This window comes from Anolis sagrei, chromosome 6, assembly GCF_037176765.1.
Source record: "Anolis sagrei isolate rAnoSag1 chromosome 6, rAnoSag1.mat, whole genome shotgun sequence".
Lineage (NCBI taxonomy): Eukaryota > Metazoa > Chordata > Lepidosauria > Squamata > Dactyloidae > Anolis > Anolis sagrei.
In genome coordinates, this window is record NC_090026.1 from 55,886,476 (window position 1) to 55,958,564 (window position 72,089).

The following is a 72,089-nucleotide window of genomic DNA, read 5'->3' on the forward strand; positions in this document are numbered from 1 at the left end:
TGTTGAGTTCTTCTTCTCCATGGCTCCAAATGGTGAAAGTGTCATCCACATATCTGAACCATATCGTGGTCTTTTTTGATGGTATGCTGACTTGTCTGCCAAAGAATAGCTGGATGTGTAACATTTGCAGTGATTTCAGTTAAATGTGGTGCAATATGAAGCTTTGAGGTATCATGATTCCTTCATGTGGAGTGAGGGAAAATCTAAAACGGATACAATAAGACGTTCCTTATCATTCCAACTTTTTGCTACAGAAGCTATTGAGCCTGAAGTGATGTTTTCAAATCACTTCATTGTTTCATTACTTTGGTTTCAGAAGTTGTTAATGCATGAAAATCCATGGATGATGACTGTTACCAATTTATTATTTTTTAAAAAAGCAATGGTAGCAATGTAGAATACAGCAGTATTTTGTGTTCTACACATAGGGTGGACATTCTAAACAATGTGGACATTTCAGGGAAATAAGGGACCAGGAGAAGCCATTAAACAAAAGCACTAACCAAAATGCCACCAGAACACAAAACATTCGTTTTGAAGGTTAAAAATTAAGTCTCAGTATCTTTATATTGCTTTCATTATTGAACAAGCTTGACTTTTACAGAAGTTAAAAAACAACAGCCAGAAAAACCAAGAGATGGCTGCTCCAAAGATGTCTTACGCCAAACCATCGCATTCAGTATTTGCTTACTTGATAGCAGCATTTCATTCCCCCCCCACAGAAGTCATGTAAAAACTACATGTAAGAAAACAGAGCAAAAATCTTATGGCAGTTATCAATCAATATTCAAAAAAATGTGATTAAATTACTGTTAACACATAGGGACAGGTTATCTACATACTGTTTTTCAAGACTACTCAAATGAAAGTCATCAACTCTGCACATATTTTTGGCTGAGGGTTTTTTTTCCAGTTCACAGCTTACTGCATGCTTGGAACAAACAAGGTCAATTATAAATCCTTCTACACAATAAAGTAGGCTGATGAAGGAAAAGGTTTACTACCTGTAAACACACAAATATACACGCCTTTGCTTATTTAAGTGACATATTTTCATAATGCATTATCTTCTGTATCTTCCTCTTTCACCTCTGTCTCTGTCCCGGTCACATATTCGCTCTCGCTCCCTGTCCCTGCCTCGATCTCGATCTCTGTCTCTTCTTGTATCTCGGGGTCGATCCCGCTCACGTTCCCTTTCCCTCTCTCGGGGCCTGCTTCTTCGGCCACTGACAACTGCCTGCGTCCGACGTAGAAAGTCGTCTACTCTCATGTCGTAGTCATGCTATGGAAGACAAAAGAATTTTAAGGATCACCAGGTTTGAAATCCAAAAATCCTTCTGTGCTTATGCTTGGGAGTCATTAAGGGTCCTAATGATTTATTTATTTAATTTCCACCCCGCCTTTCTCCCCATAGGGACTCAAGGCAGCTTACAATAACATGACATGAGCCAATACATTTTAAAACATAGCAAATACAAAAGTTAAAAAACATTTTTGTCATAAAAACAAAACATTGTTAAAATACTACAAAAACACCATACATATAAAATTACATTTATTATTATTATTATTTATAAGTTTTATATACCGGTCTTCTCACCTCCAACGAGGGACTCAGGCCAGTTTACAACAAGGGAGTTCATACACAATAGTTTAAAAACATCACATCAATAATACACTAATATAAACACATTAAAGTACTATCATATAATAGGGCTGGGCGGTTTCGTTCGTTAATTTCGTAATTCGTTATTGATTCGTTATTTTTTTTATAACGAAGCGATATTGAACCTTTCAGGAGCAACTAAAAATCGAAACGAATTTTTCAATTCGTTTCGTAATTGTTTCGTAATTGTTTCGTTATTATTTCCGCATGTCTGGTGCAAGTTTTATAGTTGTTGTTTGTTTTATCAGTGAAAAAAATATATAATTATCACACCAACAGTCAACAACAGAGGGAGAGGGAAGCTTCAGAAGTTCCCCTGTCCCATTTGGAGGTTTTTTTAGCGTATTGCGCGGTCGCGTCCGCCATTAACGAATCGATTCGTAATTGTTTTGTAATTTCTGAAATTTCGTAAATTTCGAACTTTTTAAAAGAAAAATTCCGGAATTCTTTTAAAAATCGAAACGCAACCCCCCCCTAAAAACGAATCGAGTTTAGAAACAAATTTTTCCGTGGTTGCCCAGCCCTATCATATAATTATATAAAGCCAAGTCGTTAGCATAAAAATCACTATTCATCCCCATCTGTCCGTGTAGTCGAAAGCCATTGCCTCACTCATCAAATGCCAGATTCCAAAGCCAGGTTTTAACCAACTTTCTAAAGGTCAGGAGGGAAGGGGCAGTTCTAATCTCCAATGGGAGAGAGTTCCAGAGCCGAGGGGCCACCACCGAGAAGGCCCACCAGACACGATTGCGAAGATGGTGGGACCGAGAGCAGGGCCCCTCCAGAAGATCTTAACAACCTTGATGGTTCATAGGGGAGAATCCGTTCGGACAGGTAAACTTTAAAACTAAATATCCTCCCCAACTCTCATACATAACCTCCCCAGAAATGTGTCTCTCATTCTCTTCCAACCTGCCTGATGGCAGAGATATGTTTTCAGCTGCCTAAGAAAGGCAAGCGGGCATCCTGATCTTTTTGGGAGGGAGTTTCAAAGTTGGGAGAAGCCAGTTTTAGAGCAGAGTCCTCAAACCTTTTAAACAGAGGGCCAGGTCACAGGCCCTCAAATTGTTGGAGGGCCGGATTATATATATATATATTTTAAAAAGAATTCCTATACACACTGCATATATCTTATTTGTAGTGCAAAAAAAAAAAAAAACCTTAAAAGCAATACAATAATTAAAATGAAGAACAATTTTAACAAATATTAACTTATTTATATTTCAATGAGAAGTGTGAGCCTGCTTTTGGTTTATGAGATAGGAATATTGTTCAGAAGATTTCACCTTACTTTCTGTCCCCTGTGATAATTGGATTTTGAAAATGTTGGCTTGTTGTGGAAATAAAGATTGATGATAAAGCTTCAATTAAAACATCTTTCCCCCATGATAACTCTTTCAGGAGTAAATTTCCCTTCCTAGCGGTCGATTTCTGACTGGAGCCAGATTGTTAACTGGAGCAAATTACAGGGAGCGGTAATTGGCTGTCGATAAGTTTTCGGTCCCAATTCAAGGTGCAGGTTATCACCTATAAAACTCTAAACGGACCTGCCTATCTTCACGACCACATCTTTCCCTACGAACCAACATGACAAATGCAAGATACTCCGCTTAGGCAGAAAAAACAAAATGCAAAGATACAGAATGGGGGACAATGCCTGGCTCGAGAGCAGTACATGTGAAAAAGATATTGGAGTCCTCGTGGACAGCAAGTTAAACATGAGCCAAACATGTGATGTGGTGGCAAAAAAAGCCAATGGGATTTTGGCCTGCATCAATAGGAGCATAGTGTCTAGATCTAGGGAAGTAATGCTACCCCTCTATTCCGCCTTGTTTAGACCACACCTGGAATATTGGGTCCAATTCTGGGCACCACAACTGAAGAGAGATATTGACAAGCTGGAATGTGTCCAGAGGAGGGCAACTAAAATGATCAAGGGTCTGGAGAATAAGCCCTATGAGGAGTGGCTTAAGGAGCTGTGCATGTTTAGCCTGAAGAAGAGAAGGCTGAGAGGAGATATGATAGCTATGTATAAATATGTGAGAGGAAGTCACAGGGAGGAGGGAGCAAGCTTGTTTTCTGCTTCCCTGGAGACTAGGACACGGAACAATGGCTTCAAACTACAAGAAAGGGGTTTCCATTTGAACATTAGGAAAAACTTCCTGACTGTGAGAGCCGATCAGCAGTAGAACTCTCTGCCCCAGAGTGTGATGGAGGCTCCTTCTTTAGAAGCTTTTAAACAGAGGCTGGATGGCCATCTGTCAGGGGTGCTTTGAATGCAACATTCCTGCTTCTAGACAGGGGGTTGGACTGGATGGCCAACCACTTTACGCGAGGACTTGAAGACCTGGAAGTTCCATTGTGCTTTAGACTAGGCAATTCCCTGGGCAGCTGCCCCCAATTAGGACTCAAAAAACTTATCCTCAAGTATTTTATGACTGCTATATCCAAATCCTTAATGATAAATCATTCTTATCCTTATCGCTTCTACACGATACTTGCACTTTATTCACTAGCTCTATCCTCTAATGTTGTGGCATTAGTCTGCCCACCCACGTCGTGACACTGAACTTTGCTAAAGGTTGTTGGTTCTGATGTTTATTTCATATACTGCTTAATGTTGTTGTTTTTATTTTGCTATACTGTTTTTGTTATTGTTTTGTTGATATGCATTTTAATTTGTTATGTTTTAGTTGTTCTGTTGGGCTTGGCCCCATGTAAGTCACCCCGAGTCCCTTCGGGGAGATATGAGGCGGAGTATAAAAATAAAGTTATTATTTCTCTGTGTCTGTTGTCTCACTTTGTTCTTAACTATGCATCATTTGTAAGTCAGATGTTTGTAACTCAGGGGCTGCCTACATATAAAGTATTTCAATTGCACATGATTGTTCTCATCAATACTTATTATTGATTAAGGCCGTTCAAGGCAGACTTACCACTCGCTTATCCCGATATCGTGCATCGTGTGGTATGGGATGGTGGCCTGAATAAGGAGGGTGAGCTTGTGGAGGAGGAGCATGGTGCTGGTAATAAGGGTGATGAGGAGGCTGTTCCATACCTGGATAAGGAGGCTAAAAAAGAAATATCAACCTGTCATTCCAATAATTTTCCACCTTGAAGTCATCGTCAGTGGAGAAAAGCAATTTAGTATCCATTTAATGAAGTGTTTCAAAGGCAACATCACACTGAAATGTGCGAATGTTCTTTATTAAGGGCAAAGTGATCAAAACTGGATCAAATGCTTACATAGATCCCACATTATCAAATAAATTCAGAAAGAAGTTACAGTGCTTTACAATACTTTGCTCCTTAGGGTGCTCCCATATGGATAGGTCTGCTACCAAAAAACATTGTGCAGCTTTATTTTACTCTCTGCCCCCCAGCGGATGGATTTTTTGTGATAAGGAAAAAGGAGGTGATGGGAAATACAAGTTATAAAAACTCAGGCATGTTTCAGAATGCATTCAGAGACTTAAATATGTCAAATAGTCATGTTTGACATCCATAAAAAACCCTTTCTCTTTCTCTATAGTTGGATGCTATAGCAAGAGGCAATAGGAATCTGCAGAAACTTCCCTGCAGATAGTGTCAGTGGTCTTTATCAGCTTTATCAGTTTCTCAACCATGGGGTCGGGACCCCTGGAGGGGAGGTTGCAAGGGGGTGTCAGAGGGGTCACCCAAGACCATCTGAAAACACAGTATTTTCTGTAGGTCATGGGGGTTCTGTGTGGGACGTCTGGCCCAATCCTATCATTGGTGAGGTACAAAATGCTCTTTGAGTGTAGGTGAATTATAAATCTCAGCAACTACAACTCCCAAATGTCAAAGTCTATTTTCTCCAAACTTCCCATTTGGGCATATTGAGTATTTGTGCCAAGTTTGGTCCAGATCCATCATTTGAGTCCACAGTTCTCTCTGGATGTAGGTGAACTACAACTCCAAAACTTAAGGTCAATGCCCACCAAACCCTTCCAGTTTTCAGTTGGTCATGGGAGTTCTGTGTTCCAAGTTTGGTTCAATTCCATCATTGGTGGAGTTCAGAATGCTCTTTGATTATAGGTGTACTAGAAATCCCAGCAACTACAACTCCCAAGTAAAAAAAACCCAATCCCCTCCAACCCCACCAATATTCAAATATGGGAGTATAGGGTATTTGTGCCAAATTTAGTCCAGGGAATGAAAATCCATCCTGCATATCTGATGTTTATATTACGATTCATAACAGTAGCAAAATTAGTTGTGAAGTAGCAACGAAAATAATTTCATGGTTGGGGGTCATCATAACATGAGGAACTATATTAAGGAACTATATCTCGGCTGTAGAATGTTCCATTTTTGGAACATGGCCATTCAGCCTGGAAAACTCACAGAAACTCAGTGATTCCAGCCATGAATGCCTTCGACAACATACTGAATTCACTTAAATTGCTTTGGTTCAATGCTATGGAATCCTGGGGGCTGTAGCTTGACAAGGCCTTGAGCCTACTCCAAAGGTTGCTGATACCTCACCAAACGTCAAATCCCAGGATTGCATAGCATTGAGCCCTGGCCATTAAATTAGAGATGATGTACCTCAAAGAGGAGCTCCAACTGTAGCTCCTGAAGCACTTCCCCTTTTTACTTTAGCTCAGCATGAAGATACTAAGATTACTGTACGATGCAAATCTAATGTGCACCCCAATTTTTGGCAAAGTCGTTTAGCCAAAAAAGGTGACCAATAGATTCGAGTACATAGGTACTGCATTTACTCAAGTATAATGAGTAATCAAATGTAATGCACACCTCAATTCTGAAGGTGCACTTTACAAAAAAATGATTTTCCCTTGAATGTAACAACACAGGCATAGTATGTCAAAGAGGCAGGCAGGATGAATGAGGTCATTTGGGAAGCCAGGCCACTCCATTGCCAGCGTCACGATTTTCCCATCCAACCATGAGGCTAGTGGAACCGAGCTGGAGAGGGGGACGGGACCACAAGGTCTGCTTCGGGAGGAAGGCTCTGCAAATAAGTGGCAGGAACAATTGTGTCACCATCCAGGTATTCTTCCTCCTTCTGTGAGTGCCACAGAACCCTAAGACCCACGTTGCCAGGAACAGCTTCTTGCCCCCCCCCCCCCCCCCCACACTTCCCCATCTGGCCTTCAATGCTCTGGGTATTTTCATGCAGATGGTTTTTTGTATGCAATTTTAATTGTGCACCTCAATTTTGGCAATGTTATTTAGTAAAAAAAAAGTGAGCATTAGACTTGGGTAAATATAGTAGGTTGGATATAAACATTTTAATGGACTGATGTTTCATCTGTTATCTGTTTAGTTTAACTGTCAGCTTCTACGAGGGGTATTTTTTAAGTAAGGTCCGTTTTGTTGTAGACACTAGTAGTTCGCGCGCATACTGCAACGAGCGCGTGCGTCGTGTACCAGCATGCCTCGGGAACAACTGCTCAGTTTCCGCTCTGTAGCTAACCTGTACGGTTCTGTTCTGTGCTTTAAAAATGTTTAAGACTATCAACTCACCCACCGCATGTGAGGTTCGCTCAGTGATACAGTTTTTGTCAGCAAGGAACCTGCCTGCTGCAGAAATTCATCGACAGATTTGTGAAGTGTACGGTGATATTGTTATGAGTGAAAGCAAAGTGTGTAAGTGGGTACGACAATTGAAAGATGAAAGATGACAACGTCCATGATGAGGACCGCTCTGGTCGCCCTTCTTTGATTACAGACGATTTGGTGGCTTCAGTAGGCGGCAAGTTTTAATGAAGAGGGTATTTTAAAATTGGTTCAGAGGTATAAGTGTTTGAACAAACTTGGCAACTATGTCAAAAAATAGAGTGAAGTATGTACTTTCTGAAAATAAATTTACTTTTTTGAAATAAACTTTCGTTGTGTACTTATGTTCAAACTGACCTTACTTAAAAAATAACCCTCGTATTTTTTAATTTATTGATCACATCCATGCTTCTTTGGTTGTCTACTGCTTTGAGAAAGCAGTGATTTTATTTCTGTACTAAACATATTTTAACATCTTGTCTATAGAAGGATCGAAGTCAGTGGTTCTCAACCTTTCTAATGCCATGACCCCTAAATAGGGTTCCTCATGTTGTGGTGACACCCAACCATAAAATTCTTTTCGATGCTCCTTTATAACTGTAATTTTGCTACTGTTATGAATTGTAATGTAAATATCTGATATGCAGGATGCGTTTTCATTGTTACAAATTCAACATAATTAAAGCATCATGATTAATCAGAAAAAATATATTTCTGGGAATATGGAAAATAGATGATGGGATTTGCAGTACCTTCAACCAATTCAGCTCTGACTTCCACAGACCACCGAGACCTTCACAAATTACAGACCTGGACCAAACCTGGCACACAGAACTTCCATGTCAAACAGAAAATACTGGAGGGAGTTGGGAGGAATTGACGATGATTTAGGGGAGATGAAGCCTCCCTCGCCTGCCTTGAAACCCCACCGGCCGGCAAGTGAGGAGAGGGAGGCTTTGTGCAAGGCCAGGCCTCGAGTGGAGCCTCCTTTGCCTGGCTCTCGCCCTCGAGATTGCGAGCCAGGCGAGGGCGGCTCTGGTCAAGGCCTGGCCTTGGTTGAGCCTCCTTCGCCTGTCTTGCTATCCCACCAGCCGGAAAGCGGGGAGACCAGGTGAGGTGTGAGGCCAGGCCTGGAGTGGAGCCCCCCCTTGCCTGGTTTTTGTGCTTGCCGGCTGGCAGGCGAGGGAGACTTTGCCCAACCATTTTGAGCAGGCGAAGGGGGCACGGCCAAAGGAGGTGGCCTCACGACCCCTCCGAATTGGCCAAATGACCCCCAGGTTGAGAACCGCTGATCTAAGTCTTCAGTGCTGTTATACTGAGAGTATCCAAGGGATGGCTGTCCCATTTTTTTTCAAACTCTTGAGGTAACCCTTGAGCATGTTGGGAATTCTGTTTCTCCGGCTTTGTTTTGGATACAGCCCTGCTAAGATTAATCAGCTGGACTTAAGTCTTTGGAGGAATTCCTTCCCAAACAATTCATTCTCTTATTTCATACTGTCTGGTCTTTCCTACTAGTGTTCAGCAATCTGCCAAAGATAATTTCTAAATACTGCTGACAGAATCTTTCCGGACTGGATTCACAGGTGCTCATAAAAAACAGAGTGGGAAATATACCCAGAACATTGTTACTTTTAACTGAAGGATAGTTACAGTATGCCCTCCTGGATGTAAATGACTTCAACGTAATTTTAATTAATATCACTGCTTAATCGTTATGTAATGGATTTTATATTGCTGTTTTATATTGTTGTTTTGATACTGTTGGCATTGAATAGTTGCCTGTGTTAGCCGCCCTGAGTCCCCCCTCGGGGGTGAGAAGGGCAGGGTAGAAATGGTCTAAATAAATAAATAAAATGCTCCCCCTCAAAGAACGCTCCTGCTTCCCCATTCAGTGCTATACCAAAAAATGACCTAGAAAAAAGGAAGGGTTGCTACTCCTCCAACCCTATTATTTTGTGATTCTATGAATGCCTTGCATGATTAGCTATATCTACATTAGTCCTTTGAACCCCAGTCCTTTTTTATCTCTAAATTCTGAATAAGATAAAGTGATAATACACTACTCAAGAGTGGCTTAAAGCCACTGCAAAACTAGCAGGCATTTACACAAAAGTGAAAATAATCGCCACCTTCAACATTTCTATGATTATGGTGTGTGACTCCACTTAACGAAAAAAGACATAAAATAAAAATACAAACCATTCCTTGCCAGGGCGGCGGTGGCCCCATGTTGTGGAATTCTCTCACGTAATCATTGTAGGACTAAAAAAGAGACATGAGCAAGAATATTTAATAATAGGACATTTCGAAAGCATGTGCAGCTTTAATAAAGGGAAGAACACAGACTTACCCCATTTAAAAAGACATCTCTCCGGACTCCTGAAAACCGTCTGTTGAAAATAAGTGTTGTTAATTGTAAGCGTCGATGTTAAATAATTATTGCATGAAATGAGCAAAATTAGAACATGTCTTACCTGTCTAAATCTTGGTATCTGGGATCCTTTAAATACCCTGTTTAAAACCAAGCAGCATTAATCATATCTACCACTTCACAATAACAGAGACATTAGTATTTTGCATAAGAAGGCTACAGCCTTGGTAAAGATGCATAACAAATGGTCACTTGGTAGTGCAGAGTAGTGATTTTTAGTAATTTGTGAATCTTTTTAAAATACTGATATGACATTATCCCAATAAAGCAGATTCCAATAGCATGCTGTGAGAAGATAGACTGGATAACTATTCAAAATAACTGTATAATACTATAAAACATATATAATTGAATTTAAGGGGCTGTATAATAAAATTCTAAATATAATGAAAGTTTCCATATTCAAAAACTTTATATCAAGATTTAACATATGCAAGAGTGGAAACCCAGCAGAGCCTTTATGAATGCACCCACATTGCAGTATTATAACACGGCAAGGCAAATTATTTTACAGGGTGAGGCAGCAGAACTTCCTTTTTTAAAATGCGCACCATTCAGTCAGTTGAAGACGTAACGGAGCGCTAGTGGTCTCGTTCGAGAGGCGGGAGTATAAAGTTTTGTCCTGACACAGTTCAGTTGCCATCATGCGTTGTGAGGAGCGTGCTTTTGCCATTAAGGCCTACTTTTTGAGCGGATTTGGAGTGGCCGGACCGCTCTCCAGATTTGGCCCCTTGTGATTTTTTTCTATGGGGTTTTTTGAAATCCCGTGTTTATGTGAACCGTCCAAGGACCACAAGATTTGAAGACCAACATCCAGGAAGAAATTGCCAACATAACGCCTGCTATGCTGGCAAGAGTCATGACAAATGCCAGAAACTTATTTACTCAGTGTATGGAGAATGCAGAATTGGGGACGTCACCTACCTAATTTGATCTTCAAAACTACGTAAAACAAAACTTTAGGTATGCGCCTACATTATAAAAAAAATATAAAAATTTCTGATTCATACAATGGGTTTTATTAAGTTTTGAAAAAAGGAAGTTATGCTGCCTCACCCTGTAGAAGTAATTCTGGGCACCCTGATGACCATGTAGGTGCCCCATGAAATGTATCTTACACATATTGTTGTAGCTGCCCACTAGAAAATTCAGCGAAGTAGTGGTAAAAGCCCAACACTGTTGCAACAAAACAAAAAGATCCCAGGGCTATAATTCTCTCACAGAACATAACCCTTTTAGTGTGCCTGGTTTAAAGTTAAGCTAGAAAAAAGTGGGATGAAATCGTAATGCTGCTTTTAGATGTGAATAACCTTACTACTTATTTTTGGTGGCCTACAGCAAGTTCCTTGGGGTGCAGATGAGAAATCAACTCTCAGACCCACAAAGGTTTTCCACTCTTGTATTAAATTCCAACATTAACATTTCATTCTACAACTTGAGCCCTGGAGATCCCCCACTTATATCTTAACTTTCACACTCCTCTGTGATTCTACTAACACAAAGGTTTATTATATCTGTTTGTGTATGTGTATGTGTAGATATATATATATATATATACACACACATACATATAAAGTAAGATATTAACCTGGTCTTTGGTGAAATTCAGGGGGATAATCAATTCTTGGTTTCTTTCTGCTGTTATGAATATCATAGTCCTCTGGTCGACACCTACATAAATTAGACAATAATTAAACAATTGTTTGGAACAACCTTTACAAAGAAAACAGAAGGAATAGGGACTGGCCCATGGTGGCTTTCTCAAACAGGAGCATATGTTTGAGATTATCTGACCTTCAGAAAGATCTGCCCCAATCCCTTCTGGCTTCCACATAAGCAGGTAACATTCTTAACTGGCATTTTTATGATTCTTAAGATGGAGCATGATCCAAACATACCTTTTTCAGTCCAAGCATATGTACAAACTTCATTGATATCTATTTGCAATTCACACAACTACTATACTGACATTTATTCTGAACAACTGGTATGGAGCATCTTTCAAAACAGTTCTGAACTTAAGATAAAATATCTTACCTGGATTGTAAAATTTGTCTTACAAACTGTTCTGACACTTTCTATACACAGAATTAATAACTGCAGAGGAGAAAAAAATCAATACAAAATAGCCTATCTCTCTTTTTTACATACAATACAGGCAGTCCCCAAGTTACAAACATGATAGGTTCTGTAGGTTTGTTCTCAAGTTGAATTTGTGTGTAAGCCAGAAAAAAGTACATTTTAAAATGCAACTCCAGCATTTTTTTGAAGTTTTGGATAGCCTAGAGAAGGGTTTATGCTCATGTAACATTTGCTTTGCTACCTGTGTCCATTCAGAAGACTTCACCTCCCTTTCTGCCCCTGTGGCAATTGGATTTTGAAAAATTTGGTTTAATGTGGACACAAGGATTGGTGATGAAGCTTCAGTGGAGACACTGAATATCCCAACCTAGGGATAGATTTCCTCTAATCCCCTGTTGTCTCACCCTCATTTGCAACTAGGAGTCATATGTAACTCAGATGTCTGTAAATCAGGGACTGACTATATTGCATATCTTCTTGGGCTTCAGCCCGACCAAAATTTAGAATTTATGATGCCAGTCAAAATGCTCCTGTAGGTTTTTTTAAAATTGTGATTTAAAGTTTGCCTGTAACTCTTGGCTTTCTTTTTTGCTCAGTGTTAGCAATTTAGTTAACTTCTCCCTCTAAATAACAATTGCCAGAGATGCCCACTTTAACAAAAGGGAAATAATACAGAGCAAATGAAATTATCCCACCCTCCTCCCCGATGTTAAAATCTATCATGTACCATTTTTAAAATGCAGGTATCACAATTCTGAATAAATAAAACATCCGTATGTACAGCAAAAATAGATTTAGAAAATAAGAGCTGGTGTAAAGAATAAACATACCGCTTTCTTGTAGTTTTGAGTGTGCACTTACGACCGGTAAAATATATGATAGTAACAGTTCATATAGTAGTCCAACTACTGACTTTAAGCTGAAAGCCACATACATAAATGGAGGCCCTGGCAGGCTTGAGAAGGTGTGATGGTGTTATAATGTATAGTTTGCAGTCCATTGCAAAACCTTCACTTGAACATACTTTATTGCACTGGAAACCTCTTAGGATTAACTTCAAAAGCCATCTTGGTGCTCAGTCCTCTTAGGCCCAAAGAAAGGGGGGTGCTGCCAGGATTCCTCCTACCTACAGGTTACAGTGTCCTTTAAGAGCAAGAATGGGGGACTCGTTGGATATCTGTACCTACCACAGGACATTTCCACAACAGGAAACTTTAACCAAAAGGTTTCAGCCCAAACCAAACAGTCTGTAGCAGAAAAGCTTTAGATTTTATCAGAAAGCAAAGTGGCTACACAGGGGCCAGGGAAACGTGCTGGATAGAAGGGCTTATATCAGTCCTTTGCAAAGACTTCTCCAATTCTGTAAAAAGGCATTCCCCCCTCTTTTCTGGGAGGTGTTGGTGAGTTCATACAGCAGTGATCAATAACATGGCGATCCTCTAAAACCACTTTTAAGTCCACAGGTGCTGCCAGCATCTGGAAAGGTTGTGTACACAGACACAGCAACAGCCATTCTTTCTGGTTTGTTGCCGGGTCTCCGAGGACTATTTCCTCCCCCTTTGGAGAGAACCTACGGCTTCCAGAAGCTCAGCAAGATGTAAGAGAATATTTGATAATGGACTTAACCACAGCACGGTGATACAATTTGAAACAGTCCCAAACACGCTCTTCTTGAACAGCAAAATATTACAAATATTTTATCCTCAAAATGAGGCGGTCATCTTCTGCAAAATTATAAGTGATCCTGATAACAGTCCCAAATTTGACAGGGCTTATCCAGAGATACACCTGAAAGAAAAGGCTTTTACAAGACATTAACACATTTTGGAATACACATACTTGTTCTTTTCCACCTAGCCTGATCATGGCAAATCCGGTTACCTACATTACCAGATCTGTGTGATCTGTGCCAAGATCTAATCTAAACTAGACTCACAAGAGCTTATTTTCTGCATAAGCAAAAGGTCCCCATTTTCCTCTTGAAAGTGACAAACAGGGGGAGAGGGGACACCGTGAAATCCTCAATGAAGCCACAAACTCGTCCATGCAGCTTGATGTGAGGATTTTCTCTCTTCTTGATTGCAGGAAAAGCTTTTTTTTTGATGACTCATATTCCTCCATCACGTTATTCTGACACATGTGCCTATTATCAGTCCAAAGAACGTTTCTAACCTTCCCACGTCTCGGAGTGGCTCTCGGCGGGATGGTCGTCCTCTTGACCGAGGCTGAGAATGCATTCTTCTCTTGTGTCGCATTTTATGAATGAGTTGATACAAGTCAATACTTTCATCAGGTGGGAATAGGAGACAAAGTTGGGTTCCGCATTCAATCTCAATTTCCTGGAACAGTTAAACATCAATTTCATATGACCAAATCAGAATGCATTTAAATTCACCAGTCATAGCAAGTTAATGATTAATTATATGTGTTTGCACTAAGAAATTAAATTGTGGGTAATGAGGCAAAACAAAACAGTGCAGCAGAAAGCACAACTTCTTTTATTAAAAGATACAGAGTACCTACCTTAACTAATATATGAAACCTGGAAATATGCAGATGAAAAGCTCACTGGCACACATAAATAGTAGGTTAGGTAGATGTGCATGAACTTATTTCAGGGCATTTGAATACTAAGATTGAATAAGGAAGGAGTAACTTTATATTACTACTTGTTGTAAAGTTAGTTCTATAGCCTTCGAAACAATACTGTGGCTATTTTTATTTGAACCCAAATCACATGTCGTATTTACTTGTGCACAATGACTTAAGTCATGAGTTCATGTAAGCTATTGTATTTCATCGTATAATAAATGACACTGCATAATAGTCGCACCCTCATTTTTTGGGTGGCAGAATTAGTGATTTGTATTCCTCGCATGGTCACAGAACTGTTTGGGGCGGATTCCTCAATTCTTCCTTATTTCTCCGAAGGCAAGGCAGTTTTGAAACTATGAAATATAGATCTCCATATTTCTCTTCCCCCCCTTGCAAAAAGCTCAATTTTGGCCTTTGGAAAAAGCAGGAAGGGAGGGGGAAATTTTCGTTCTCCTTAATCCAGAGGCAAGACAGTTTAAACAAACAAGCGAACAAAAACTGAACTGTTTGTCTGAAGCTGCAAAATTCCTCCTCCTGTCTTGGGAGGCAAGGCAGTTTTTTTAAACCATTCAGAAACTGGAGAAACATAGGCAGATTTTTAAAATTGTGTAATAGTTGCACATCTGGTTTTTGTTAAAAAATGGAATTAAAAAGTGTGCCTATTATGCAATGAAATATGGTATTTTCTTTCTCTTACACTTTGAAGTGTATAAAGTAGTATGTAGTTCTACCACATAGTTCTGCTTGGGTGTTGCATGTTAATTACTTCTCCTCTTCTATTCTCTCTTGCTACTTCACTACATGTGTAGAAGAAATCCCTGTTTTTCACACAAAGTGACATCAGCAGACTATGATGTTGAGTATACTGGAATATTAATTGATCTAGTTTCTAAACAACATCTTGGAAGATGGTCAAGAGTTCTTTAAAGTATTGGCTACTCCATAAAACATAAATACTTTTAACAAATTTATTTTTTGATGTGTGAAATAACATTAGAACAAATTAATAAACTTAAGCAGATTTAAAGACAACCGACAAACCTGTCCGTCACGTCCAATCTTTACTGGCTTATGTTCATTCCAAGGATTGGTTAGGTGAGAAGACTTTGTGAATGGTAATTCACGCCTAAATATATAAGCGACATGTAAAGGGCGGCATATAAATGTTGTAAATAAATAAATAAATAAAACACAATTTAATGTCACACAATAATGTCTTTCTAGGTACAGGTAATCCTCAAGTTATGAACAAGATAGGTTTGTTCTTAAGCTGAATTTGTATGTAAGTTGGAACAGGTACATTTTTAAAGTGTAACAGTGACTTATGGGTGGCTCCATGACTCTTGACTTCCTAAAACAGGCTTGCATAATTGGTGGCCCTACCCGTGTTTGGGGCTTCAATTTTCAGAAGCCCTAGCCTGTTTCTTCAATAGCTAGGAATTCTTGAAGTCCAAAATACCTGGAGGGCGGCAGGTTGCACATGGCTGTCTTAAAGCCTCCATGTTTCCCAAATTTGGAAAGGGAGGGGAGCAATGCCTGAAAATGAGTCAAATGACTCAATCATAATTCCTGAAGACCAGAAATAGTTTTTTTAATTAATTAGCCTTCTAAAGGTGGGCAGGGTAAAAGCTGCCTCTCTCCTGCTCAAACTGTGCATTCTTGAAATATGAGATTAGATGTCTACATTTAATTATATAGCAGATGGCCATATTTGATTAAGATATATATTAAAGTGGGAGAGCATTTTTTACTGAGGTTGCAATACAAAGAACATAAGTTTTACCAATTCCTAATAGCCATTGTATCAAGGAAATTCTGCTATCACCTCCTATGCCAATTCACATTAGAAAGAAAGCTTTCACTATGTTCTGAAACTACGCAGTGTTGAACTCCATCAGAAATGTTATCTGCTTGTTTCGAGGATATACTTAGATTTTATTCTCCCCAAACCAGATCCTTCACAATACCCATTTTATAAGATTTTCCACTCATTGTACCTGCATATCCAATCTATCTTAAACACGCCTCCAAGCATTCTTGCATTCATTCCTGCAGGAAGCACCCAATGTATAGGAGATCCTCCATGGTGAGATTCAGAAGCTAATCTTGCAAATCCTAGAAGAATTGGAATACTCCATTGAAGGAAGATCAACAATAATGTTGCAATACCTTTCAATCTAAGTACTTCTCTTAGTTACCTTGGAATTTTCCACTCTCTCTCACAGAAAATATCAAGATAACACTCCTTGCTGATCTGAAGGCTGCATTGAGTTTTTTCTCATTGACTGGGAGAGTTGACCAGACACCCTATAGAGGTAAGGACACAAGCAATTATATATCAAGGAGATTTTGAGTTTAGCTCAATGGCAAAGACACTGATAACAAATATATCATCCCAGGTTTAATCCCAATAATTAAATGGATACAACAGAGGACTGAGAAAGAGACTGAAATATTTGAAATCTACTGATTGATAATGATAACAATAACAATAATTTGTTACCCGCCTCCCCCAGCGGCTTGAGGCAGGCAAAACATATGAACATAAAAAATTTACAATAAAATACATAGATAAAACCCCATAATTATAAAAAAAAACCCAGGGCACAAAATGAACATGCAATGTTAATAGAATGTAAATTCAAAACTTGATTCAGAGGTGACTGGGTAGGCCCGCTGGAAGCTCTTCCAACAGGAAATTCCAGAGTCTTTGGGCAGCTGATGACAAAAGATCCTCTGTGTGATGGCTGCCAGTCAGGTTTTGGCTGGTTCGAGTAGATGCCCCTCCAGAGGACCTGAGTGTCCTAAGGGGGCCATGGATTGTATGAGTGAAGGTGATCCTTTAGGTAACCTGAACCCAAACCATGTAGGGCTTTAAAGATCAAAACCATCACGTTTTGGGAACTAATTAGCAACCAGTGAACTGAATTTAGGATGGGTGCAATATGCTTACTCCTAGATGTTACTGTAACCAGTCTGGCTGCTCTGTTTTGAACTAATTAGAGTTTACAAACTTGGCAAAAAGGTAACCCAATAAAAGCACATTACAGAAGTTCAACCTTGAGGTTCCCAGTGCATGCACCACTATTTGTGTTTTGATGGCATGGAGAAATATATTTGGGTATCTGTAGATGTTGCGGGCTAGGATGGGGCACAGCTGGCCTATCAGACTCCTGACCGTCGCATCTACGTGGGCTGACATTTGAAGAGTCGGCTCCAGGAGCACTCCCAAGCTGTAAACACTGCTAAAAAGAGATTGGAGTACATGGATCAGATTGGGGTGCAGTGTAGGGGAGACGAGGATAGTTGATGCATATATCTATGGCTACCTGTAGATTTGTATTTTAAGAGGACTAAATGTATGTTGTATGTTATGTCTGCACTGTTTGTTTTTGATAAGGCCAATTGGCTAATCAATAAAAATTGTTGTTGTTTCTTTGCAAGAGATCTTATGTCAAAGAAACAGTTGAAGGTTTAATAATTAAAAACAGCAATTTATTCCAGGAAGGATATTAGAAGCAAAGATGAAGTACTTTGACCATAAAATGAGAAGACAGGAAAGCTTGGAGAAGATAATGATGCTGGGAAAAATGGAAGGAAAAAGGAAGAGGGGCCGAACAAGGGCAAGATGGATGGATGGCATCCTTGAAGTGACTGGATTGACCTTGAAGGAGCTGGGGGTGGTGACGGCTGACAGGGAGCTCTGGTGTGGCCTGCTCCATGAGGTCACGAAGAGTCAGAAGCGATTGAACAAATAAACAAAGCTTCTGCATACAAGACATTACTTGAAAATATCTTGCATGTGGAATCTGGCTTACCTTAGCTTTGGCAAGTGAGACATTCTCATGGTTGTTACTTTTTATAAGAAAAAATCTTGCATCTTGGAGAATGTATTTAAGTCTGCTGGTTTGGTCTGGAAGGGAAAAAAGAAAGGTAATTGTATTGGCATTACCATACCCAGAAGTAAACACATGTCTATTCACAGCTTTTTGTAACACAAGCTTTAACAATTACTGTTGCACGGCTATTTTTCATCCCAGTGGAATTTGCCCAAGCTCCATTTCTAATATTAGAAGATATATATGGTCAATATCTGAGAACTGTGCCTTTTAATCAGGAACAGGCAACTTGTTTCTCACCAGATCCTTTGGATTACAAGTCCTACAAAACCCATTACAGGACCTTTGGTCCAAAATCATTTGATTACACCATTCCAGCAAATTTAACCTTCACATTTATGTCACAGCATGCAATGCCAAGCTCTTAAAAGTAAAATAAGCAGTTTCAGATAAAAGCCAATGTGACACTAGTAATGTTCTGACAGGTTTCTCTCTTAGTTTACTACAGTAAAATATAAGATCCCAAGAAATCCATTTCTATATGAATTTTATTTTCAAATATCACTGCACCATTTCATTGCTTGCCAATTGTATTTTTTGCAATTACAAAATACATGCAAATTAGTAAATTTAGATGGGAAAACATCATTTGTTTACCATAATTTCCATGTACATCAGAACATTACCACATTTAATGTAAATTAATGAACACCAACACAATAGCTTGCAATGGCAGCATGCATTTAAAAATCGAATTGAAATTATACCTTTTTGGACAGCACGAACGGAAGATGATAATTTCTCATGCTTCTTTTCTGAACCTGTATTTAGCCAAAGTACATTTGTTCAGATTGAGCCTTAATAGAGATACGATACAACTTTTACAGTCTTTTCACATACTATTTTCATTCATGACAAATTATTCCTCCTGATGCGCACCCACACACACAAGAAGAATGCTGCTTAAAGTGCACAAGGGTTTGTTTTGGAATTTTAGGTAGTTTCATTTTGGTTGGTTTGTTTTGTTGGACTAGTTTTCTCCTCAGAAAACTAGTCAATGAATCATCATCTTCCAAGTTTTTAAAAAGTGAAAATTCCACTTATGCAACAAAATAGCATTGACATAACAAAAAAGCCTACTTGCTCAAATAAATCACACAGAACATGCCAAAATACCACCTTGTCCAGTTACATGTCCAATAGGGTTCTATGACCCACTAATTATTTTGTATAATGCAATTTCAGGATTTTAGTGCAGATCATGGTAGTAAGAGAAGCAGTAACAGAATACCTGCATATGACTCTGATGCAGAGCTTCCACTTCTATCAAAAACAATGGGAGAGATGCCTCTAGCTCTTTTCCTTGCCTTCTTTTTCTCATCTAAGACCACCAAAACAAGCAACAGATTCATACCAAAAACATCCATCAGAAATGCTTGCAAGGCCAGTACAGTAGTTTATTTCATTCTCACAATTTTAAAGATTACTTCTTCATTAGGCCTTCATTATTTGTTCAGAAATCAATTATTCTGCCAAAAAAGTATGAGATTTCTTTTTAGAACTCAAGGGAATTTTGGTTGTTTGACTTGAGCAGCAACACAGCATGTCGCCTGGGAACCTCAAGAAATTTCAAGATCAGCCCATCTCTTTCTGATTCTCTGGTGTTCAGTCAAACATTTTAAAGCCTTGGTAGCTCTCTTTACCCTATCACAATGATTTAGAAGTTAGCAAGCATTTCTAGGAACAAATGCAGCACATATCTCATTTAAAACCCAATATTTACCATATATGCTTGAGTATAAGCCGAGTTTTTCCACCTCCCCCCCCTTTTAGGCTGAACCCCCCTCTCCCCGGCTTATACTTGAATGAATTATTTATTATTTTACTGGATTATTATTATTATATTTATGTTTTTATTCTATTTATTATTATCATTACATTTACATTACTTTATTATTATTTTTATTACATTTATAATTTTACTCTATTATTATTACATTTATTATTTTACTCTATTATTATTGGAAAAATACAAAAACACATTTACATTGAAGGTTAGAATAATGGTTTGATCAGAGTAGGGCAGTCTTACCTTAAATTACAGTTTTATATAAATATTCAGAAAATTTAACCTACTGATGCCTCAATTAATGTAATTTAATTGGTTTCTATTTTTATTTTGAAATGTACCAGTAGCTGCTGCATTTCTCATTCTCGCCTATATTAGAGTCAACAGGTTTTCCCAATTTTTTGTTGTAAAATTAGGTGCCTTGGCTTATATTTGGGTCGGCTTACATTTGAGAATATACAGTACATGTTAGTTCAGCACGCTTGCCTTCACTGTTCTGTATCTCACTCTGGTAATATCTGAGTGATACAAGCCAAGGGAAGTTCCTGTCACTACCAGTGAACCTCATGAAAGTGCTGTACTTGAACTAGAAGCATACAAATGTCACTAAAATGGATAGAGTTCTTTCTGTAAGTGGCAGTCACACTACACTGCGAAAACTAATGCTGTTACAGAGTTTCTGAATGAACGAAGCTTTGGAAGACTAAGAAGACAACAGCATGAAAGAAGCACAGTAACAGAAAGGGGCACTGTTTAATATGGAAATACCAAGAGGTAAAATCATTGACAAAAGGAATTGGGCTTCAAGTTTGAAATCTAATTTAGAAGGAAAAGGCCCTAATTTCCTTGCCCTTCAGTCCTTCTATTCCAATGTTTTACAGTAAGCCATTCCCACTTGTGGTTTTCAATTTTACAAATTTGATTATTCATCGATTTAATTACTATGTTCTATCTAGGAATCTCCAGGTCTTCCAAGCATGAATCTTGAAGCACCTAGAGACTTTTTTTAGAGAGAACCCTTTTCTAGGTATTTGTCAGCCCTTCGTCATGATTCCATGATCAACTTTCAGCAGAAATTAACTAGAGTTGTGCTAAAGGATCTAGAGATTGCAAGAGAGGCATTCCCTTGAGTAAAATAATGTTTTTTATTTAGTTTCCTCACTTTTGCAGATTCCTTGTGCCCCTAATTCTCCAGCAAGAGTGAATGGGGCTGACTGTACTAGACTATGTTTACAAAATCGTTTCCAATTAGTTGGAAACTAATACCTTGTCTTTGATTACATCTCAGGTCTTGGTCAACAAGTCTTCCCCAGAACTGTTACAGAGGTTTTTGCCCCAGAGCATACCTTTAGCCAGATATCTTGCTCGATATTGTGATCAATAGTGGCATAGATGAGTATATAAGTGGGGTATGTACTGTAAAACTACTTGAAAACTTTTTCTCCATAATATGAGAAGAATCAAAATTGGGGGAAAACAACTACTGGAGAAAGAGCAATCTTCTTAGGTTGTTCTGTTTCTCACAGCCTTTGATCATAAAACTCAGCAAGATACTAGTTAACTCTTTGGCGTATGTTTTCCAGGCTTGTGGGGCTCTTTTGCCACCTGCCAGTAATATCAAAGCTCATATTCTCTAGTCACATTTAAATGAAGTAGTTGAGTACTGATAAGTATAGAATACAATTAAATTGCACTCCCTACCTGATATTTCTGAGCCTGAGCGTGATCTGACTGATCCATCAGTAAAGGATGCAGATTCAGAATCGGAATCGCTAGCTTCACTTCGTGTGTCATAATCATTTCCTTCTTTCTGATCTCTCTCATCTTGATCATACTCTTCATCCTCATCTCCATCCTCTTCTACTTCTTCATCTTCTTCTCCATCATCATCTTCTTCCTCTTCTTCTTCTTCCTCCTCCTCCATCCCTTCCTCCTCTTCCTCTTCCTCATTCTCAGTGTTTCCTGGATCAGAGGAGCCACTACTACCTGTTTCACGATCTGAACCATATTCTTCAGAATTCACTTCTTCTTTTGAAGAGTGGCTGGACCTGCTTGTCCGTCTGTCCACATCATGCCTTACTCTCTGTTTGAATAACATCAACAGTCATCAATGCCTAGCTTTTCTAGAGAAAGCTCGTAGAACCTACATGAGAGAACAGCTGATATTTTGCTAGTTATCAAAACCTTTCAAATGTATCTTCTATATTAAACTATGTGCTGAAATGCTTATAAATCAGTTTATCATTGCACCATCAGAGCAATGTGCATAACATTACAAAGTTTACAACACACAATTAAAGCAAAACAGAATATGTGGCGCAGCTGCATTAAGTTCACTCTGACCAAAAGGTCATGAGTTCGAAGCCAGCCCGGGTTGGAGTGGGTTTCCAACCAATTGTGTAGCCCGTTGTCGACCTTTGCAACCCGAAAGACAGTTGCATCTGTCAAGTAGGAAAATAAGGTACCACCTTAAAGTGTGGGGAGGCTAAATTAACTGATTTATGAAGACATAAAGACTTCAGCAAAAGCATGCAGGGAATGCGGAAGTACTTCATCAGTGTCGCAGATGGACGATGAAAGCGACAGCTCCCCTGGTGGCCAGAAAAAAGTTAAATAGCCTCTGTCTGTCTGTATATGTTGTATGTCAAAACTGGCACTGAATGTTTGCCATATATGTGTACACTGTAATCCGCCCTGAGTCCCCTGCAGGGTGAGAAGGGCGGAATATAAAAGCTGTAAATAAATAAAATAAATATTATTGTTGTTGTTATTTATACCCTGCTTTTTCTCTGCCAAAGGAGACTCAAAGCAGCTAACAATAAAATGGTAACAATATAAGAATTAAAACTTAACACATACAAACATTTAAATAGGAATAAACTTATGCAAGAGAACAGCATCATTAAAACCTATTAACAGTTGGATGTCCTGCTAAAACTGAGCAAGTTTTAGCAAGAGTAGAAATTCCACAATCAGGATGCTGCCAAAGAAGTAAAAACTTCTGTTGACAGCATAACCTAAGGCCTCTGCATAAGACTTTTTTTTTGTCATGTCAGGAGTGACTTGAGAAACTGCAATTCGCTTCTGGTGTGAGAGAATTGCCGTCTGCAAGGACGTTGCACAGGGGACACCCGGGTGATTTGATGTTTTTATCATCCTTGTGGGAGGCTTCTCTCATGTCCCCGCATGAGGAGCTGGAGCTGATAGAGGGAGCTCATCCACCTCTCCCCGGATTCGAACCTGCGACCTGTCGGTCTTCAGTCCTGCCAGCACAGGGGTTTAACCCACTGAGCCACTGGGGGCTCCACAAGAAGAAGTGATAGGGGATCATTTGTACTTGGGCTACAAATTTCAGTCTTCCCTCTCAAGCATCTTTTACAAGGACTATAAAGCACAGGTCAATACATACCGCTGATGCATCTGGTGTGGAGGACTTAGCCCTTCTGTCAGCATCCCTTTTCCTCACGCATGCCTTTTCAGATTGAGGTTTATACGGATCTCTTGAGCTGCTGCTTGTCATTCGAGTCTTCCTGTCACTTTCTGGCCGCTTGTTTCTATCAGACCTCTGATATTCCTCATTCTTGTATTCCAAAACTGCCTTTCCTTTTGTGCTCACTATTCTTTTGTTGTTGCTAACAGTTGAACTTGGAGGTTTTGGCAGTATTTGCCTTGAGGAATGCAAAGAAGCCTTCTGTTTCTTACTGTCTGCGGTCTCCATCCTCTCACTTTTTCTTTTGGATCCTTAAATTTAAAACAATAACAAAAACAAGTTTTGAAGTATTTTAGAGTACCTGAACTTTACTGAACCAATATTCAACAAACAAGGTAAGCAAACGTATTAGGCATAAGGACACAGTGCTAAAAGCCATTTTGTTTTACACCACTGACATACACAAATTCTAATATTATTCACTATTTAAAGTTCTGAAAACTGAAGTTTAATGGTCAAAATGACTAGACCAGTGGTTCTCAACCTAGGGTCCCCAGATGTTTTTGGCCTACAACTCCCAGAAATCCCAGCCAGTTTACCAGCTGTTAGGATTTCTGGGAGTTGAAGGCCAAAAACAACTGGGGACCCCAGGTTGAGAACCATTGGACTAGACAAAGGTCTCAAAGAGTAACCCAATTTGGCTATCCTATTCAACATGCTTCCCTATGGGAATTTTGACTGCTTCTTCATTACATATCTGAGTGCTTCTATTACATTCACACCATTTTTAAAATTATTATAGTATACTGATGACCAGAATTCTGCTGTATTTCTTTTCCAACAAGCAAAAAAAATTAACACAGAACAAACCATGTTCTGTCTTGTTTGGTGAGAGACAGAATGCATATAGGTCATTTAGCCTAGGTGTGGGTGAATGAACTGCACTGCCTTTATTTTTCTGATTTTAACTTTATATTTACTGATTTTAGTGAACTTTTCCTAGGGATAGATTTTCTCTCACTTCCTGTTGCTTCACCCCCATTTGTAACTAGGAGTTGGATGTTGGTAACTGCCTCTGTGTGTGCTTATATATTACACAGAGAGATTTAGGGGAAAGATCGTAATGGGGGAAATGCAACATAATCAACCATAAATTCACATATTATTTTAATCCATACTACAATCAAGATGGAATTATAGCTTTTTGACAATATCTAATATTGATGCAGAAGCTCGTATTATTGTGGAGGATCTTATGTATTGCCTGTTTTGTTGATGTACAGTTAATGTTTTAGTCAATGTGATGTTCATGCACTGGAATAACAAAAGAATGAATTCTTAAGAGCTCAAATAGCCTTTGAAAATTGGCAGGGGGGGGGGGGGAAGGACACTGGACATTTCAAAAAGAATGTGCAATGTAGAGCAATGTTGTCGTGAAATAGGAAACAGGGAAGTGGCACTATAAGTAGATGCTCTTCCTTGAGTGTGCTGTAAAGATCACACTGCCAGAACTTCACTGTAAGAACCAAACTAGACATAATGCCGTTAACACAATGGCTAGTTATGTGAACAGCACCATGTTTAGTTTGATCTTTATTCTGTTTCCTCAGAATCTTTGAGGAATACCCAAAACCTCAAGTAGCATACCCTTTTTCTCACTTTTATCTTGCTCACTATCAGGGTTATACAGCTCATCGTCATGATCAGGTGCATCAGTCAAGATATCCTCCAGAACATTCAATTCACCATCTGTAAACAAAATGTGATTTAAAAAAGACATTCAGAAACAGCAGTATCTGGGTGTAATATCGACTTCAATAGTGCTACATTCCAAAATCATACATATTTTCTTTCATCACTTTACTTAAGATAGTCAAGCTCTTCTTCAGTTAAGAGTTATTACGGTATATGCATGTATATGACTAAGTATATATGACAAAACCGCATTGAGTCGCCTAATTAGGCTGAAAAATGCGGTATAGAAATAAAGCAAATAAATAAATAATAAATAAGTTTCTGTAAGGATCGTCTCCTCTGTGTGTGTGTGTGTGTGTGTGTGTGTTAACAAGGTTAACAAGCTTGAACTATTCCCTGCGTGGGGTATAACTCGGGGAGTTTTTGGAATGGATTTTGGGACTTACTGAAACACTTGCTTCAGAACTTACATGAAGTAAATTCCAGGCTGAGAGCCTATTATACTTGTATCCTTGCATCATTTGAAGAAAGAAGAAATCTACAAAGAAGATGCATGAATTTAATGCTAAGGACTTTATGTGAGTTTTATTTCTGCAGATGGACTGAGCTATTTCAAAGCTGGATATTTTGTGTTTTTGAAGCTGCTTATTTGACTCTGTTACTTAAGAGTATATTTTGATTTTCCCATTTACTTGGCTCATATTTACTCATTGTGGATGCACAAAGGGCAGGGAAGTCTGGACAGGACTGCACGCATTCTGGGTTTGCTTTCGTAAAAACTCCAACAAGAGTGAAACTAATAAAGTCAGTGTTTTGATCATGGTGTCACTGAAAATTCAATCCTCATTATAAAAAAAAGAACAATATTCAGATTAGGTTTCACACTTATCATTCTCAACCACTCCAGAGGTTTTGTCCTACAATTCTGATAACGTTGAACAACCAGCTCTGTGGCTGGGGTTTATGAGAATAGCAGGCCAAACATGTGGATGGGACTTGGTTGGTAGCCTATGATATGTGAAAACAGTAATAACCCCTTGCACAAAATACTCAGATATCATTAAAAAAATTAAAATTGATCTTTATAATAAAACTACTTCAAATAACACACTGAAAAAGGCTGTGCTACCGTGACTTGGATCCCATTTTCATATTCAATTGCCAGTAATAAATTATAGAGGAAGGATGTGATGGAAATTCATGTCAGCTACAGCATACTTAGGCGATCTCTCGCTGTCCGAGTAAGATTGCCCTCCAAGTGCACTGCCCTGGTAGTGGGTACATAGGTGACTGTGGAGTCCTATTCTTGACCAGCATGTTCTCTCACAGTGAGGGTATGGGTAACCAGGTGGAAGGCGGTCCTGGTCGAGGTTGGCTTGACGCACCTTCCTCTTGGCACGTTTCTCTCTTTTGCCCTTCACTTGTGCCTCTTCAAATTTTACAGCACTGCTGGTCACAGCTGAGCTAGAGTGCTCTAGGGCCAGGGCTTCCCAGTTCTCGGTGTATATGCTACAGTTTTTAAGGTTGGCTTTGAGCCCATCTATAAATCTCCTTTCCTGTCCTCCAACATTCCGTTTTCCATTCTTGAGTTCGGAGTAGAGCAACTGCTTTGGGAGACGGTGATCAAGCCTTTGAACCCGCCTGTCTTCCCAAGAGATTTGCAGGATTTTTCAGAGGCAATGCTGATGGAATCGTTCCAGGAGTTGCATGTGAAGTCTGTAGATAGGCCACGTTTCACATGCATATAGCAAGGTTGGAAGAACAAGAGCTTTATAAACAGGCACCTTGGTATCCCTAAGGATATCCCCGTCCTCAAACACTCTCTGCTTCATTCGGAGAAATGCTGCACTCACAGAGCTCAGGCGGTGTTGTATTTCAGTGTCAATGTTGATTTTTGTGGGGAGGTGGCTGCCCAGATAGCAGAAATAGTCAACATTTTCTAATGTTACACCACTAAGCTGTATTGCTGGCATTGCAGATGGATTGGCTGGTGCCTACTGGAAAAGCACTTTGGTTTTCTAGACGATCAATGACAGACCGAGCTTCTCGTATGCTTCTGCAAAGGTGTTTATAGTGGCTTGCAGGTCTTCTTCTGAATGTGCACAGACAACGTTGTAACCAGCATATTGGAGTTATATATCATATGTTGTTGTAACCTTGGTTTTGGCTTTCAGTCTGCTGAGGTTAAATAGCTTGCCATCTATCCAATAGATCATTTCCACTCCGGTGGGAAGCTTCCCATCAACAAGATGAAGTATCATAGTGACGAATATAGAAAATAAGGTTGGGGCAATAACACATCACTGTTTGACACCTGATTTCACCTTAAATGGGTCACTTTGGGAGTCACTGCTGTCTAAGACTGTTGCCATCATGTCATCATGGAGGAATCCCAGGATGTTCACAAATTTGTCAGTATACAGCAGGCATGAACAAAGTCTGGCCCACCAGGTGTTTTGGACTTAAACTTCCTAAAGCCTACTGGCTTGGAGGGCTGAAGTTTGCCCATGCCTAGTACACAGCCTATTAGAAAAAAATATTCATTTTGCTACTGATGAGTTCATTTTACTTCAAGCACAGATCTTTAAGTTCTTCCAATCAGGTACATTTTTGAGAAATAAAGTCTTCTCTTCCCAATCCAGTTCACAATTCTGCTATTTGCTCACTGTTATTCAATGGAATATAGAGTGTCTAGTTAGAAACTTGATTTTTGGCAAAGGGCAAACATTCTTGTGTACTATGGACTAAGTTCAAAATATACGAAACAGTATGAATTGGATGCACACTACTCTTCTGAAAATGGGTAAAGTGCAGTCTCTGGGCAACATACAGCTCCTGGAAGTTTTTTTTTGCTTCCTAAGCTCCATGAAATTCTCTAAGATATAGGACCAACACCTACTGTCAAATATCACTGGCATGATCTCTCATGATGTCTCAAGCCCAGTAATTTGAAATTTGATAGCAATCTGACAGCACAAAGGGAAAGTGGTGGACCTGTGGGTAGGGTACAATTAGAGTAGGCTGGGACTAGAGGTATTGCAGATGAGCCCCTGCTGCACAAATTTAGAAAGAGAAAGTTGCTTCTAGCTCCCTTCCTCTTTACAAAAAATCAAGTTCTTGTTTCAGGGAAAACAGATGAAACCAAGTAGTTAATGAAGCTTAGTGGTATGTTAGTTTATCCTAAAGAAGAAACTTGATCCTTGGTGCTAGACGTCAAGAGAAAAACTAAAAATCCCTTTTCAGAAGAGGAGAAACATTGTTGCCTTTGAGGAGTTGTGGGTTTTTCGGGCTGTATGGCCATGTTCTAGAAGCATTCTCTTCTGACGTTTTGTCTGAATCTATGGCAGGCATCCTTAAAGGTTGTGAGGTCTGACTTCACAACCTCTGAAGATTTTTTTTGTCGTGTCAGAAGCGACCTGAGAAACTGCAAGTCGCTTCTGGTGTGATAGATTTGGCCGTCTGCAAGGACGTTGCCCAGGGGACGCCCGAATGATTTGATGTTGTATCATCCTTGTGGGAGGCTTCTCTCATGTCCCCGCATGAGCTGGAGTTGATAGAGGGAGCTCATCCGCCCCTCCCCGGATTCGAACCTGCGACCTGTCGGTCTTCAGTCCTGCTGGCACAGGGCTTTAACTCACTGCGCCACCGCAGGCAGCCAAAACGTCAGAAGAGAATGCTTTTAGAACATGGCCATGCAGCCCGAAAATCCTACAAAAACTTTATTTAACCCTCTGTGCCATCGCAGGCAGGCAAAACGTCAGAAGAGAATGCTTCTAGAACATGGCCATACAGCCCGAAAAACCTACAAAAACTTGGTGATTCCAGCTATGAAAGCCTTCGACAATACATTGTTCCCTTTAGACCTTCCTAGACCATTGTTGGGGGAATAATTCTCTGGCAACTCTTTGCTGGGGAAGGGCTCTTTCTGCATCCCACACTACCAAAACTAATACCTTTTTCTTTTTGATATCTTGTATTTTTCTATTCCTCCTTTATCATAGCTCAAATGGGAAAAGCTAGAGCTGGCCAAGGAGTGTGAGGGAGAAACTTTTACAGACCTGTAAAAATATGAACTAGTAATAACAAATACATAATAAATTGGCCTTTTCCCTAAAAATGAGGATACTGCAACAAACATGGTCATTTAAAAATCCAGCCCTCGTTTTATCTTTCAAAAGTCTGAAGAAATGCAACAAGGCTTTCCAAATACTTCAGAAACTATAGTTAACATTGGACAAAATTTCAGGTAAGCAACAGCTCTGTCATTCTTATTCAGTGATTTCTTGACCCTTCCTTGCTTCAAATACTCTAGATCTTGTCACAGTATTCTACAAGATCAGATTATGGACCTGAGGTTTCTATGTTACAGAATTTGGAAACCAACTTAATATTTTTCAATTTTGTAATACAGGAATTCTTGGATTAGCAAAGCCTCTGGCAAAGACAATCTTTTTATGACATCTTTTTTTGTGGAGGCACAGCCCAGGCCAAGCCTTTCTTATTTTCTGCCCAGCTGGAAGCCTTTTTTAAAAAGCAGAATTGACATTGGGAAGATGGTGCAGGAGGTCTTCAGAAAAGCATTTTTATACAGACCTCCTTCACCATACATACAGCAGCATGTTTGCAATGAATAAAGCAATGCAGCTTGAATTGGGAAATAATGCCAATGAGATCCTACTGCTGCTGTGCTTATGTATATCAGGTAAGGTAAATAGATGCTTTCAGAAGCACTTAGTGAACATGTGTAAAGAGCAAAACAGAAACAAAAGGGGGAAAGTGGATTAGTTTGCCTCCTCAGCTTCCATGTTTTGTTAAAAAAACATATCTATACCTTTCCCACAAAAACAAAAATCATAAGCAAAGTGGAAATTGTTGGAAAAAACTAATTTTGCAAGGAGCATTCAAGTGGTCTCTAGAATACTCAAAATAGTTTGTCTATGCAAAATTTCCCTGATTTGCTTCATTTATTTCACATGTGTATCATGTTAGTTTTCTGTAAGTTTGCTGAGATATACTGAACTGTTGTTTTGTTTTTTGTGGAGGAAGAAACCTATCCCATTTCCTTCCAAGCTATTTCTAACTCTAATATTGAAATTTCTTTAAAGAAATAAATCCCAGGACAATAACTATTTTGTAACTGAAGTATAACTGTATAAGCACATTCAGTCAATATATTATTTCCAAGTAAAAGTACAACAGAGACTCATACTGTCTCAGAAACCATTTCCATTTAAGCAGAGCATGCCTAAATGTGTCAAAGGCTACTCTAAATCATAAATATAATCAAAACCCAAGAGACTATAATCACATTCAATAAGGGTTTTATAGTTTTATTCTAGACAACTTCTATCTGAACATAGGTCAGTCTGCTAGAGAATAAGGGCCCATCTACATGGATATTTTACCACTATGCGAGAGCCGATTCAGGTTAATGCAGCATGGAACCATGTTGCAAAAAGCCAAGAGATGCTTCAGAGTCTCCCCAAACCTATTTATATGGTCATTTCATATCATGGGTTCAGGTGGTATGAAGACATGAAATAAGATTTAGTGCCCCTTGTCTTGTCTTAGAACTGACCACCAGCTGAAAATGGCTAGTCGCCATCTCTTGTTGACTGCAATGACATTGACTGGGACAAAAGGGCAATTGGAGAAGGAAAGAGAAAAAAGAGGGGCGATTCTTTCTTTCCCCTCCTATGTTGCTCTAGCACTCCAGTCGACAAGCCATTTCAGAGTTGGTTGTCTCTGCTACAATCAGAACAAGAGGGGATGGCCAGGAGCCCTCCCCACCTCTACAGTAGTCCTGAGGCTGGCTGAACAGACTTCCACAGAGGCAATTCAGAGTTCTGCATTCTGGAATAGATTTGGAGTCAAGTGTCAAGGCAGATATGGCCACAGATCTCAACCTGTGGGTCCCATGGTGTTTTGTCCTACAACTCCCAGAAATTCCATACAGTTTACCAGCTGTTGGGATTTCTGGGAGTTGAAAGCCAAAACATCTGGGGACCCACAGTTTGAGAACCACTGCTATAGACGCAAGAACAGGAAACCTAGATATCTAAACTATAGAATACATATTACAGTGGGCATCAGGGAGATGCATTTGGGGTCATTAAACTAGTTATATTTGTCATTATTTCAGACATTGCTGTTATGGTTTCGGTTCTAGCACCTAGAAGCAGGTGTGCAAACTCAACTAATGTCAACTACTAGGCTGCAGAAGATGGTGCTCCTTTCCAAGGGCTTTAACATTCCTTAAGAATTCAAAATGCAGAGCTGGGATGGGGAAAGTGCAGACTTCGAGGGCCATTTTTGCCTCCAAATATCTCCCTGGTCTCCCACTGTTGCCTTCCTCAATCTAGACCAGGCATCCTCAAACTGCAGCCCTCCAGCTGTTTGGGATTCCAATTCCCAGAAGCCCTAGCCAGCTGTTCAATGGCCAGGAATTCTGGGAGTTGGAGGCTCAAACAGCTAGAGTGTGACAGTCTGAGAATGCCTGATCTAGACCATGGCGACTTAAGATTCTCCAGATGTTGCTAGACTACAGCTTTCTCACTCTCTTAATGCTAGATAGGTTTCCAGAAGAGCTGAAGTTTCTTACTGTGCTAGATTTCCACTATGAGGTATTTTATCTCAAATCTTAGTCATCACCACTCATGCCTTTATGACTTTAAAGGCAGATTACTGAAATGTTTTGTATAAGAATTTATTGTTTACGGTAGTACAGAAGCTTAAGATGGTCCAAATTCCTGTACTCTTGCACACATGAGCTCCATCAAGATGATAGTGCTCTTTTATCTGTATTTGATCTACTGGATAGAGCCTATCCTGACTTTCATGGAAGATAACAATTAAACGATTTAAAAGCCTAAGTGACTTGGATCCAACATACCTGCCACATCATTAAGTTCTGCCATAGTTTATGCAATTTCACTGAGAGCATATTCCTTGCACCATGATTCTATATAGACTAAGATCCTCATCATCTGCAAAAACCAGAGTTACAGTTTTGCTTACTAGCACCCAGAGAAAAAGGTCCCTCTGGGAACTTGCTAAATCCTCCAGATGACTTTATTTTATGCTTCCCCAGAAAGTTACCATGCCATACAAATTCCTAGCAGAGATATTTCTCTAGCACCTCTAACTCTGTAATATGCTAGGAGTCAAAGTAAGCTGGTTTAATGGTGTTTGATGCTATCCGTGGTTTCCACTATCAGCAGTCTGGCCATGAACATATTTCCTATGGATACATGGCGTCTTACAGAACATTAAATAGTATAACAAGTATGTGCTGCAAATGCTATCACAACTTGTACTGGAAGTTTATCCAAGATCAATAATCCTAGAATGAAATATAGAATTTTATTCATTCATTACATATAATAGGGAACAGATTAGCTTTTTATATAGAATCATAGAATCAAAGAGTTGGAAGAGACCTCATGGGCCATCCAGTCCAACCCCCTGCCAAGAAGCAGGAATATTGCATTCAAATCACCCCTGACAAATGGCCATCCAGCCTCTGTTTAAAAGCTTCCAAAGAAGGAGCCTCCACCACATTCCGGGGCAGAGAGTTCCACTGCTGAACGGCTCTCCCAGTCAGGAAGTTCTTCCTCATGTTCAGATGGAATCTCCTCTCTTGTAGTTTGAAGCCATTGTTCCGCGTCCTAGTCTCCAAGGAAGCAGAAAACAAGCTTGCTCCCTCCTCCCTGTGGCTTCCTCTCACATATTTATACATGGCTATCATATCTCCTCTCAGCCTTCTCTTCTTCAGGCTAAACATGCCCAGTTCCCTAAGCCGCTCCTCATAGGGCTTGTTCTCCAGACCCTTGATCATTTTAGTCGCCCTCCTCTGGACACATTCCAGCTTGTCAATATCTCTCTTGAATTGTGGCGCCCAGAATTGGACACAATATTCCAGGTGTGGTCTAACCAGAGCAGAATAGAGGGGTAGCATTACTTCCTTAGATCTAGACACTATGCCCCTCTTGATGCAGGCCAAAATCCCATTGGCTTTTTTTGCCGCCACGTCACATTGTTGGCTCATGTTTAACTTGTTGTCCACGAGGACTCCAAGATCTTTTTCACACGTACTGCTCTCGAGCCAGGCGTCACCCATTCTGTATCTTTGCATTTCGTTTTTTCTGCCAAAGTGGAGTATCTTGCATTTGTCACTGTTGAACTTCATTTTGTTAGTTTTGGCCCATCTCTCTAATCTGTCAAGATCGTTTTGAATTCTGCTCCTGTCCTCTGGACTATTGGCTATCCCTCCCAATTTGGTGTCGTCTGCAAACTTGATGATCATGCCTTCTAGCCCTTCATCTAAGTCATTAATAAAGATGTTGAACAGGACCGGGCCCAGGACGGAACCCTGCGGCACTCCACTTGTCACTTCTTTCCAAGATGAAGAGGAAGCATTAGTGAGCACTCTCTGTGTTCGTCCACTTAACCAATTCCAGATCCACCTCACCGTAGTTTTGCCTAGCCCACATTGGACTAGTTTCCTTGCCAGAAGGTCATGGGGGACCTTGTCGAAGGCCTTACTGAAATCCAGGTACGCTACATCCACGGCATTCCCTGCATCTATCCAGCTTGTAGCTCTATCGAAGAAAGAGATCAGATTAGTCTGACATGACTTGTTTTTGATAAATCCATGTTGACTATTAGCGATGACTGCTTTTGTTTCTAAGTGTTTGCAGACCACTTCCTTAACAATCTTTTCCAGAATCTTGCCCGGTATCGACGTGAGGCTGACCGGACGGTAGTTGTTTGGGTCATCCTTTTTTCCCTTCTTGAAGATTGGGACCACATTGGCCCTCCTCCAATCTGCTGGAACTTCTCCCGTTCTCCAAGAACTCTCGAAGATGGTTGCCAATGGTTCCGAAATGACTTCCGCTAGTTCCTTCAATACTCTGGGGTGTAGTTGATCTGGCCCTGGGGACTTGAACTCATTAAGAGCGGCCAGGTATTCCTGAACGACTTCTTTCCTAATTTGGGGTTGGATGTCCTCCAAACCCTCATCCACTCCATCTTGCTGAGGTTGAAGACTCTCTTTTTGTGAGAAGACCGAGGCAAAGAAGGCATTAAGTAGTTCTGCCTTTTCCCTAATATGTGTGCATGTGTTGTTGTTGTTTATGCCTTCAGTCGTTTCTGACTCTTCGTAACCTCATGGACCAGCCCATGCCATAGCTCCCTGTCAGCCGTCACCACCCCCAGCTCCTTCAGAGTCAAGCAAGTCACTTCAAGGATACCATCCATCCATCTTGCCCTTGGTCGGCCCCTATTCCCCTTTCCTTCCATTTTCTCAAGCATCACTGTCTTCTCTAAGATTTCCTGTCTTCTCATGATGTGGCCAAAGTACTTCATCTTTGCCTCTAATATCCTTCCCTCCAACGACCGGTGGGCTTTATTTCCTCAAATATGGACTGGTTGGATCTTCTTGTGGTCCAAGGCACCCTCAGAATATGCATGTGTATGTATATAAATGCAATTTTTCCTTGACAGGTGATCTGGCAGAGATGTGATTGGGAACATAATTTTCATCAAAAGCAAATAATTCATTCTGAGTATTGGTGCCATCCTAATACTAGATCAGTGCCATCCTAATAGTAGATTTTTATTGGTATGTTTAACCAGAAAAGCTTTTTGTAGCAGTTTCCCCAGACTAGAGGAGTTGCCAACAAAACAAAATACGGTTAATGTGTAACACATGTAAAGTAGGTATTGAGAAAGCCCACAAAAATGTTTTATGGGTGTTACAGTTTAAAATTTCTATTTCCCATCTTTACAAGAACCTCAAATTATACATTAGTCTAAAAAAAGATTTCAAATTCATAAGTACAAGCAACATACTTTGGTGAACTGCCTATGAACTAACAATTTACTATCTAAGCCTTCCATCCTCAAATATTATCCCTATAGTCTAATCTTCAGCAGTTCAGATTTATTTATGTATTTATTTACGACATTTACATGCCGCCCTTCTAACCCCGAAGGGGACTCACGAGCGGCTCAGAAGGTATATATTACATACAATATATTATATTATTAGTATATAATATATAATATTATATAGTATTAGATATATAGTATTAGATATATAATATAGTATTATATATCTAATACTATAAATATTATATGTATATACAATATATTATATTATTAGAATAGCACAGGAGACAAGGTGGAACTGTCCCCTGGCCTCCCCTCTCTTCACTCTGGCCCAGAGCAAGTTTGTGTTGGGGAGAGGCATCTCCAGCTGATGGCATCTCCAGGAGACAAGATGGAAATGAAAATGCAGGCTACAATCTTCCAGTTCATTTCATAGTCATCATGATACACCTATATAAGGTGTTCCTACATAAACCTGACTGTGCAAGACTACCTTGTCAATATTTGCCTCAGCACACAGAAGGCAGAACTACTGCAGTCACCACTCTGCAGTACGTTGTTCCTGTGAAATGCAAAAAGGACCCCCCCCCCTCCTTGGGTTTGAAAAGCTTTCTAAAATTATTTTTAAAACAAGCACTGAACCTAAAAATAAATGCATAATTATGTCAAGGATCAAGCTGTGTGATAACAGGGCCGACTCACACTTGTAAAGTAAGTCTATTTAAATACATTATTCCTCTTACCCCGCTTTGTTCTTAATTCTGCCCACAAATACTCAGTAGTGGAAGAGCAACCCATATTTTCTACACGTTTTAATGTTGTCCATCACGTTTTATGCAGCATTTAAATAACTACTGAACTGCTGTAACACAGAGCTCACATCTAGCACAAACAATGTGATGTGGCGGCAAAAAAAGCCAATGGGATTTTGGCCTGCATCAATAGGAGCATAGTGTCTAGATCTAGGGAAGTAATGTTACCCTTGGTTAAACCACACCTGAAATACTGTGTCCAATTCTGGGCACCACAATTGAAGAAAGATATTGACAAGCTGGAATGTGTCCAGAGGAGGGCGACTAAAATGATCAAAGGTCTGGAGAACAAGCCCTATGAGGAGCGGCTTAAGGAGTTGGGCATGTTTAGCCTGAAGAAGAGAAGGCTGAGAGGAGATATGATAGCCATGTATAAATATGTCAGAGGACGTCACAGGGAGGAGAGAGCAAGCTTGTTTTCTGCTTCCTTGGAGACTAGGACACGGAACAATGGCTTCAAACTACAAGAGATTCCATCTGAACTTCCTGATTAAGAGCCGTTCAGCAGTGGAACTCTTTGCCCCGGAGTGTGGTGGAGGCTCCTTCTTTGGAGGTTTTTAAACAGAGGCTGGATGGCCATCTGTCAGGGGTGCTTTGAATGCAATATACCTGCTTCTTGGCAGGGGGTTGGACTGGATGGCCCATGAGGTCTCTTCCAACTATGATTCTATGAAATAAATAAATAAATAATTTGTTGTTCATTCGTTCAGTCGTCTCCGGCTCTTCGTGACCTCATGGACCAGCCCACGCCAGAGCTCCCTGTCGGCTGTAACCACCCCCAGCTCCTTCAAGGTCAGTCCAGTCACTTCAAGGATGCCATCCATCCATCTTGCCCTTGGTCGGCCCCTCTTCCTTTTACCTTCTACTTTTCTCAGCATAATTGTCGGCTTTGCTGTCTCCTCATGATGTGGCCAAAGTACTTCAACTTTGTCTCTAGTATCCTTCCCTCCAGTGAGCAGTCGGGCTTTATTTCCTGGAGGATGGACTGGTTGGATCTTCTCGCAGTCCAAGGCACTCTCAGCACTTTCCTCCTACACCACAGCTCAAAAGCATCTTTCTTTGCTCAGCCTTCCCTTAGGTCCAGCTCTCACATCCGTAGGTTACTACCGGGAATACCATGGCTTTGACTAGGCGGATCTTTGTTGCCAGTGTGATGTCTCTGCTCTTTACTATTTTATCGAGATTGGACATTGCTCTCCTCCCAAGAAGTAAGCGTCCTCTGATTTCCTGGCCAGAGTCTGCATCTGCAGTAATCTTTGCACCTAGAAATACAAAGTCTGTCACGCCCTCCACATTTTCTCCCTCTATTTTCCAGTTGTCAATCATTCTTGTTGCCATAATCTTGGTTTTTTTTATGTTTAGCTGCAACCCGGCTTTTGCGTTTTCTTCTTTCACCTTGATTAGAAGGCTCCTCAGCTCCTCCTCGCTTTCGGCCATCAGAGTGGTGTCATCTGCATATCTGAGGTTGTTAATGTTTCTTCCAGCAATTTTCAACCCAGCTTTGCATTCATCAAGCCCTGCACATCGCATGATGTGTTCTGCATACAAGTTTAAAAGGTTGGGTGAGAGTATGCAGCCTTGCCGTACGCCTTTCCCAATCTTGAACCAGTCTGTTGTTCCGTGGTCAGTCTTACTGTTGCTACGTGGTCCTTGTACAGATTCCTCAGGAGAGAGACAAGGTGGCTTGGTATGCCCATCCCACCAAGAACTTGCCACAATTTATTATGATCCACACAGTCAAAGGCTTTAGAATAGTCAATGAAGCAGAAGTAGATGTTTTTCTGAAACTCCCTGCCTTTCTCCATTATCCAGCGGATATTGGCAATCTGGTCTCTCGTTCCTCTGCCTTTTTTAAACCCATCTTGAACATCTGGCAACTCTCGCTCCATGTATTGCTGTATTGTATGTATTGTATAATAATAATAAACCTTTATTTATACCTCTATTTTTTGTTTTAAATTAGGATCAAAAACACATTTACTATATACCAGTGGAGAAACCAAGGCCCCTTCTACAGTGCCATATAATCCAGATTATCAAATCAGATATTCGCTTTGAACTGGATTATGCGTCTACACTGCCTTTAATCCAGCTCAAATAAACCTTTATTTATACCCTGCTACAATCTCCCACAGGACTCAGTGCGGCTTACAAGAGGCCGAGCCCAAATACATCATAAAACATAACAACAATACAACAATAAATAACTCATAAGAAAGCAAAACAATACGATAATGACACGGTGCAATTAAAAACCGATGGCAGGGCCAAATGTAAGAATTAAAATTTGAAAATGCTGGGCATGTCCAGGGAAATAGGTTGGATATTTTAATGATAGGCCTCAAACCATGCAGACATATCTCATCTGATGACTTGGAAAAAGCACCTATGTGCTGGTTTTTGTTTTAAATTAGGATCAAAAACACATTTACTATATGCTAGTGGAGAAACCAAGGCCCCTTCTACAGTGCCATATAATCCAAATTATCAAATCAGATATCCGCTTTGAACTGGATTATGCGTCTACACCAGTGTTTCTCAACCTGGGGGTCGGGATCCCTGTGGGGGTCGGGAGGGGGTGTCAGAGGGGTCACCAAAGACCATCAGAAAACATATTATTTTCTGTTGGTCATGGGGGTTTAGGGTGGGAAGTTTGGTCCAATTCTATTATTGGTGGGGTTCAGAATGCTATTTCATTGTGGGTGAACTATAAATCCCAACAACTACAACTCCCAAATGCCATATTGAGTATTTGTGCCAAGTTTGATCCAGACCCATCATTGCTTGAGTCCACAGTGTTCTCTGGATATAGATGAACTCCAAAAACTCAAGGTCAATGTCCACCACACCTTCCCAGTATTTTCTCTTGGTCATGGGAATTCTGTGTGCCAAGTTTGATTCAATTCCATCATTGGTGGAGTTCAGAAGGCTATTTGATGTAAGGTGAACTATAAATCCCAGCAACTCCAGCATTACCAAATGACAAAATAAATCATCCCCAACCACACCAGTATTCAAATTTGGGCGTATCAGGCATTTGTGCCAAATTTGGTCCAGTGACTGAAAATATATCCTGCATATCAGATATTTGCATTGCAATTCACAACTGTAGCAAAATTACAGTTATGAAGTATCAACGAAAATAACGTTATGGTTGGGGGTCACTACAACATGAGGACTTGTACTAAGGGGTCGCGGCGTTAGGACGGTTGAGAACCACTGGTCTACACTGCCTTTAATCCAGCTCAAAGCAGATAATCTGGATTCTGTATGGCAGTGTAGAGGGGGCTTGAAGTGCCCCCTTCCTCCCCGAAGATTCTCGTGAAACAGGGGGAGGGAGGCAAGGAAGGCCTGCGAGGCGACCTTTCCTTGAAAGAAGGGGATCCAAGGCCCGAGCCTGGGGTAGAGTAGGGCGAGCGCGCGACCTTCCCAGGCAGCGCTTCTACGCGAGGCCCCCGCCTCCGCCTCCCACCCAGGCCCCGTTGCTATGGCAGCGAGAAGGTTCACCAAGGAGGGGGAGGCGGCTCTCGGGTACCTTTCTCTTCCCGGCTCTCGGCCGCCATCGTTCCGCTACCACCGCCGCCGCCGACTCCCTCGTCCAGACGGCGCCTTGGCGTCTTGTTGCGCCTGAGAGAGAGCGTGCTCGCCGCTCGCTTATGTGGACGAGGGCAAGGAAGCGATGACAAGAAGCGGCCCGAGAGCCTCAAGCAGAGCGACGCTCCTCTGCCGCTCCCCACCGTCGACCAAAATGGAGACTGCGCAGGCCCCTCCTCCTCCTCCCTCGCTTCCGTCCCGACTCCCTACGCGACAATCCCCTGCCTCCCACAATGCACCTCGCCTTTCACGCACGCTGACGTCATAGCATGCGAAGTGCCGTTCGCTCTGTCGACGTCAAGCCTAGAGATATATATATTTATAGAGCACTCCATCTCTTTGCTCACATCGGGAACGTCTTGGTTCATTGCGACGAGCTTTACACTAGGCTTGGGCAATCCATGGTTCTAAATGGTTCTAAAGTACTTACAAAACTAAAGTTCTGGTGGTGAAAATTTCAGAACTCTAACAAAACTTTCAAAATTTCATTATTATTTCATTATTGGTAATTTTAATGACAGAACCAATTAGGAACTGCCATTTATCATGAAATTTTGAGAGTTTTGTTAGAGTTCTGAAATTTTCACCACCAGAACTTTAGTTTTGTAAATACTTTAGAACCATTTAGAACCATGGATTGCCCAAGCCTACTTTACACCTCTTTCTCCGGAGGTGGAAGTGAGAAGAAAGCTGCACATACACACATAACAATCATCATCATCATCATCATCATCATCACCCAATACAAAAGCCAGCATTATTATTAAATTATATTTCATAATATTCATTATCTATCTATCTTCTATCTATATAAATAAAAATGTAATGTTCGTTTGTGGGATTCACAGAACTCAAAAACCACTGGATGAATTGACACCAAATTTGGGCACAAGACACCTAAGAACCCAATGTATGTCCTTCACTCAAAATTTTTTGATTTTGTCATTTGGGAGTTGTAGTTGCTGGGATTTATAGTTCACCTACAATCAAAGAGCATTCTGAACTCCACCAATGATGGAATTGGGCCAAACTTAGCACACAGAGCTCCCATGACCAACAGAAAACACTGGAAGGGTTTGGTGGGCATTGACATTGAGTTTGGGAATTATAGTTCACCCACATCCAGAGAGCACTGTGGACTCAAACAATGATGGATCTGGACCAAACTTGGCACGAATATTCCATATACCCAAATATGAACACAGATGGAGTTTGGAGGAAATAGACCTTGACATTTGGGATTTGTAGTTGCTGGGATTTATAGTTCATCTACAATCAAAGAGCATTCTGAACTCCACCAATGATGGAATTGGGCCAAACTTAGCACACAGAGCTCCCCTGACCAACAGAAAAAACTGGTGGGCATTGACATTGAGTTTGGGAATTATAGTTCACCCACATCCAGAGAGCACTGTGGACTCAAACAATGATGGATCTGGACCAAACTTGGCACGGATATTCCATATACCCAAATATGAACACAGATGGAGTTTGGAGGAAATAGACCTTGACATTTGGGAGTTGTAGTTGCTGGGATTTATAGTTCACTTACAATCAAAGAGTATTCTGAACTCCACTAACGATGGAATTCAACCAAACATGGCATACACAACTCAACAGTTTCCTGGACCATCTTAACAAAAATCCAATTCACAATGGAAAAAGAAAATGAAGGAAGACTGCCTTTTCTAGATGTCCTAGTCATCCGCAAACCAGATCAACAATTGGGTCACACCGTCTACAGAAAACCCACACACACAGATAGATATCTACATAAAAACTCCAACCATCACCCAAGTCAAAAAAGAAGCACCATTAAAGCCTTGGCAGACCGTGCAAAAAGAATCTGCGAACCCCACCTCCTCCAAGATGAACTGAACCACCTCAACTGGGCTCTCCAGGCCAATGGATACTCCACCTCAGACATCAGAAGAGCTGCAAGACCAAGAACAAGCCACGAGAGTAAAGATGAAGATCCACCCAGAGGATGACCCAAACAACTACCGTCCGGTCAGCCTCACGTCGATACCGGGCAAGATTCTGGAAAAGATTGTTAAGGAAGTGGTCTGCAAACACTTAGAAACAAATGCAGTCATCGCTAATAGTCAACATGGATTTATCAAAAACAAGTCATGTCAGACTAATCTGATCTCTTTCTTCGATAGAGCTACAAGCTGGGTAGATGCAGGGAATGCCGTGGATGTAGCGTACCTGGATTTCAGTAAGGCCTTCGACAAGGTCCCCCATGACCTTCTGGCAAGGAAACTTGTCCAATGTGGGCTAGGCAAAACTACGGTGAGGTGGATCTGTAATTGGTTAAGTGGACAAACACAGAGAGTGCTCACTAATGCTTCCTCTTCATCTTGGAAAGAAGTGACAAGTGGAGTGCCGCAGGGTTCCGTCCTGGGCCCGGTCCTGTTCAACATCTTTATTAATGACTTAGATGAAGGGCTAGAAGGCATGATCATCAAGTTTGCAGACGACACCAAATTGGGAGGGATAGCCAATAGTCCAGAGGACAGGAGCAGAATTCAAAACGATCTTGACAGATTAGAGAGATGGGCCAAAACTAACAAAATGAAGTTCAACAGCGACAAATGCAAGATACTCCACTTTGGCAGAAAAAACGAAATGCAAAGATACAGAATGGGTGATGCCTGGCTCGAGAGCAGTACGTGTGAAAAAGATCTTGGAGTCCTCGTGGACAACAAGTTAAACATGAGCCAACAATGTGACGTGGCGGCAAAAAAAGCCAATGGGATTTTGGCCTGCATCAATAGGAGCATAGTGTCTAGATCTAAGGAAGTAATGCTACCCCTCTATTCTGCTTTGGTTAGACCACACCTGGAATATTGTGTCCAATTCTGGGCTCCACAATTCAAGAGAGATATTGACAAGCTGGAATGTGTCCAGAGGAGGGCGACTAAAATGATCAAGGGTCTGGAGAACAAGCCCTATGAGGAGCGGCTTAGGGAACTGGGCATGTTTAGCCTGAAGAAGAGAAGGCTGAGAGGAGATATGATAGCCATGTATAAATATGTGAGAGGAAGCCACAGGGAGGAGGGAGCAAGCTTGTTTTCTGCTTCCTTGGAGACTAGGACGCGGAACAATGGCTTCAAACTACAAGAGAGGAGATTCCATCTGAACATTAGGAAGAACTTCCTGACTGTGAGAGCCGTTCAGCAGTGGAACTCTCTGCCCCGGAGTGTGGTGGAGGCTCCTTCTTTGGAAGCTTTTAAACAGAGGCTGGATGGCCATTTGTCAGGGGTGATTTGAATGCAATATTCCTGCTTCTTGGCAGGGGGTTGGACTGGATGGCCCATGAGGTCTCTTCCAAATCTTTGATTCTATGATTCTATGATTCTATGAAAAGTGTTCCTGCCATACATCAAGGGAACCACTGACCACATAGGGAAGCTGATGAGGAAACACAACATACAAACCATCTACAAACTCACCAAGAAAATCCAACAAATGCTACGTTCAGCAAAGGACAAGAGGGATCCTCTCACCTCTGCAGGAGTCTACCGTGTACCATGCAGCTGTGGACAAGTCTACATAGGGACCACCAAACGCAGCGCCCAGACATGCATCAAGGAACATGAAAGGCACTGCAGACTACTTCAACCAGAGAAGTCAGCCATAGCAGAGCACCTGATGAACCAGCCTGGACACAGCATATTATTTAAGAACACAGAAATGCTGGACCACACCAACAACCACCATGTCAGACTACACAGAGAAGCCATTGAAATCCACAAGCATGTGGACAATTTCAACAGAAAGGAAGAGACCATGAAAATGAACAAAATCTGGCTACCAGTATTAAAAAACTCTAAAATTACAACAGCAAAACAACAGAGAGGAAACAACCAGGCACAAATTAACACCTCCCAGCAAGAGATTTTCCCAGGCTCAGGCAGGCCTTCAAATGCTAATGAAGGTGATCAGCTGAAACATTCACACCTAACTGCAGCAGGGAAGAGCTCCTTGCCCCACCCCAGCCATTCCACAGAGATATAAACCCATTGTCCTAATTCCAACAGACCTCACTACCTCTGAGGATGCTTGCCATAGATGCAGGCGAAACGTCAGGAGAAATGCCTCTAGAACATGGCTCTATAGCCCGAAAAAACCCACAAGAACCTAATGTAATGTTCGTTTGTGGGATTAACAGAACTCAAAAACCACTGGACGAATTGACACCAAATTTGGACACAAGACACCTAACAACCCAATGTATGTCCTTCACTCAAATTTTTTTGATTTTGTCATTTAGGAGTTATAGTTGCTTGGATTTATAGTTCCCCTACAATCAAAGAATATTCTGAACTCCACCAATGATGGAACTGAACCAAACGTAGCATACAGGACCCCCATGACTAACAGAAAACACTGGAAGGGTTAGGTGGGCATTGACATTGAGTTTGGGAATTATAGTTGACCCACATCCAGAGAGCACTGTGGACTCAAACAATGTTGGATCTGGACCAAACTTGGCACGAATATTCCATATGCCCAAATATGAACACAGATGGAGTTTAAGGGAAATAGACCTTGACATTTGGGAGTTGTAGTTGCTGGGATTTATAGTTCACCTACAATGAAAGAGCATTCTGAACTCCACCAATGATGGAATTCAACCAAACATGGCATACATGACTTCCATGACCAACAGAACACTTTGGAAGGGTTTGGTGGCTTGATCATCACTTATGCTTGAAGCTCAGGCGTCGGCGGTGGCCAGGAGGACCTTTGCACAATTGAGACTCGTGCGCCAACTGCGACTGTACCTTGTGAAAGCGGATCTGGCCAGGGTGGTCCATTTATTTATTTATTTATTTATTTATTTACTTTGCTTATATACCGCTATATCTCAAGCCCGAAGGCGACTCGCAGCGGTTCACAAACAGTTAAAACAGTAGAAACAGCAGTGGTTCCATATATAACAACACATTATCCATAAATTACCAATAAGCAATTACAATGCACAATTATTACAAAAAACAACCATTCCCAATCTTCTCATCATCCAAGCGTAGTCCAGGTTCGTCGTCCATTGTTCCATTCCTATGTTCCATGACCAGATTGCACTAAATTACTCAAACGCCTGCACAAACATCCAGGTCTTCAACTTTCTTCGGAATGTCATGAGAGATGGCGCCAGCCTAATGTCTGTAGGAAGGGCGTTCCACAGCCGAGGAGCCACCACCGAGAAGGCCCTATCTCTCGTCCCTGCCAACCGTGCTTGAGAAGCCAGCGGGATCGAGAGCAGGGCCTCCCCGGAAGATCTCAAAGTCCTGATGGGTTCATAGGCCGAGATGCGGTCGGAAAGGTATCTTGGGCCGGAACCGTTTAGGGCTTTAAGGGTGGTCCATGCCTTAGTCACCTCCAGATTGGACTACTGTAATGCACTCTACGTGGGGCTGCCCTTGAAAACAGCCTGGAAATTTCAGTTGGTTCAATGGGCGGCGGCCGGGTTGTTAACTGGTGCTCCTTACAGGGAGAGGTCAACCCCCTGTTTAAGGAGCTCCATTGGCTGCCGTTCATATTCCGGGCCCAATTCAAGATGCAGGTGCTTACCTACAAAGCCCTAAATGGTTTGGGACCCACCTACCTGCGTGACCACATTTCCGTATACGAACCCACACGATCTCTTCGTTCATCTGGAGAGGCCCTGCTCACGATCCCACTGGCATCGCAAGCGCGATTGGTGGGAACGAGGGACAGGGCCTTCTCTGTGGTGGCCCCACAACTCTGGAACTCCCTCCCCAAGGACATCAGGCATTCCCCAACATTGGCAGTCTTCAGAAGGAGCTTGAAAACATGGATGTTCCAGTGTGCCTTCCCAGATTAAGCAATCCCAAGCAATATGTCCCAAATGCACTTTATGAGAGAATTAGAAGTCTGCACACCCTCTTATCCCCAAAATATCCATCCTATTTCACCTGGACATGCCCAGCATTTAAAAAAAATTAATCATTACATTTGGCCCTGCCACTGGTTTTTAAATGCGCCGTGATTTTTGTTATTGTTTTGCTTTGCTATGAGTTATTTATTGTTGTATTGTATTGTTGTTGTTGTGTTTCTCGTTTTTGATGTATTTTGGGCTCGGCCTCTTTTAAGCCACACCGAGTCCTGCGGGAGATGGTAGCGGGGTACAAATAAAGGTTTATTATTATTATTATTATTATTATTATTATTATTATTGATGAATCTGAATCAAACTTGGATCACATACGCTTCATGATCCAACCTAAAGTAATTAAGGGATGTGACCTAAAAGAACCAGCTCTTTCAGGCCCAGAGAAGAGGGAGAGAGAAAAAACAAAGCAGATTGACTGACGTTTGGTGAAGTGGTCCTCTGCCAGGTGTTTGGGGCCCTTTCCACAAAGCTGTATAAAAGCCACATTGAATTGATTATATGGCAGTGTGGGCTCAGATAATGCAGTTCAAAGAAGATATTGTGGATTATCTGCCTTGATATTCTGGGTATATGTGTGTGTGGAAGGGCCCTGGGAAAGACAGAGAGTGGGCCTTTTCACATTTGGAGTTCAGAATGTTCTTTGATTATAGATGAACTATAAATCCCAGCCACTACAACTCCCAAATGTCAAGGTCTATCTTCCCCAAACTGCACCAGTGTCCACATTTGGGCATATTGAGTATTCATGCCAAGCTTGGTCCAGATGCATCAGCGTTCTCTGGATGTGGGTAAACTACAACTCCAAAACCCAAGGTCAATGCTGACCAAATACTTCTAGTATTTTCTGTTGGTCATGGGAGGTCTGTGTCCAAAGTTTGGTTCAATTCCATCATTGGTGGAGTTCAGAATGCTCTTTGATATTATAAGTGAACTATAAATCCCAGCAACTACAACTTCCAAATGACAAAATCAATCCTCCCCTCAATCCCACCAGTATTCCAATTTGGGCATATCAAGTATTTGTGCCAAATGAATGAAAATACATCCCGCATATCGGATATTTACAAGCTGTATTGTCGAAGGCTTTCATGGCCAGAAACACTGAGTTGTTGTAGGTTTTTTGGGGCTATATGGCCATGGTCTAGAGGCATTCTCTCCTGACGTTTCGCCTGCATCTATGGCAAGCATCCTCACCTCACTATCTCTGAGGATGCTTGCCATAGATGCAGGAGAAACATCAGGAGAGAATGCCTCTAGACCATGGCCATATAGCCCCAAAAAACCTACAACAACCCATTTACAAGATGATTCATAACAGGAGCAAAATTATAGTTGTGAAGTTGGGGGTCATCACAACATAAGGAACTATATTAAGGGATCACTGCATTAGGAAGGTTGAGAACCACTAACCTATACTATCTGGAAAATCCACACATTGAAGAATCTGACACTAGATGGCGCTGTTACCACAGGGGCAATGCAGTGATATTTTAAAACTACCAGTAATAAACAGAAAAGCAAGAAAAAGTACATGTTAATATTGTTACGTACTAACAATATTTCTGTACCACAGCACAATTGTTCTCCGTAATACTGAAAGAAGGAAAGGTAACTTTTGACCCTATCTTCAATTATTCATTATTTAATTAATCTGTCAAAAAGGTCCTGATCCTGTTATTGCTTGCAACATCTCTAATATTAAAAGTATATCCCTGTTTGACCAGATCTGCAAGCAAATGCATAATGTGAGCTGCAACGGAGCTGCCGTCTGTGACAATCTGAAATATTTTCAAATCCTTCCAGCAGCTCTGTCTCAGGGATTGCTCTGTTTGCACTGAGGAGAGGAAAAATCCTATTTTATTGCAGGCAGTAGGCCTGGGTAACAACGCAAAAATTTGTTTCTAAAATCGATTTGTATTTGGGGTTTTTTTTGTTTCGATATTTAAAATAATTACAAAATTTTCCTTTTAAAAAGTTCGATATTTACGAAATTTCGTAAATGGTAAAAAATTAACTAATCGATTTCCGAAACAATAACGAATCGATTCGTTAATGGCGGACGCGACCGCAAAATACGCTAAAAAACCTCCAAAAACTTCTGAAGCTTCCCTCTCCCTCTGTTCTTGACTGTTGGTGTGATATTATAATTTTTTTCACTAATTAAACCATAAAACTGGCCCAGACATGCGGAAATAATAACGAAACGACCTCAGAACAATAACGAAATGAATACAATAACGAAATATGAAGCATTTACAAAACGTGTTCAAAAATTCGTTTTTTTTAATGATTGCTCCAGAATGGTTCGTTATCGTTTTGTAATTGGAAAAATTAACGAATTATTAACGAATTACAAATTAACGAAACGAAACCGCCCAGGCCTAGCAGGCAGTTTCACAGCCCTTCTCTCAAACTTCTGTGTGATGAGAATAAATTATAGAAATCCAAGCCCCTTGCTAACTTTATAAACACCTTTATTCATAAGGTAGTAGATGATTTTTGGAACTCTTTAAATATAATTCTTGGATGAGATCAGGGAAATAATGTGTATTTCAAGAACAATATAATAAATAGCTCCCTTGAGCAAGGAGTTTTTCCAGAGGGTTTAAAAGAGGCGATGGTATCTCCGCTGCTGAAGAAACCAGACTTAGATCGTTCGGTTCCCTCTAGCTACCGCCCAGTCTGGAACCTTCCGTTTCTGGGCAAGGTGGTTGAGAGGGCAGCAGCGGAACACTTGCAGCAGTTCCTAAATAACACAGGCAGACTTGATCCCTTCCAGTCCGGCTTCTGTAGTGGGCACGGGACGGAGACTGTGCTAGTTGCCATCACAGATCAGCTTCGCTGCCAGATGGATCAAGGCGGATCAGCGCTGCTTGTGTTATTGGACCTCACAACAGCATTTGATATGGTCGATTACAATCTATTGACCCACCGCTTAGCCATGACTGGGGTTAGGGGGATACCCCTTAAATGGGTGTCCTCCTTCCTCCAGAATTGAGGACAGTGTGTGGTAAGGGAAGGGATGGTTTCTGAGAGATCTCCGCTAACTTGTGGGGTCCTGCAGGGAGCTATTCTTTCTCCTCTATTATTTAACATCTATATGCGACCGCTTGCCCGACTGGTGTGGAGCTTTGGGCTTGAGTGCCACCAGTACGCTGACGACACTCAGCTCATTCTGAGGATGGAGGGCTGGCCAGACTCTGTACCCGAAAATTTCCATCAGTGCCTTGAGGCCGTTACTGGATGGTTGCATGCCAGCAGGTTGAGGGTGAATCCAGCGAAGACGGAGATCCTTTGGCTGGGCCGTCCAGGTGGGAGGGAGATCCAGCTGCCTACCCTGGATGGTGAGACATTACGTCGGTCACCTTCTGTAAAAAGTCTTGGTGTCTTATTGGACCCTCTGCTCACAATGGAGGCCCAGGTCTCTGCTGTGAGCAGATCTGCATTTTTCCATCTGCGTCAGGCTAGGTGACTGGCTCCCTACCTATCTAGGAATGACCTGGCTACGGTGATCCAGGCGACAGTAATCTCAAGGCTTGACTACTGTAACGCCCTCTACATTGGCCTTCCTTTGTCAGTGATCCGGAAACTGAAGCGGGTGCAAAATGCGGCGGCTCGTCTTCTTGCCAGGGTGCCGGCGAGGTGTCGTATCACCCCAACTCTACAACAGCTGCACTGCCTACCGATTGAGTACCGGATAACTTTCAATGGTCCGGGGCTGGCATACCTGAGGGCCCGCTTATCCCCCTACCAACCCCAGAGATTACTCCGGTTCGAAGACCAAAATTTGCTTGAAGTCCCCAACATCCGGACTTATCATCTGTCCTCTACTAGGCAGAGAGCCTTCTCGATTGTAGCCCCTTATTTATGGAATGCCTTGCCAGTTGAAACCCGATCTAGCCAAGACCTACTTGCTTTTTGGAAAGTCTGTAAAACCTTCCTCTTCCGACAAGCTTTTGATGGGTGAATAACTTGGGACTATGTCTGTTCTTGTTTTTATTGTATTTTAAAGTTAATTGTATTGTTTTAATCTACTGCTGTAAACTGCTCCGAGCCAAATTGGGAGTAGCGGTATACAAGTCAAATAAATAAATAAATAAATAAATCAGGGGAAAACTCAGCCTTGTTCAGGGGACATTTGGGGATCAGGAAACAAAGCCATGGGAGGCTCCAAGCAGCACATGGGATAAATTTCCCAACCATAGCTTTCCAAACTATGCATGTGTTTGATTTAACCACTTCTACTGCAGACTACTTTACAAGATGGGAACAGTGAGACTGATTGTAAACGTAGAATGCTGATGACATGGCAAAGTTTAATGAAGCTGATCATTATTCACAGAAGCCTGGTAAAAGAGAGCAATAGATACAGCGGATGAATCACTGAAGTTCAAGACAAATGAGTTTTAAATATTTTAATTCATAACTAGCAGTCCTCTGCCATGCATTGCTGTGGCCCAGACTGGTGATCTGGGAAATAAAGTATTGAGAAAGTGTTGGTTTCTAATATATGTGATTTCTTTATGCTTATGGGTAAACAGTATTTGATTATGTTTTTTTACCCTGGTGAAAGGAGTTGGACTGGATGGCCTTAAGTATTTTCTATTGGTCATAGGGGTTCTGTGTGGGAAGTTTACTCCAATTCTATCGTTTGTGGGGTTCAGAATGCTCTTTGATTGTAAGTGAACTATAAATCCCAGTAACTAAAACTTCCAAAGGTCTATTTCCCCAAAACTCCATCTGTGTTCCTAGTTGGGCATATGGAATATTCGTGCCAAGTTTGGTCCAGATCCATCATTGTTTGAGTCCACCGTGCTCTCTGGATGTAGGTGTACTACAACTCCCAAACTCAACATCAATGCCCCCCAAAAACCTTCTAGTATTTTCTGTTGGCCATGGGAGTTCTGTGTGACACATTTGGTTCAGTTCCATCATTGGTGGAGTCCAGAATGCTCTCTGATTGTAGATGAACTATAAATCCCAGCAACTACAACCTCCAAATGACAAACACATTTTTTTGAGTGATGGTCACTCCTTGAGTTAGTACAGTGGTTCTCAACCTGGAGTCCCCAGATGTTTTTGGCCTACAACTCCCAGAAATCCCAACCAGTTTACCAGCTGTTAGGATTTCTGGGAGTTGAAGGCCAAAAACATCTGGGGACCCCAGGGTGAGAACCACTGGGTTAGTAGGTGTCTTGTGGCCAAATTTGGTGGCAATTCATCCAGTGGTTTTTGAGTTATGTGAATCCCACAAATGAACATTACATTTTTATTTATATAGATTTCATTCACCCCCTTTCTTTTCTTGGTGGTCTTGTAAGCAATCTGTGTGGACAAAGGTGGGCTGAGGCACAGCCACTTCGAGTTTCCTTGTTGGAACTCTCCTTGTGGAGACTCAAACATCATCATCATCATCATCATCATCATCATCAAAAATACTTTTTTTTCTTCATTCACTGCAGTAGTCACTAGGGCTGTCCAAACACGGAAAAATTTGTTTCTAAACTCAATTCGTTTTTAGGGGTTTTTTGCGTTTCGTTATTTAAAAGAATTCCGAAATTTTCCTTAAAAAAAGTTCGATATTTACAAAATTTCGGAAATCATAAAACAATTACGAAACAATTACGAATCGATTACGAATCGATTCGTTAATGGCGGCCGCGATCGCGCAATACGCTAAAAAAACTTCTGAAGCTTCCCTCTCCCTCTGTTGTTGACTGTTGGTGCGATAATTATATTTTTTTTCACTGAGAAAACAAACAGCAACCCTAAAACTTGCACCAGACATGCAGAAATAATAACGAAACATTTACGAATCAATAACGAATCAATAACGAAACAATTCCGAAACAATTACGAAACGAATTGGAAAAATTCGTTTCGTTTTTTAGTTGCTCCTGAATGGTTCAATATCGCTTCGCTATAAAAAAAATAACGAATTTTTAACGAATTACGAAATTACGAAACGAAACTGCCCAGCCCTAGTAGTCACACTGAGCCACAGAGAAGTCAATCCAGGATTTTAGGTTGATTTTTTTTTACTAAAATCTCTTGACTTATGCATGTGTATATTTGGTAAGTGCAATAAAGGCCTTTTAAAAAAAACCCTCCCATAGTTGTCCACCCTTGATTTAGTGCTTTGCTTGTCTACCAAGAATCAAGCTGACTAAACCAATGAAGGATGTATTTGGGGGAAAGGGTGCGTAGTTTAGCCTTACCCTCTGAGCAAGCATGCACCTGCCCGTGGAAGAAGACAGGGAACATTCAGAGTGAAAATATAGGTTGTCAGCCTGATGCATACCATGCTAATCTCCCTACATTTAGACATCAAAGTGCAGTCATAAAAGTGTATTAGTAGGCAGGCAATAGTTAGCCATGGGCTGTCTTAATAATTTGTAGCAGTTTGTTATGTCCCTGGCCATTCCCATCTTGTGCAATCCTACTGTCTTGTATTACACCTTTTCCTTTGCTTACCTTCCCTCTGCACCTGCCAATCTCTATAAATAAAACTGTAATGTTCATTTGTGAGATTAACATAACTCAAAAACCTCGGGACAAATTGACACCAAATTTGGACACATTACACCTATCAGGCCAACAAGTGACAATTACTCATAAAAACAATAAAAAACACAGCAGAAGGGAGAAAAACCAAAAAAGTAAAAAGATGCTACAACGTATGTGCAAAAACGACTCTCCCTGGTAAAAAAAAATACAATAGCATATCCACACTCTCTTCTGGACTACAGTTTCCATCATCCCCTAGACCAGGCCCTTTAGGAGAGGAGAATGATCTAAATGCACTGTTTCCAAGCTGCAAGCTTTCTTCTCCTTGGATTTCTTTGAAAGCATTCAATCCCTGCGTATTTCCAGTTTCCTATTCCTGGATTGCAACTCCCAGCAATCCTCCAGATAGATAGATTCGATAGAGATAGATAAAGATAGGTAGGTAGGTAGATAGATAAATCGATCAGGAGGACTGCTGGGAATTGCAGTCCAAGAATAGGTAGAGAAGGTTGAAAAAGAGGAAGGGAAAGAAAAGATGGGGGATGGAAGGGAAGAGAAGGAAGTAAGGAGAGAAAAGAAATAAAAAAAGAGAGAACAAGGTGGGAAAGGCTTCCCATGGCCTCTCTTCCAGAGAGCGCATCTCCTCTAGAGAGTGCCCCACTGAGAACTCGCTTTCCCAGCTGCACTTTGCGCAGTGCAGGTATTGAAGGAGCCTCTGCACTTCCTCCCAGGGCATGATGGGAACTGGTGTTTTTTTTCTGTTTCTCACATTTTTTTCTCAGCCAATCAGAGGTCTGGTTGACTGTGCCCATTCTCCTCCGTTCTTGTGGCATGTGCTGGTTGGGACTTCAATTCCCAGAAGCCCCTCTTGTAGAATTTATTTTTTTAAAATGTTATGGTAAAAACTTTAAAAAATCCCCAAAAATCAGTGCATTGGTGAAACTTTCTGAAACTTGGCATGCTTGCAGTCGTAAATGTGGCCTAGAAGTTAGACAAATGTAACCCTGGTGGGCCTAAAATGAAAGACAGATGAGCCTGTAAAGTTTCCTCATTGTTGCCAATGGACCCATGGTGGCCAATGGGCCAGTAGGAATGGAAATGACATCCCACTCCTGATTTCGAGAATTTCCCAGAAAATGGAATGGGGGCAGTCAAAAATGGAACCAAAAATGATACCGTTTTTGACTGTTGTGCACACCCCTAGAAGAGGTCTCATTTTGACAGGATTTGTGTAGGATATCTTTTGGGTTGATTTATGGCCCAAAACTGTCTGTTCCCTCCTCAAGTGTAGTACTAGATTTCTCAAATGAACCTATGCTGCCCTCATCTTTTGTTACCTTCTATTGTTTTTTAAGGAGCCCCCGGAGGTGCAGTGGGTTAAAGCACTGAGCTGCTGAGCTTGTTGATCGAAAGGTCGCAGGTTCGATTCCGGGGAGCGGCGTGAGCTTCCGCTGTCAGCCCTAGCTTCTGCCAACCTAGCAGTTCGAAAACATGCAAATGTGAGTAGATCAATAGGTACCGCTCCGGCGGGAAGGTAACAGCGCTCCATGCAGTCATGCCGGCCACATGACCTTGGAGGTGTCTACGGACAACGCTGGCTCTTCGGCTTAGAAATGGAGATGAGCACCACACCCCAGAGTCAGACATGACTGGACTTAATGTCAGGGGACTACCTTTACCTTTACCCTATTGTTTTTTAATGACTTTTTATTTTAAAATTGTAATACACCCACCATATACATTACAAACATATACACAAACATAGACAACCCTCCACCCACAGTACAATTACCCCTTAACCCACCACTTTGGCTTCCGTCACTGATATCCGTAGAGTTTATCACATTTTATTTTATTTAACCCTCTATACTTCTAGTTCAATAAATTCCTCTCGCTTTTAATTCTTAAGATTTCCCGCCAAGTATGCTAAGGCCAGCTTCCAGTTTCTTTCAAAAGTTATATGACTTTCATATTTCAAATTGCTAGAAATCTTGGCCATCTTTATTTAATCCCACAATTTATCCTTCCAGTTTTTAAAGCTTAATATTTTCTCCCTCCTCCAATATTTGGCAATCGTAATGCAAGCTGTACAGGCAAATTTCCCTTTCTGGCTATCTCTGAATATCCATAGGCACATCCCTGGATTTTTTAAACTTTGTTATGGATCATTTTATTTGTTTCCTTTATGATTCTTTTCAATAGACCTGCACAATTCACAAGGAGAGCTGGGGTTTTATAACATCTGTAGAACATTTTATATAAATTGTCTCTAATTGAAACAGTTCTAAAAGCTTTTGCTGGGGAATCTACAGCCCCACAGCTTCTGGGGAAAGCAGTTCCACAGCTTCACTAAGAAATCCAGCAGCCCTTGCTGGGGTTAAAGAAACAGATCCACAGCATTCGTGGAAAAAATCCAAAGGACACCAGCTGGAAAATCTGCAGAGTCTTGGCCGGTAAGGTCTACTCGGGTTACCCATAAAGCAAAATGGAACCAGGAGTAGGGCCCCACACCAGCCTAAGAACAGATTGCCCAGGGAGGGGTCAAATGATTTTCTTTATAGAAGAAAGAAACAGTTCTTGAAGCAAGTTACTTGTCCATTGTGGGCAAGTTAAGAAGTACTTGATTGATTTGTTGAAGATTTAAGCATTAATAAAGAACCTTGTTAAACTTTCTAAGCTTCTAAAGACTTTGTATAGGGAAATCCACAGGGCCTCTCAGCCGAGGCACCCTGGGCATATAAAGCCCACGTCCTTTTAATAGACAATTGCTACAGGCCAAGCGTGTGACAGCACAATAACAATGATTCAGACAGTGAACACTGGATCAATTCAATAAAAAATATCAAGTATATAAGGATTAGAGAAACACAAAGGAAAATACTGACTAAATGGTATAGAACCCCAATTAAACTAGCTCACATAACTAAAACAACCACAAAATTGTGTTGGCACAGATGTGGAAAAATTGGCTCGTATATGCATATGTGGTGGGAATGCGACAGAGTACAAGATTTTTATAATAAGGTAAAGAAGGAAATGGAAGAATTAATAGGGCATAAATTGGTTTTGAATAAAAAAGAATTTTTCACTCCGAAATTAGACAAGAACGAAAACATCAAAGCTTGGGGGGAAATTATAAAATACATGATAGTTCCCGCCCAAGCAACTGTGGCCTTGGGGAGGAAAGACCATAGAAAGTGGGAAGTTAAAAAATGGTATGGTTACCTAGCAGATTTTATGCTTCAGGACTACATCTCTGAAAGAGGAGCCAAATATACATCATGCCGAATCAAGAAGACCTGGGTTCAGAAATGGGGAAAACTAATAGAAATAGTTGAAGGAAAAGAAAGAGCTGAACCATTCTCTTTCCATAATTGTTCAATTAAAATAATATTTGAATGAAGACAAGTACTGTTCCCAGAGGGTGGGGTGGGGGGAGGGGGAGAGGGCTGTAAAATCAATAGACACAAATGGGAGATAAAGGTGGAATAGATAAGAACACAATGAAAACAATATTTGATATGTATTTGGAAATGGTGACAGATTGTGATATTATTCTACCTGTGTCTGCAATAAAAACATATATTAAAAAAAAAGAATTGCCCTGGATCAAGATACACTTTGATTTCAGTGAGACTGCTTAGTCTCTAGATAGAATCACAAATGCTGGAAAAAGATGTTCGTTATGATTTCCCTGCCATTTAATATTATTTATAAAATTTATTTCCTACTATCGTGCTAAATACACTTTTGTGGGAGTTTGGAGACATTAAACTAAGTCTTTCTCATGATCCAAAGAAGATGGCACTGAAGCAAAAAGCAAAGCAATTTAATTTTAATTAAGCAAGCCCTCATCAAACAAATTAAATAATAATAAAAAAGGGAAGACGATAGAAATGCTGTAGAACAAGTTTCTTTGGACAGAGAAAGCCACTAATATCTCTCAGTGCACATGCTGAAATTTGGCTAAATTTATTTCAGGTATGTCTGATTCCTGTAGTGCATTGCAATACCTTCTAGTTCCTTTGACCACATTTAGAGAAGAGTACCTTTGCTCAGACAACATAGACCTCATGGCAGAAGTGTGACTACGGAACATTGAAATGTCTCTAGTGTTGATTCTCTTTTTTTACTTCCATGTTTGCTTTTGAGGTTAAGGCTGATGTCTTATGCATAGCGTTTTCGTATCAACCCTAGTCAGAAGTAGTAAAGGACAACAGATGCTATGGGGAAAGTCCTTGTGATTAACACGTTTTCCTTGTCAGAGGGGTTTCTTCAGTGATATTTATTTATTTATTATTCAAACTTATATGCCGCCACTCCCCTGGGGCTCGGAGCAGCTTACAAGAACAGGCTAAAATCTAACACAATTTAAAAACAATTTAAAACAATTTAAAAACAGCAATATTGAAAGTCAAAGGCCTGTTGAAGCTGATATGTCTTACATGCCCTGCGGAAAGCTGATAAGTCCCGCAAGGCATGGACTTCAGGTGGCAGAGTATTCCAGAGTGATGGTGCCACTGCTGTAAAGGCTCTGCATCTGGTTGCTGTTAGACGCAAGGTCTTGACACTGGGAATTTCCAACAAATCTTGGTCCTCAGAATGGAGGGATCTCTGGGGTTGGTAGGGGGTGAGGCAGTCCCTCAGGTAAATTGGCCCCAGCCCATTCAAGGCCTTAAAGGTGAGTACCATCACTTTGAAAGTGATCCGGTGCTCAATTGATAACTAATGCAGCTGCTGTAAGATTGGTGTTATGTGGCATCTCATCGGAATTCCCACAAGAAGCCGAGCAGCTGCATTTTGTATCAACTTGAGCTTCCGGATCACCGACAGAGGTAGGCCAATGTAGAGAGCATTACAGTAGTCCAGTCTTGAGATGACCGTAGCCTGGATCACCGTAGCTAGGTCGTCCCTGGACAGGTAGGGGGCCAGCCGTCTAGCCTGCCGCAGATGAAAAAAGGCGGTTCTGCTTACGACGGAGACCTGGGCCTCCATCAACTATCAGACTTGCAACTATCTTTCTTAGCTAATCACAAAACAAATCACACTAAATTCAAGATTACAGACATGGATAAAATCACATGCTGTGCCAAATATTTTTCACCACTTGAGGGAGCATCTCTTCTGGATACATGTTAATATCTATTTTGATCCTGAGTCTTGAACATGAGTCCTTAGTACTGGCTGGGATTTATTTCTAGGACCCCTGGTACATACTAAAATTTGTGAATACTCAAGTCTCATTATATACAATGGTGTGGTAAAATTGTGTCCCTTATATAAAATGGCAAAATCAAGATTTTCCATTTGAATTTCAAACAAACAAACAAACAAACAAAAAACAAACAAAAAACTTTCAAGTCATGGGTAGTTGAATCTGTGGATGCACAGGGAAGACTGACATTTGGAAGAGAATGTTTGTTCCCTTTACATGCACTATAAATATGAGAAGGGACCTGCAAAATTTCAGTAAAAAGTCAGTTTAAAAATATGTGAGCAAAGACGCCAGTTGAAACCTATGCTGTGAAAAGAGTCAGATTTCTTTTCATCTCTATTCTTTTTACAAAAACTTTTCTAGTGTTCAGGCTGCTCCTCCCTATTTCATCCTGTCATCTGAAAACAATGAAACAGTTTGATTATTTCTCCCATTTCTGCTTCTAGCCGATGAGTAATAAACCACAAAGGGCAACACCTAATGCACCTAATCAACAAGACAAGTTAACAAAACACAAAATGACAAAAAGAGTTACACTAAGGGTGTTCCCTGAAGTTCTGTACCAACACTAATGCAATCTACAGCTATTAGTTAATTAAAGAAAAAATACCAAGTGCTCCTGAGGTGGAGTTTCTGGTGGCATATTTTATGTTTTTGTTCCATTAACAAGAACAACTTGACTCACATAATTTAGCTCTAATTACTTCCATTTCTTTTATTGTGTTGAATCACACCCCATAACATGTTTTTAATCCCCAAAACACAGAAAACAAAAATATTAGAAAGAACTTCCTGGTGGTAAGAACTGTCCCACAGCTGAATAGACTATGTCAGAAGATTGTGGACTCTTGTACTTTGGAGAACTTTAAACAGGGTAGATGGCTACTAGGCTTGGGCGATCAAGAAAAAAATTGGTTCTAAACTCGTTTCGTTTCTAGGGTGCGCTAGCGTTTCGAAATTCTGAGGACTTCCGAAATTTAAGATTTCAAAATTTCGAAATTTCCGAAATTTCGTAAATTACGAATCGATTCGTTAATGGCGGACGCGATTGCACAATATGCTAAAAAAACCTCCAAATGGGACAGGGGGAACTTCTGAAGCTTCCCTCTCCCTCTGTTGTTGACTGTTGGTGTGATAAAACAAACAACAACTATATTATATTATATTATATTATATTATATTATATTATATTATATTATTATTATATTATATTGTTGTATATTATATTATAATATTATTATATTATATTATTGTATATTATATTATATTATTATATATTATATTATATTATTATAATATTATTATATTATATATAATATATATATATATAATTTATTATATTATATTATATATATTATATTATTATAATATTATAATATTATATTTTTGTATATTAAATTATTATTATATATTATATTATATATTATTATATTATATTATAATATATTATATATATTATATTATACAATTATAATATAATATAATAATAATATAGTAATATAATATATAATAATATAATATAATATATTATATACAATACAATGCACCAGACATACGGAAATAATTACGAAATAATTATGAAAATTGGAAAAAAAAAATTCGATTCCTAATTACTCCTCACACTATTCCTGCATGGCTCGATATTGGATCGTAAACTAATTTAAATACGAATCAATAACGAATAACGAAATTAACGAATTGGATCACCCAAGCGTAATGGCTACCTTTCTTAGTACATTAACGGCATATTTCTGCATTGTACGATCTTGAACAAGGTGGCCCTTGGCTACCACTTTCCAGCTGTATGATTCTATGAATTTGAAAACGGCTCTTTCTTTTGGGGAATCGCTACTCGCGTGAATCCATCAATGTTGCTTCCCACCCTGGTGAAGGGTACATCTACATGATAGAATTTATACAGTTTGACGGAACTTTAATTGCAATGGGATCACTGGAGTTTTACATGGGCCGTAGCTTTCTCTGCTAAAAAGTGCTGGTGATGTCTCACCAAACTACAAATTTTAGTATCGCATAGCATTGAGCCATGACAGTTAAAGTGGTGTCAAACTGCATTTATACTACAATTTAGCTGCACTTGAAGTCACATTTTTTATAGCTCTAAGACAATATCCCTGGCCACTTCTTTGAAAGATCTAACATGAAAAACAGCACTGTCCTGATATTGCTCCGTGTAGTGAATCTTACCTAGTAGGCCGGAAAAGAAGCCTGGATAACAGTATGGCAATCCTCCATTTTGAGAGTGTAAGCCAGGGAAGCAGCCATCTTGAGTGAGGATAGCTAGAAGATGGGAGGAGTTTGAGGTCTCCTGGGATTGGCTAGAGAAGATGGGAGGAGCCAAGTCTTAAGAAGGAAAAGATTTCAGCTTCTGAGTGAGTTGAGAACTGGGAGTTGGTGGGTGAAGAAGTGTTTTTGAAACTGGGTTTTCAGGGAGAGAGCGTCTGTGTAGACGCTCTCTGTGTAGGGTTGATTAGCTGTGTAGGTTTGTTAGCTGACAGGAGAAAGGTCAGGCAGCAACCAGATTTCTTGTGGGAGATAACACAAGAGATTAGCTCTCTAGACTGAGTTAATTAGCAGGAAGAACTCTGGGAAGAGTTAGCTGATAACTCAGGGGACTACCTAGGATAGGTTAGTCAGAAACTCATTGTTATTTCTCTGAAGTAGAGTGAGGGATTTTTGTTTCTAGCAGCTAGATCTGTTTGATTAGCTCTGTATGTAACTAAGTGAAGAAACTTATTCTAGCAACCATCAAGCTATAGTACTTTTGTAACCAGTCAAGTGTTTTGTGCCTCTTAGAAGAAGTTAATTGTCTGTTTCTATAAATAAATCTTTTTCAAAAAGTCTCTGTCGTTCCCCAATCTATCAGTAATCCTTTGTGATAATTCCAGCAGCTTTAACATTCTAATACTACAGTAAGGCTTCTTATCCAAACAGTCAATCTGGGAGCTAGGGGAAGAGCTGTGTTGGCAGAAGTGGGGAAAGTTTACCTCAAAAACTCATTTTAAAAATCCTAAGGCAACTTGGGTTTGTGGCAGCTTTAAACCATAAGAAGACTAAAAGACAAGCGCACAAGTTTTAATTGTGCAAAAACCCCCCTAGCTACCGCTGCAATCTGAGATTCCAGGCTCATGTAACCTCGCTTCACAAAAGAGAAAAAGAAATGTGGAATGAAGGAGATGTAGTTTTACAAGATTTTATAGATGCTATATAGGACTGGATGTTCTATCATTAGAGTATATACAGACACAAACAGAGTTTTGAAAATTAGCTGCAGTTTCAAGGAAAAGATCCATGTCTGTCTGCCCTTTCAGTTCTCACAGCATTCTTGCTTTCACTTGCGACAAAGAGATAAAACCGGTGCCTGCCAAATGTGTCTCCGCAAGTCAGGGTCACTTGATATGAATTTCCAGTTTAATCCTGTTACTGTTGCTTTCTACCTGTTTGCTTGCTTAGTAATAGAAAACCAATCAAATGCATTAGGTAAGCATAGAGCAATTCAATGGGCAATGTATTAACACCAATCAAAATGTGCTTTTTGGATTTCTGTAGAACAATGAAAGATTGCGAACCCGTTCAAGGGGTGTGGCAGACGTTCATTGCCTAGTACGCAACTGCCGCCATTTACTCTGGTTGAAAAAATAAAGCTTTTCTTCAGAGAGATTCAACTCTTGGTGTGTCCTTCCACATCACCCTCCTGAGCAGAAGGAGACTCCTGAGAACATGCAAAGTGCATGCCCCTTCAGACTCCCATAATTATTCTGAAAGCACATAGGAAAAAAAACAAACTTGCTTGAATAGTGTTCTACAGACAATGCCATAATAACAGGACAGGAAAGTCATGTGATAAGGCTTTGGGTGAAACTTGATGAATAGAATTGTGATGGAATGGGGTAATTTCTATCTTATTAAAAATAAGATTTGTGATCTTTGTCTCCTTATTTTATTATTCCTTGCTTTTTATTGAATAAAATTCCCTCTTATGACTACTTTGCTAGTTTCCCAAATTGTATATAAATGGACATCTGGATTATCATTTATCTCCAAAAAATTCTTTAAGTAGTTTTCTGTTTTTTTCAATATCTTCTTCTTTCTTTAATAAATTTTCATCCACTCTGAAGATACCCATGGAAGTCAACAAACATTTATATGTGTGTGTGTGTATATAATGTTTTTCCTTTTTCTCATTTTTCTCTACTTTATTTTTTTCTCATTTGTCTCTGTTTTTGTATATATAAATGTCTTTCTCTTTTTCTTTCTTTCTCTCTTTATCTCTCCCCCTCTTACCCTTTCCCCATCTCGTTCTACCCCTTTTTAACAAAATTCTTAATAAAGATTTTATATATATATATATATATATATATATATATATATATATATATATGTAATGTTCATTTGTGGTATTCACAGAACTAAAAAACCACTGGACAAATTGACACCAAATTTGGACACAAGACCCCTAACAACCCAATGTATGTCCTTCACTCATAAAAGCACTGAAAAACACAGCAGAAGGGTTTTTAAAAGCCAAAAAAAGAAAAAAATGCGATACAACGCATGCGCGCGCACACACAAAACACACATATAGAAAGGGAGAAGGAAGAAGGAGGGAGGGGAGAGAAAGAAGGAAAGAAAAAGGGTAGAGAAGGAAGGAGGGAGAGAAAGAAGGAGGGAAGGAGAGAAGGAAGGAAAGAAAGAAGGATAGCGAAGGAAGTAAGTAGAGAAGGAGGGAGAGAAAGAGGGAAAGGAGGGAAGGAGAGAAGGAAAGGTAGAGAAGGAAGGAAGGAGAGAAGGAAATAAAAAAGTGAAAGAGGGAAGGAATGAAAGAAAGAGGGAAGGAAGTAAGGAAAGAGATAAGGAAGGATGGAACCAAAGAAAAAAGGAAGCGAGAAAAGAAAGAGAAGGAAGAAAGAAGAAAGGAAAGAAAAAGAGGGAAGGAAGGAAAGAGGGAGGGAAGGAAGAAGAGAAAGAAAGGAGAGAAAGAGTGAGGGCAGGTTGGCCACAGCAAAGCGTGGTGGGTACAGCTAGTGTGTGTGTGTGTATAAGATTTGGAGTAATCTGATTTATTTACATTTATTAATTTATCCCAAGGGCCCTGGGGAATTATCTGCTGTGTCTGTCATTTATTTTCTTTGTGAGAATTCTTAAAGAATAGAGAATGTGAGACAGAGAAATGGTTAAAAACTACCCTTTCCAATCAAGCATTGATTCAAATCAAGGATCCACGCTGCTGTTTGTAAGTGAAGGTATGTCACATGGCTTTAACTCTAGGACATTGTAACTGGCCTAACACCACAGTTTAAAGTTTAAAGGCTGGGCAGGTATTTGAATTCCCCAGTTAATGATTCTAGCCACTACTCCATACAAGAATGTCATAAAAATAGAGCTAAAGAATGAGAACAAATAAGTACACAAAGCTTCTCCTGATCTCAGCAAGCACCTGGCTTTGTTTTGTTTTTGCTTTTATGTTTACTTGGCAGCAGGGGTGGCTCAACCCATTACGCAAAGTAAGCATTTGCAGTATAGTTGATTTTGCCCAGGGGCGCTCTTGAGGCGCTCTTGGGGGAAAATAGACCTTGACATATGCGAGTTGTAGTTACTGGGATGTATAGTTCACCTACAATCAAAGAGCATTCTGAACTCCACCAATGATGGAATTGAACCAAATATGGCACACAGAACTCCCCCGACGAACAGAAAATATATATCAGTGATTGGGGGGGGGGGGGGGGGGGGAAATACTGTTTGCTTACCATTGAAAATTACCTAGGGCCACCTCTGCTTGGCAGCAACACTAAAAGACATGTTTGTCTTTCTCAATGCTTTAAGGACACTCCATTACAAGCACACCACTACCATGTCTGTGCTGATCCACTACCACTACCATGTCTGTACCACTACCATGATTGGCTGATCCAATACCACTACCATGTCTGTGCTGATTCATGATTTATTTCCACATATATACACGATGAATACAAGATGAGGATTCAAAATATTCATATATCAACAGATGTCTGCTTTGTTATTAGTTTTTAGGGAATGGAGGATTGTACCCTCCAAAACTCCAGCCATTTATGAATGGAGGTGAGAGGCATCCTATCTGGGTCCACACTTTTGAACAAGTTCAGTAACCATTTCCTTGCCATATTTACAGAATCACAAAGGCACCCGGACATCAACCAGAATTCCAGATCATTTTACCTTTTTAAAGAATTGTCACAGAAATTTAAAAATGAAGATGATTTCAGTTTGCCCCTCCTCCCTGCACATTGTTGTTCGTCTGCAACTTCCTCCGCTGGCTCAGCTAGCTAGTGTTGGTAGGAGTCATAATCCAATAACTGAGTTGCCCAATTCTCCTTCAAACTGAGAGTCAAACAATGCAAAGTTAGCAAAGAGGCTGCTACAAGAGGACCAGTTGGCACCATTGCTGCTATCACTGTAGTCGAACTTAGAGCTAGGACCACAGATAAGAGGAGCCATGCCTGGCGAGCATTTAAACTAAACCAAAATAGACCAGGACAGAGTAATTATTCACAAGGATGAAGACAAGCCATGGTAGTTTATTTGATCTGGTCAGAAAGGATTTAAGTACAAGTGGATGCTTTTGAAGATACATGTACATCATGATTACATGGACATGAGATTTTATACATTTAAACCTCCCACTCCCTGTAGTAACCTACGGCCTTAGGGAAGGCCGAGCGAAGGAAGATAGATGCTTTTGAACTGTGGTGTTGGAGGAAAGTTCTGAGAGTGCCTTGGACAGCGAGAAGATCCAACCAGTCCATCCTCCAGGAAATAAAGCCTGACTGCTCATTGGAGGGAAGGATACTAGAGACAAAGTTGAAGTACTTTGGCCACATCATGAGGAGACAGCAAAGCCCAGAGAAGACAATTATGCTGGGGAAAGTGGAAGGCAAAAGGAAGAGGGGCCGACCAAGGGCAAGATGGATGGATGGCATCCTTGAAGTGACTGGACTGACCTTGAAGGAGCTGGGGGTGGTGACGGCCGACAGGGAGCTCTGGCGTGGGCTGGTCCATGAGGTCACGAAGAGTCGGAGACGACTGAACGAATGAACAACAACAATTCCCTTCTCTGATTGGCCAAAAGTGGGGCTGGTTTAGATCAATGCCCTCATTGGTCAGAGCTCGGCTGACATTTCCGCCTCCAGGCCAGGATTCCCTCTAGTGAAGGGAAGATGATGGGGGATTAGTCCGGGAGAGCCTATGTAGTTGTTTATGTTGTTGTTATGTAAATATGTGTATATGTAAATGAATAAGTATTTTTGTTTTTTTTATTTGTGCTTTTTATGTTTAAAACATTTTTTAAAAAAGCATAGTAGCTCAACAAATATTTAGGATAGTAAATCCTTTGCACTGGACCACAGATTGCACTGAGATAAGGGAGTCTGGCATCACGAAGCTTTGGAAATCTCTTGATACAATTACACATTTTGCCAGCATTCCTATATTTGTCTTAATTCCTCGTCTCCCTATAGAATTATGACCTAGCTATTAAGAAACATCATAGGAAGTGATATAGTATTTTGCAGCACAAATCACTGCAGTCATTTAAGTTCAGTAATCCAGCTGCTTAAAATGTCTGAGAGCATCATGATAAATTTGGGCAAGTCACTGGGTCTTTCAGAGTTCATTGGATTAGTTGCTGTTGTGATGACACCACAGAATGGCAATAGGCGTTACTAAAAGCATTCTTCATTCCAATGGTTTGCAAGCCAGGACAGCTCCACACCTTCTATATTTCTCACTGGATGTTGACAGAAGAGAGTCACATGAGGCCAACACATACATTTAGCAGCCAATACATACACAGGATGGAACTTGTTAAAAGCGTTTCCCCAAAATTGAGAAAAGTATCCTTTTCCAATATCTGTTTCACAATAGTTCGTTCTCCATTGTAAAACATAAACCTGGTATGACTAATTCAGAGGGTGAAAAAAACACAAAACACAGTGTTTGTGTTTTCTATGAGCAACCATTTCCCTGTACAGTAGAATAATAGAATCACAGAATCATAGAATCAAAGAGTTGGAAGAGACCTCATGGGCCATCCAGTCCAACCCCCTGCCAAGAAGCAGGAATATTGCATTCAAATCACCCCTGACAGATGGCCATCCAGCCTCTGCTTAAAAGCTTCCAAAGAAGGAGCCTCCACCACACTCCGGGGCAGAGAGTTCCACTGCTGAACGGCTCTCACAGTCAGGAAGTTCTTCCTAATGTTCAGATGGAATCTCCTCTCTTGTAGTTTGAAGCCATTGTTCCGCGTCCTAGTCTCCAAGGAAGCAGAAAACAAGCTTGCTCCCTCCTCCCTGTGGCTTCCTCTCACATATTTATACATGGCTATCATATCTCCTCTCAGCCTTCTCTTCTTCAGGCTAAACATGCCCAGTTCCCTAAGCCGCTCCTCATAGGGCTTGTTCTCCAGACCCTTGATCATTTTAGTTGCCCTCCTCTGGACACATTCCAGCTTGTCAATATCTCTCTTGAATTGTGGTGCCCAGAATTGGACACAATATTCCAGATGTGGTCTAACCAAAGCAGAATAGAGGGGTAGCATTACTTCCTTAGCTCTAGACACTATGCTCCTATTGATGCAGGCCAAAATCCCATTGGCTTTTTTTGCCGCCACATCACATTGTTGGCTCATGTTTAACTTGTTGTCCACGAGGACTCCAAGATCTTTTTCACACGTACTGCTCTCGAGCCAGGCGTCCCCCATTCTGTATCTTTGCATTTCATTTTTTCTGCCAAAGTGGAGTATCTTGCATTTGTCACTGTTGAACTTCATTTTGTTAGTTTTGGCCCATCTCTCTAATCTGTCAAGATCGTTTTGAATTCTGCTCCTGTCCTCTGGACTATTGGCTATCCCTCCCAATTTGGTGTCATCTGCAAACTTGATGATCATGCCTTCTAGCCCTTCATCTAAGTCATTAATAAAGATGTTGAACAGGACCGGGCCCAGGACGGAACCCTGCGGCACTCCGCTCATCACTTCTTTCCAAGATGAAGAGGAAGCATTAGTGAGCACTCTCTGTGTCCGTCCACAGTAAAGTCTTGCTTATCCAACCTTCGCTCATCCAATGTTCTGTATTATCCAACGGAGTTTGCCTCCCACCCATATCCACTGCTGTTTCAATACATTGCTATGTTTTGGTTCTAAATTCGTAAATACAGTAATTAGGTTCTTGTAGGTTTTTTCGGGCTATAGGGCCATGTTCTAGAGGCATTTCTCCTGACGTTTCGCCTGCATCTATGGCAAGCATCCTCAGAGGTAGTGAGGTCTGTTGGAAATAGGAAAATGGGTTTGTATATCTGTGGAATGGCTGGGGTGGGGCAAAGAGCTCTCTGCTGAAGCTAGGTGTGAATGTTTCAGCTGACCACCTTCATTAGCATTTGAAGGCCTGGCAGAGCCTGGGAAAATGTTCTGTTTAGAGGTGTTAAGATGTGCCTGGTTGTTTCCTCTCTGCTGTTTTGCTGTAGTAATTTTAGAGTTTTTTAATACTGGTAGCCAGATTTTGTTCATTTTCATGGTCTCCTCCTTTCTGTTGAAATTGTCCACATGCTTGTGGATTTCAATACAGTAATTACTACATAACGTTACCGTGTACTGAACTGCTTTTTCTGCTGATTTGTTGTAAAACATGTGTTGGTGTTAATTTGTAAAATCATAACCTAATTTGATGTTTAATAGGCTTTCCCTTAATCTCTCCTTATTGTCCAACATTTTTGCTTATCCAACATTAAGCGAGAGTCTACTATACTTACTTATCTTAGTTGCTCTGGCTAAATGTGGGACATCTCAATAGATTTCCACATATAGAACCTTGCAACTTATTAAGTCAGCCTCTTGGTCAAGTTCATCTGAGAGTAAAGGCATTGTAATAGTTTTCTAGGTTTATTTCATCATACGTTTATTGATTAGTTTAGCTCCACCAACAACAATTGAACACATAATTATATTTTAAATTATATTAGTTTGAATACTAGAAGTTTGCTCTCCCAACAGTGACCTCAAGGGACCTTGCTTAGTTTTTCTTTGTTGTATCATCACAACAATTTTATGACATTAGGTTGAGAAGCAGTGTTGAAAGTCTAATTATAGAAAAAAATGTTTTGTTCAAAGAATCCTTTGCACTGCATGAAACAGAATACATTTAAGACCATAAATACAGATCTTGCTTTCCTGACAAAAAGGCTAAAAAAGTGTGCAGCCACCAGAAATCCCTATTAACTTGAAAAGGATCAGTGAATGGTACAGCCTTGTGCTAAACACATCAAGAAGATGAGATAGGCTCAAATGGAGGGGAGGGGGTGGAGAGAAAGAGGAGGGAAGGAGATCTTTAGCTAGCAGTCGCTGGCTCCTGAGAGAAGAAAGGACGGGAAAAAGAGAAAAAATAATATCAAAAATTAAGAGAAAGGAAAAAAGACATTTCCTGATCAATATTTGGTAATTCACATATTGGAAAGGATTTGGTGTTCCCCATTATAAATCAAAAATAAAATTTCATTGATCAGAAAGTTTCATTGATCAGCTGCGCCCGTACCTTGGGAAGTCTGACTTGGCCACGGTAGTCCACGCTCTGGTTACATCCCGTTTAGACTACTGCAACACTCTCTACGTGGGGTTGCCTTTGAAGACAGCTCGGAAGCTCCAACTAGTCCAACGCTCGGCAGCCATGATTTTAACAGGAGCGGAGCGCAGGGAGCATACAACCCCCCTGTTGCGCCAACTCCACTGGCTACTGATCTGCTACCGGGCTGAATTCAAAGTGCTGGCGTTGGCCTTTAAAGCCCTAAACGGTTCCGGCCCAAGCTACCTATCCGACTGCATCTCTGCCTATGAACCCACCAGGACTTTGAGATCTTCCGGGGAGACCCTGCTCTCGATCCCGCCTGCTTCTCAAGCTCGGCTGGCGGGGACGAGAGATAGGGCCTTCTCGGTGGTGGCTCCTCGGCTGTGGAATGCCCTTCCTACGGACATTAGACTAGCACCATCCCTAATGGTATTCCGCAAAAAAGTGAAGACCTGGTTGTTTGAGCAGGCGTTCCAATAATTAGTGCAATGATTGGTTAATGAACACTGGAATGGAACAATGGATGACGAATCTGGAACATGTTTTTGATGACGAGACAACAGTGAATGGGTATTGTAGTAACTGTTTATTAATTGTGTAATGTGTTAGGTTGTTAACTGTTTCTATACTGTAGCACTGAATTTTTGCTGTTTGTATTTGTTGTGAACCGCTGTGAGTCGCCTTCGGGCTGAGAACAGCGGTATATAAGTAAGGTAAATAAATAAATAAATAAATAAATAAATGAATAAAGTTTGATACTGCAAAATAATAATTATGGAAGTTGATGGTGTCAATCATTTTAAAGTACAATGATGCTTTGACTTAAGAGCTTAATTCATTCCATGAGTGAGATCTTATCTCAAAACACTCTTATTTTAAAACAAAAATCCCATTGAAATTAATCCGTTCTGCCCTCTCAACCCTCCCTCTCATTTTTGTTACATGCTTTTAAATAAGAAAATGTACTTTATAAATAATAAATAGCGTATAAAAATAATAAAAGAGAATGTAAACACGGTACCGAGATGGCTTTGGTCACCTTGGTGGACCAAACATGGCATGAATACTCAATATGCCCAAATTTGAGCACTAGTGGAGTTTGGGGAAAATAGACCCTGACATTTGGGAGTTGTAGTTGCTTGTTCACCTGCCATCAAAAAGCATTCAGAACTTCACCAACAATTGAATTGAAGTAAACTTGGCATACAGGACTCCCATGACCAACAGAAAATACTGGAGACATTTGGGGAAAATAGACCTGACAATTGGGAGTTGTAGTTGCTTGGATGTACAGTTCCCATACCATTAAAGAGCATTCTGAACTCCAACAACCATGGAATTGAACCAAACTTGGCACACAGAATTCCCATGACCAAAAGAAAATATTGCAGAGGTTTGGGGAAAATAGACCCTGACATTTGGGAGTTGCAGTTGCTTGGAGATCTAATTCCCCTGTCATTAAAGAGCATTCTGAACTCCAACAATCATGGAATTGATCCAAACCTGGCATACAGAACTCCCATGACCAACATAAAAATACTGAGAGGGGAAGTGGATCTAATTGAAGTACAAATGGACAAGAGGTGCAAACAATCTCTTGTATGGGTTGTTGTAGGTTTTTCCGGGCTATATGGCCATGTTCTGGAGGCAATTTTTCTCCTGACGTTTCGCCTGCATCTATGGAAAGCATCCTCAGAGGTAGTGAGGTCTGCTGGAAGTAGGAAAAATGGGTTTATATATCTGTGGAATGACCAGGGTGAGACAAAGGACTTTTGTTTGCTGAGGCTAGATGTGAATGTTTCAGCTGATCACCTTGATTAGCATTCAATGGCTTAGAAGTGCCCGGGGGGAATCCCTTGTTGAGAGTGATTTTATGTGCCTGTTTGTTTCCCCTCTGTTGTTTTGCTGTTGTGATTTTTGAGTCCTTTAATACTGGTAGCCAGATTTTGTTCATTTTCATGGTTTCTTCCTTTCTGTTGAAATTGTCCACATGTTTGTGGATTTCAATGGCTTCTCTGCGTAGTCTGACATGGTGGTTGTGAGAGTGGTCCAGTACTTCTGTGTTCTCAAATAATATGCTGTGTCCAGGCTGGTTCATCAGGTGCTCTGCTATGGCTGATTTCTCTGGTTGGAGTAGTTTGCAGTGCCTTTCATGTTCCTTCATGCGTGTCTGGGGGCTGCGTTTGGTGGTCCCTATGTAGACTTGTCCACAGCTGCATGGTACATGGTAGACTCCTGCAGAGGTGAGAGGATCCCTCTTGTCCTTTGCTGAACGTAGCATTTGTTGGATTTTCTTGGTGGGTCTGTAAGTGGTTTGTATGTTGTGTTTCCTCATCAGTTTTCCTATGCGGTCCGTGGTTCCCTTGATGTATGGCAAGAACACTTTTCCTCTGGGCGGATCTTCATCTTGACTCTCGTGGCTTGTTCTTGGTCTTGCAGCTCTTCTGATGTCTGAGGTGGAGTATCCATTGGCCTGGAGAGCCCAGTTTAGGTGGTTCAGTTCATCTTGGAGGAGGTGGGGTTCACAGATTCTTTTTGCACGGTCTGCCAAGGCTTTAATGGTTCTTCTTTTTTGACTTGGGTGATGGTTGGAGTTTTTATGTAGATATCTATCTCTCTGTGTGGGTTTTCTGTAAACGGTGTGACCCAATTGTTGATCTGGTTTACGGATGACTAGGACATCTAGAAAAGGCAGTCTTCCTTCCTTTTCTTTTTCTATAGTGAACTGGATGTTTGGGTGGATGCTGTTAAGATGTTCCAGGAACCTGTTGAGTTCTTCTTCTCCATGGCTCCAAATTGTGAAAGTGTCATCCACATATCTGAACCATATAGTGGGCTTTTTGGTTGCTGTTTCAAGAGCTTGTTTTTCAAAGTGTTCCATGTAGAAGTTAGCTATGACTGGGCTGAGAGGGCTCCCCATAGCTACTCCATCTTTCTGTTCGTAGAATTCATTGTCCCACTGAAAATAGCTGGTGGTGAGGCAATGGTGAAACAGTGCCGTGATGTCTTCTGGGAACCTCTGGTTGATGAGTGCCATGGTGTCTGCAACTGGGACCATAGTGAATAGAGACCAAACGCAGCGCCCAAACAAGAATCCAGGAACATGAAAGGCACTGCAGACTACTCCAACCAGAGAAATCAGCCATAGCAGAGCACCTGATGAACCAACCTGGACACAGGATTTTATGTGAGAACACAAAAATGCTGGACCACTCTCACAACCACCATGTCAGACTACACAGAGAAGCCATTGAAATCCACAAACATGTGGACAATTTCAACAAAAAGGAAGAAACCACGAAAATGAACAAAATCTGGCTACCAGTATAAAAAAATTCTAAAATTGCAACAGCAAAAACAGCAGAGAGAAAAACAGGCAGGGACATCTAATCACCTTTCAAGAAGAGTTTGCCCCAGGCACAGTCAGCCCATTGTATGCTAATCAAGGTGGTCAGTGGAAAGATTCACACCTAGCCCAACTTACAAAAGCCCTTTGTCTCACCCTGGTCATTCCACAGATATATAAACCCCCTTTTCCCCAGTTCCAGCAGACCTCACCTCTGAGGATGCTTGCCATAGATGCAGGTGAAACGTCAGGAGAAATGCCTCTAGAACATGGCCATATAGCCCGAAAAAACCCACAAGAACTGAATCTCTTGTATGCTTCCCCTTAACTTCAACAGAACTGGACAACAGTGACTTCTTTCTTTCTTTCTTTCTTTCTTTCTTTCTTTCTTTCTTTCTTGCCTGTTTGCTCTTCCTGATGGATTTTGTTCAGTTGCTTTTGGTTCCCCCTAACTTTAAACAGTGTCTCCTTGCTTATCCCACTCCGACACATGATTTGATGAATCAGATCCCACTTTGTAAAGACTTGTTGCCCAATGTTTTAACTGGAAAGCTAGGTGCAACCTTAATTAAGCCTCTGTCTGTAATCGCCAGCTGAGTCAAAGATTCTCTGGGCCCTTAATAGTTACATGACAAAGGGAGAGGTTCGATAGGTGCAGCCTCTCTTGTCAGACTCTGCAGTGATGGGAGAAATTGCCCCAATTGCTGTGCTGCTATCTATATTGTATCATTCACTGAGGGATTTGGCAGTAGTGACAAATTTATGGAAATGATTGGCTGAGCTGCTGTGCCATCAATTCAGTGGGACCATAGCGGTCATCAGCTTTTATTCATCATATCCTTTCATAGATTGTTGTCCACTTCCTCAGGTGTATGGGGCATTTCTTCCATTTGCACACATGCATAGGTGGGAAGAAGTGTGTGCAGCATTGTGTAGATCAGAAGAATGTGTAGATCACATTAGCCTTATGGTTGCTTTCAAATGGCAGTTGAATTCATAGATTGAGAATCCATGAAGACCAACTATATTTTTTTACATAGTAGTTGATGCT

At 40.7% G+C, this 72,089-nt stretch overlaps 1 protein-coding gene across 3 annotated transcripts; it reads right to left on the reverse strand.

Annotated features, from left to right (window-relative positions):
- Positions 1-347: 347 nt before the first annotated feature.
- YTHDC1 (YTH N6-methyladenosine RNA binding protein C1) lies at positions 348-39,635 on the reverse strand. Of its 3 annotated transcripts, XM_060781395.2 has the most exons (17): positions 39,373-39,635; positions 25,087-25,188; positions 23,419-23,750; positions 21,711-22,092; positions 19,452-19,541; positions 18,928-18,981; positions 18,140-18,234; positions 16,520-16,628; positions 16,319-16,436; positions 15,363-15,447; positions 13,899-14,065; positions 11,233-11,315; positions 9,688-9,724; positions 9,564-9,603; positions 9,413-9,475; positions 4,603-4,737; positions 348-1,282 (listed from the first exon to the last, which is right to left on the reverse strand). In XM_060781395.2, the coding sequence occupies exons 1-17, from the start codon at positions 39,398-39,400 to the stop codon at positions 1,064-1,066; spliced, it is 2,139 nt and encodes a 712-aa protein (XP_060637378.2). In that variant the 5' UTR covers positions 39,401-39,635; the 3' UTR covers positions 348-1,063. The 3 variants fall into 3 exon arrangements, with proteins under 3 accessions (XP_060637378.2, XP_060637381.2, XP_060637380.2); XM_060781398.2 differs by lacking the exon at positions 19,452-19,541; XM_060781397.2 differs by lacking the exon at positions 18,928-18,981.
- Between the last annotated feature and the right edge of the window lie 32,454 nt (positions 39,636-72,089).

Excerpts from the sequence above, each read along its gene's own strand:
- YTHDC1 (XM_060781395.2), bottom strand. The coding sequence starts at position 39,400 with ATGGCGGCCGAGAGCCGGGAAGAGAAAG. Across the intron at positions 16,437-16,519 it reads AGAGAGTGGAAAATTCCAAG|GATTTGCAAGATTAGCTTCT; the intron begins GTAACTAAGAGA and ends CAATTCTTCTAG. Across the intron at positions 9,604-9,687 it reads AGATACCAAGATTTAGACAG|ACGGTTTTCAGGAGTCCGGA; the intron begins GTAAGACATGTT and ends TATTTTCAACAG.